This window comes from Hemitrygon akajei, chromosome 12 (genome assembly GCF_048418815.1).
Source record: "Hemitrygon akajei chromosome 12, sHemAka1.3, whole genome shotgun sequence".
NCBI lineage: Eukaryota > Metazoa > Chordata > Chondrichthyes > Myliobatiformes > Dasyatidae > Hemitrygon > Hemitrygon akajei.
Window position 1 is genome coordinate 78,033,501 of NC_133135.1, and position 64,477 is coordinate 78,097,977.

Below are 64,477 nucleotides of genomic sequence, written 5' to 3' on the forward strand. Positions count from 1 at the left end.
TGGTGTCCCTTTAAAAAAAATCCACTGCTTCCAATATTCTCTATTAAACTCAATCACTTGATAAAGATTTTAAATGGACAGAGATCCAGACATTAATAAGGCAGACAGCCATTACATCAGTGTGGTTACAAGTGCTGAGTGCGCTTATTTACTGTATATGTCAGCAGTTAGTTAACCAGAGGACTGGTTATTGTTCTAAAATCAAAACTCTATAAAGCTATGAAGGAGCATTGATACAGATTTTTTTTTGTTTGAAAGAAAACAGAAGCATTCTCTGGTTTGAGCTACATTTCAAGATATTTTTTCTGCAGTTTCTAAAAATGTACAAAACCCATAATATCTTGAAAGTTGGCCCTTCTCCAAATGCAACATATTGTCATTGTTGACTGCGACTATGGGCAGTTGTCATTGTGAATGTGAAATGAAGAAATAACCTTCATAAAGAAAATGGACTCTTACCATTTGCAGAATTTTGAAGCTGAACTATGCAGATACATGTACAAAATGGTTGTAGGGTTTAAGGATAGACATGGAGTTGCTATTTCTCCTGGATGTGGTGTCTAGAATCAGAAGCCAGAATTTTAAAATAACCAGTTATGAGAATGGATATGTTGGTCCGGACGGTTATACTGCGGAATGTTTTAAATCCTTTTCTTCTATACTCTCTCCTTGGCTTTGTAAAATTTTTAAAGATGCGTTAACTGAAGGTAAATTACCACAATCTTTTTATGATGCCTCCATTTCTCGAATTCTTAAAAAAGATAAAGACCCCACTGAATGTACATCCTATTGGCTATATCTTTGCTGAATACGGATTCTAAGATTTTTACCAAAATTTTGGCCACTAGATTAGAAAATATATTACCTCAAATTATCTCTGAAGATCAGACGGGATTTATCAAAAACTGTTATTCATCTTTTAACATTAGAAAATTAATTAATATAATTTATACTCCTTCATCTAAAATACCAGAATGTTCATTTCCTTAGATGCTGAAAAAGCGTTCGACAGAGTTGAATGGCCATATTTATTTAATACGTTGCAGAATTTAAATTTTAGCTTGAAATTTATATCATGGATTAAATTAATATATTATAAACCTTTGGCTTCGGTTCTTACCAATAATCAGAGATTTTTTTTCAGTTGTTCCGTGGTACGAGGCAAGGCTGTCCTTTAAGTCCTCTATTATTTGACAATGCTTTGGAACCTTTAGCCATTGACATTCGTGAATCACCTAATATTTTTTGTATTACCCGTAGGGAAGGGACATAAGTTATCATTATATGCTGATGATTTGTTACTATACATATCTGACCCTGAGAGATCTATTGCTGCTATTTTATCCTTGCTTGTTCAGTTTATTAGCTTTTCTGGCTACAAACTGAATTTTAATAAGAGTGAACTATTTCCATTAAATATGCAAGTTTCAATCTATAAACACTTACCATTTAAAGTTCTCACAGATCATTTTACTTACTTGGGTATTAAAATTCCCAAAAAACATAAGGATTTATTTAAAGTTAATTTTTTACCTTTAATTGACCAAATCAAGCAGCTTGTTACCAGGTGGTCCCCATTATCTTTGTCATTCGTTGGTTGAATTAATGCTATTAAGATGATAGTATTACCCAAATTTTTATATTTATTCCAAGCATTACCAATTTTTATTCCTAAATCTTTTTTTGATCTTATTGACTCCAAAATATCCTCGTATGTGTGGCAGAACAAAAATCCTAGATTAAGTAAAAATATTTGCAGAAGCCTAAGAAGGAAGGAGGTTTGGCTTTGCCAAACCTAAGATTTTACTACTGGGCGGTTAACATTCGATATTTAATATTTTGGACACAAGAATCGATTATAGCACCTTGCCCACAATAGGTAAATTTGGAATATAAATCTGTACAAGATTTCTCATTGTTTTCTATTTTAGAATCTTCGCTTCCTTTTGCTTTTTCTAAATTGAATAAACAAATAACTAATCCTATAGTTAAACATGCATTACAAATATGGTTTCAATTTCATAAATTCTTTGGCTTGAATAAGTTTATCTTATCAAGCCCTCCTATATCTAACTTTTTTTTTCAGGCCTCTTTTATGGATCAAGCCTTTGTATTATGGAAAACAAAAGGTATAACATGTTTTCGTGATCTATTTTTAGATAACAGTTTTATGTCCTCTGAACAGCTATCCAATAAATATAATTTGCCTAAAACTCATTTTTTTAGATACTTCCAAGTTAGAAATTTCTTGAATAATATGTTACAGTCTTTTCCGAAATTATGTCCAATGGACATTACCGAAAAAAATTTAGCTCTGAATCCTTGCCAGAAGGGTTTAGTAGCCATCATTTATAATATGATCATGAAAATACAGCCAGGAGTATCAGAAAAAATTAAGAAGGAATGGGAAAAAGAACTTCATTGTCTTATACCCAATGAGCAGTGGGAGAAAATTTTACAATTAGTCAATTCTTCTTCTATTTGTGCTAAACATGCCCTAATACAACTTAAGGTTGTACATAAGGCTCACATGTCCAAGGATAAGTTTGCTCGATTTTATTCTTATGTTAATCCAACCTGTGACAGATGTCATTCTGAAGTCGCTTCATTGACCCACATGTTTTGGTCTTGCCCCTGTTTGCAAAATTATTGGAAAGATATTTTCAGTATTATTTCAACAGTTCTGAATATCAAATTACAACCGCATCCTATTACTGCAATTTTCGGTTTACGAATGGTGGATAATAGTTGTTTATCCCCCTCAGCCCGGCGGATGATTGCATTTGTTACATTAATGGCTAGAAGATCTATCCTATTGAACTGGAAATAAATTAATCCTCCAACTATATTTTAGTGGTTTTCTCAAACTATTTCTTGTTTGAGTTTAGAAAAAATTATAAGTGTTGTCTTCGACCCTTCAGTTAAATTTGAAGAAACATGGAGACAATTTATTCAACATTTTCATATGAGCTAAACTGACTTTTCCTAAACCTTACTTTTATTATCCTTAATTATTTGGATGGAGGTGCGGAGTTATTGACGCTACTGTGTATATTTGACATAATGCCCATGTTGGTTAGGTTTTTTTTTCTTTTTTTGGGGGGGGTTCTTATTTACTCCATTTTGTGTAATTACTATGAGTTTGGGAGGTTATTATATATGGATTATCATCTATTTGTATTTATACTTTAACCTATTATTTATGTACTCTCAAGCTTTTTGTATTCATGTTTCATTTATGTTTGTTTAAAATTAATAAAAAGATTTAAGAAGAAAAAAAGAAAGAGAATGGAATGTGAAGAAATTTCTTTATCCAAAGGTTGGTGAGTCATGTTAATAGACCAAATGCTATAGAGGCCCAGACACTGAATGTAGCCAGAGATCAACAGGTTCTGAATAATTATGGAATTAGGCATTCAACCATTAGTCCATGAATGTGATGCTGAGGTAAAAGATATGCCTTGATCTTATTTAATGGCAGAGCCATATGGTCTTTTACTTCTTCTATTTGTTATGGTTTCATATACTTGTTTTCTATTGAACTCATTTTCTATTAAATGGGCAACGTGGTTCTGCATGAAACCTATTGGACTATTTGAGAGAGTCAAAGTATTTCTGAAATTCTTAGTCACTTGATGTTCTTGAATGTAAGTTATTCTGCTGAATTCCAATTAGACAGACTCATAGAGTAGCACAACATAGAATCGGGCCTTTTGGCTCAGCTCATCCATGTCAAGCACAGCAACTTCCTTCCTAGTCCTAATTGCCCACTTTCAACCCATAATGCTCCAAACCACTCACATCCATCTACCTATCCAAATGCCTCTTAAATGTTGCAAGTGTACCCACCCAGACAACTTTCTCTGGCAGTTCGTTCCTCTGTGTAAAGAACTTACCTCTCAAATCTCTTTTAAATCTCTCCCCTCTTATCTTGTATCGGTGCCCTCTTGTTTGAACTTCTCAACACCAGGGAAAATACTGCAACCACTCACTTTATCCGTACCACTCATGATTCCATAAACTTCAATGAAGTCCATCAGACCATAACATATAGGAGCAGAAGTAGGCCATTCAGCCCATCAAGTCTGCTCTGCCATTCAATCATGGGCTGATCCAATTCTTCCAGTAATCCCCACTCCTCTGCTTTCACCCCATACCCTTTGATGCCCTGGCTAATCAAGAACCTATCTATCTTTGCCTTAAACACACCCAATGATTTGGCCTCCACAGCCGCTCCAACAAATTCCACAGATTTACCACCCTCTGACTAAAGTAATTTCTCCACATCTTAGTTCTAAATGGACGTCCTTCAATCCTGAAGTCATGCCCTCTTGTCCTAGAATCCCCTATCATTCTGCTGCACTCCAGCGAATAAAGATCCTATATGGTCAAGTTCTCCCTCAAAGTCGAGCCTTCTAATCCAGGCAGCATCCTCCTCTGTAAACCCCTCCAGCACAACAAGGTATTTCCTACAAAAGGGTGATCAACAATGTACACAGTAATCCAAGTATGGCCTCACCAAAAATTGCAACATAATTTCTCTACTCCTAAACTCAGTGAACTGACCAATGGAGGACAGTATACTAAATGATTAGTTCACCACCATGTCTAAATTTGTGACTGCTTTCAGAGAAATGTGCACTTAAACCCCAGGATCCTTTGCTTCAAAATAGTTATCAATGTTCTGACATGCAATGTTTTTGCATCAGCCTTCACTGTGGAAGACACTAGCAGTATGGTGGAAGTTCCAGATGTCAGGGGTCATAAAGTTGTGAAGTTACCGCAACTAGAGAGAAGTTCTTGGGAAATTGAAAGGTCAGCTGGATCAAATGGTGTACACCACAGGGTTCTGAAAGAGGTAGCTGCAGAGACTGTGGAGGCATTAGTAATGATCTTTCAAGAATCACTAGATTCTGGAATGGTTCCGGAAGACTGGAAAATTGCAAAAGTCACTCCACTCTTCAAGAAGGGAGAGAGGCCGAAGAAAGGAAACTATAGGCCAGTTAGTCTGATCTCAGTGGTTGGGAAGATGCTGGTCAATTATTAAGGATGAGGACTCAGGGTATTTGGAGGCACATGATAAAATAGGCTGTAGTCTGCTTGGTTTTCTCAAGGGAAAATCTTGCTTGACAAGTCTGTTGGAATTCTTTGAAGAAATAACAAGCAGGACAAAAGAGAATTGGTTGATGTTGTGTACTTGGATTTTCAGAAAGTCTCTGAAAAAGGTACCACACATGAGGCTGCTTAACAAGCTATGAGCCCATGAATGATACAGGAAAGATTCTGGAATGGATAAAGTAGTGACTGATTGGCAGGAGGCAAAGAGTGGGAATAAAGGGAGCCTTTTCTGGCTGGCTGCCAGAGATTAGTGGTGTTCCACAGGGACCGATTCATTTCATGTTATATATGTCAATGATTTTGATGATGCTATTGATGGCTTTGTTACAAAGTTTGAAGACAATATGAAGATAGGTGGAGGGGCAGGTAGTCTTGAGGAAGTAGAGAGGCTACAGAAGGACCTAGACAGATTAGGAGAATTGCTGAAGAAATGGCAGATGGAATACAGTATTGGGGAGTGTACGGTCATGCACTTTGGTAGGAGAAATTAAAAAGTTGACTATTTTCTAAATGGAGAGGAAATACAAAAAACTGAGGTGCAAAGGGACTTGGGAGTCCTTGTGCAGGATTCCCTAATGGTTAATTTTCAGGTTGAGTCTGTAGTAAGGAAGGCAAGTGCAATGTTAGCATTCATTTCAAGAGGACTAGAATATAAAAGTAAGGATATAATGTTGAGACTTTCTAAAGCACTGGTGAGCAGTTCTGGGGCCCTTATCTTAGAAAGGATGAGTTGAAACTGGAGAGGGTTCAAAGGAGGTTCATGAAAATGATTCCAGGATTGAATGGCTCGTCATATGGAGCTTTTGATGGCTCTGGGGCCATATTCACTGGAATTCGAAAGAACGAGGGGTGAAAGGCCTAAATGGAGTGGATGTGGAGTGGATGTTTCCTATGGTAGGAAAGTCTAAGACCAGAACACACAGCCTCAGAATAGAGGGACGTCCTTTCAGGACAGAGATGAGGAGGAATTTCTTTAGCCAGAGCATGGTAAATCTGTGGAATTCTTTGCCACAGACAGCTTTGGAGGCCAAGTCTTAAGGCAGATTTAAGGCAGAAGTTAATAGCTTTTTGATTGATCAGGGCCTGATGAGATATGGGGAGACAGCAGGAGATTGGGGCTTAGAGAAAAATTGGATCAGCCATGATGAAATAACGGAGAAAACTTGATGGGCCAAATGGCCTAATTCTACTCCCATATCTTACGGTCTTATGGCCTTATCCATTGTATAAGTCCTACGCTAGTTAGATGTTGAAAACGCATCATCAAATACTTATCTAAGTTGAATTCCATTTGCCATTCCTCAGTCTAGCTCCATAATTTATCAGGATATTTTTGCAATTCATTGCAACCTGCTACAATATCATCCAGATACCCTAGTTACTATCCGCAAAGAATCCCCTCCAGTAACTTCCCTACAACTGAAGTCAGCCTCACTGCCCCAGCCTGTCCTTGCTATCCTGCTTAAACAATAGAACAGCATTCACCTGTCTCTAATCTCTGGAACTTCGCCAGATGCTAATGACAAAACCAAAATCCCTATTTAGGCCCTTGTGATTTATTCCTTGGCTTCCTATCAGGGGTGTGCTTGGTCAGGCCCTGAAGATAGTATCACAGCAACAGAAAGACAGGATGTCAAGGAGGGATCATCTGCTTGGTCAGAATGAGTGGAGTCAGAAACAGGAAGCAAGCAATCACTCTATTGAGATTACTCTAGAGCCTCCTCCCATAGCAACGGAGCCACTGAGGAGCAGGTCAGTAGGCAAGTATTGGAAAGGTACAAAAATAACAGGACTGTTGTCATGGGTTTAGATGGGGAAAGTATTTAATTGGAGGAGTGAAATTTTATGATGCTATTAGGCAGGAACTTGGGAGAGTAAATTGGGAACAGATGTTCTCAGGGTAATATATAACAGAAATGTGGCAGTTGTTTAGGGGGCACTTGCGTGCAGCTCTGGATAGGTTTGCCCTTCTGAGGCAGGAAAAGGATGCAGAAGGAACTATGGTTGACAAGACATATGGAACACCAAACAACAGAGTTGCAGAGGGACTTGGGAATCCTCATGCAAGACTCCCAGAAAGTTAATTTACAGTTGAGTCTGTGGTAAACAAGGCAAATGCAGTGTTGGCATTTATTTCAAGGGGACTAGAACATAAGAGCAAGGAGATAATGCTGAGGCTTTATAAGACACTAGTAAGGCCACACATGGAGTATCATCAACAGTTTGGGGCCCGTATCTCAGGAAGGATCTGTTGTCATCGGATAGAATCCATGAGGTTCAAAGGTTTGATTCATGGAATGAAAGGGTTAACATATGAGGAGCATTTGGTAACATTGGGCCTGTACTCACTGGAATTTGGAAGAATGCGTGGGGATCTCATTGAATCTACCAAATGTTAAAAGGTCTAAATAGGCTGGATGTGGAGAGGATGTTTCCTATGGTGGGGATATCCAGAACCAGAGGGCACAGCCTCAAATTTGAGGGGTGACCTTTTAGAACAGAGGTAAGGAGGAATTTTTTAGCCAGAGAGTAGTGAATCTGTGGAATGCTCTGCCATAGACTGTGGTGGAGGCTAAGTTTGTGGGTATACTTAAGGCAGAAGTTGATTGTTTCCTGGTCGGTAAGGGAATCAAAGGATATGGTAAGAAGGCAGGTATAAGGGGTTGAGTGGTATCTGGGATAGACAATAGACAATAGATGCAGGAGTAGGCCATTCGGCCCTTTGAGCCAGCACCGCCATTCACTGTGATCATGGCTGATCATCCACAATCAGTACCCCATGATGGATCAGCCATGATGGAATGCCAGAGCAGACTTGATGGGCTGAATGGCCTAATTTTGCTCCTATGTCATAAGGGTTTATAGTCTAAGATGAAGAGAGAAGTATATTTAAGGTTTAGAAAGCAAGGATCAGATGATATGAAGATGGTGGGATTGTGAATAGTGTAGAAGGTTGTCATAGCTTACAGCAGGACTGATGGGAGGCAAAACCTCGGCTGAACAGTTAGAGTTGAATGCAGAAAAGTGTGAAACAATACACTTTGGAAGGTCAAACTTGAAGGCAAAGTGTAGAGTTAATGGCCGGATTCCGAGCTGTGTGGAGGAATGGAGTGATCTTGGGGTCCACATCCTTATATCCATCAAAGCTGCTGTGCAAGCAGCGGTTGCAAGGTAACATAGAACTCCATTTAGACCACACTTCCAGTGTTGTGTTCGGGTCTTGTTGCCTTATTGTAAAAAGAATGTGGAGAGTTCAGAAACAGCGCTGGAGGGATTTACCAGGATGCTGTCTGGATTCAAGAGCATGCTTTATGAAGGAAGGTTGAGTGAGCTAGAGCTTTTCTCTTGGAGCAAAAGAGAATAAGACAATTTTTCATACAGGTACATTAGTTGAAAAGAGGCATAAATAGAGAGGACAGCTAGTGCCTTTATCTCAACACTGTAAAGGCTAATACGAAAGCATGTAATTTTAAGGTGGTTGGAGGAAATTATAGATGAGATATCGGAGGTAAGTTTTTTCATGGAGAATGGTGGGTGTGTGGAACGCACCACCAGGGGTGGTGATAGAGGCAGATATGTTAGGAACATTAAAGAGACTCTTAGGGGCATGGAAGAAAGAAAAATGGTGGGGTATGTGGGAGGCAAGGGTTAAATTGATCCTGCAGTAGGCTAAAGGGTCAGCACAACTTTGTGATTCGAAGGACCTGTATACCATGCTGTACTGTTCTATATTCTATGTTAACATGCTTCGGTACTTCAGATACCTCCTTTCTCATAATATGCATGGATCCAAGAGTTCAATGGTTATTACCATCATTTCTTTGTCTTCCCCAATAGTCATGCTAGGAAAAATCGAGAAGGGGACATCTCTTACTGCTCCACATGTAACCAGGCCTGATGGTCTTCGGGTGGTTCTAAGCTCTCCATATTCACCCTTTTACTGTTAATATAACTGAAGAACTTCTTGGGATTTTCTTTAACATTGCCCATGAAATCCACCTCATCCCCTCTTTATGCCCATTCCCTGCTCTTAGGACCATTGTGGGCTCTTTAGAGTAAGCCTATTTACCTTAAAGTTCACAGGAAGGAGCAGCCAAAAGACCTGCTTGGCCTCCTTTGTGCTCAATGTCTACTGCTTCATTACTTCTCGAAATCTATCACAATTGATTTCGATTTTACCCCTGAGAAGGCTTATACTCCAGACAAGTATCAAAAAACATGATGCTCCCTTTATCACCATTAAAGCATATATAGTGTGCATGTTGTGGTAATGACACCAAAATGAAATTGAATCAATCTCAAGCAGGTACTAAAATAGTCATTGAACGATAGAGCATAAAAGAAGGTTACTTAGTTCATCACATCTGTGTTTGTCATCATCAGAGCTCAGCAATCATTTTTTTCCTTATTTAATTCTCTTTTGAATCTACTTCTTTTTACCTAATTGTACATTCAAGATCCTCATTAATTACAAGATAAAAGAAACTATGTTTACAAGTTTCCCTCTGTTTGTTTGTTATCAGTAACTTGAAATCTGTATCATCTGACAACCAAAGCAGTTACTGTGAAAATATTCATGAAGTGCAACTTTTTAATGTTATGACAGTGGAACTCATGGTAGTCTAGTGCTTTTACCATGACTGCTTCAACAAGCCCTAATAATCTGTGAAAGATCCACATATCAGCTTTGAAGTGCACAGTTGGCAGGATGGGGAAAAAAAATGGTTCAGAAGCTGGAAATGTCTCTAAATTAACTAAAATCTGTCTGCTTACACCAAAATATAGTCAGCATATGTTAAGAGAAGCTGGAATTTCAGGTTGGGAGGCAGAGAGCAAAATCAAAGATGCTGTTCCCACAGTTTTGAATATTCATTGGTTTTATTGTATTATTTCTGTATTAGAAACACAGAAATGGTTAAATGCTCACATTTCCTGGATTAGATTTGTCTACTATATGAAAAAGAATTAGTTAACCAGAGAGAAAAATTAGACCATAAGACAAAGGAACAGAAATAGGCCATTTGACCCATCTGGTCTGCTCCACCATTTAATCATGGCTGATCCTTTTTCCCCCTTCTCAGCACCACTCCCTGACCTTCTCCCGGTAACCATCGATGCTATGTCCAATCAAGAACCTATCAAGTTCTGCCTTAAATACATCCAACAACAAGGCCTTCATTACTGCCTGTGGTAATAAATTCCTCAAGTTCATCACCTCCTGGCAGAAGAAATTTCTCTGCATCTCTGTTTTAAATGGATGCCCCTCTACCCTGAGGCTGTGCCCTCTTGTCCAAGATCTCCCCACCATGGGAAACATCCTTAACACATCTACTCTATCTAAGCTTTTCAACATTTGAAAGGTTTCTATAAGATCCCCCTTCATCCTTCTAAATTCCAGTGAGTACAGGCCCAAAGCCATCCAACGTTCCTCATATGATTATCCTTTCATTTGCGGAGTCATTCTTATGAACATCCTCTGAACCCTCTCCAATGCCAGCACATCTTTTCTTAGATGAGGAGCCCAAAACTGTTCACAATACTCAAGGTGAGGCCTCACCAGTGCCTTATAAAGCCTCAGCATCACATCCCTGCTCTTGTATTCTAGACCTCTTGAAATGAATGCTAACATTGCATTCGCCTTCCTCACCACTGACTCTACTTACAAGTTAAACTTTAGGGTGCTCTGCACAAGGACTCCCAAGTCCCTTTGCATCTCAAATTTTTGGATTTTCTCCCCACCTTCTACCAAGGTGTATGACCATACATTTTCCAACATTGTATTTCATTTGCCACTTTCTTGCCCATTCTCCTAATCTGTCTAAGCCCTTGTACAGCCAACCTGTTTCCTCAACACTACCTGCCCCTCCACCAATCTTCATATGATCTGCAAACTTGGCAATGAAGCCATCTATTCCATCATCTAAATCATTGATATACAGCATAAAAAGAAGTAGCCCCAACACCAACCCCTGAGGAACACCGCTAGTCACTGACAGCCAACCAGAAAAGGATCCTTTTATTCTCACTTGCTGCCTCCTACCAATCAGCCAATGCTCTAACCATGTTAGTAACTTTCCTGTAATACCATGGGCTCTTAACTTGGTAAGCAGCCTCATGTGTGGCACCTTGTCAAAGGCCAACTATACAACATCCACTGCATCCCCTTTATCTATCCTACTTGTAATCTCCTCAAAGAATTCCAACAGGTTCAATGCTGACTTTGTCCTATCTTGTCCTTTGTCACGAAGTACTCCATAACCTCATCCTTCACAATTGACTCCAACATCTTCCCAACTACTGAGGTCAGGCTAACTGATCTAGAATTTTCTTTCTACTGCTTTCCTCCTTTCTTAAAGAGTGGAGTGACATTTGCAATTTTTCAGTCCTCTGGCACCAAGAGTCCAATGATTTTTGAAAAATCATTACTAATGCCTCCACAATCTCTACCCCTTTCAGAACCCTAAGGTGCAGTTCATTTGGTCTGGGTGACTTATGTACCTTTAGGTCTTTCAGCTTGTTGAGCATCTTCTCCCCTGTAACAAGTAACACCCATTACGTAACACCCAATCCAGTATAGCTGATTCCCTTGTAGGCTCAACGACAAATTGCTCTAAAAAGCCATCTCGTAGGTATTCAACAAACTCACTCTCTTGAGATCCATTACCAACCTGACTTTCCCAATTGACCTGCATGTTGAAATCTCCCATGACTCTCATCACATTGCCCTTTTGACACTCCTTTTCTATTTCCGGTTGTAATCTGTGGTCCACATCCCAGCTGCTGTTGGGAGGCTTGTATATAACTGCCACTGGGGTCCTTTTACCCTTGTAGTTTCTTAACTCATTCTACAAGGTTTCAACATCTTCCAGTTCTATGTCACATCTTTCTACTGATTTGATGCCATTCTTTACCAGCAGAGCTACGCCTTCCTATCCCTCCGATACAATGCGTAACCTTGGACATTCAGCTCTCAACTACAACCATCCTTCTGCCACGATTCAGTGATGGCCCAAACATTAACCTGACAATCTGTAATCGTGCAACAAGATCATCCACCTTATTTCTTATGCTCCGTGGATTGAGATAGAACACTTTGAGTACTGTATTTGCTACCCTTTTTCATTCTGCATTCCTAATGCACTGGTATTAGTTCTAACATTCAGCCTATGCATGCACTTGTAACCACTAGACCTGCCCATTCCAAGCACCATAGTACAAGGATCATCCACGATGAAAGTTGTGACCTAACCTTCATAAATTTCCTTTCTCAAATCATATCATGTAATATATCAGAACCCAAGGAGTCTTGAAAGCAAGATATGGATAAGGTGATTCCTCTTATGAGAGAACCCAGAGAGAGCGGTCACTTCTTAAAAATAAGTGGTCACCATTTAAAGACAGATGATGCTTTTTTATCTAGATGGTCTTAAGTCTTTGTGACTCTGTTCCTCAATAGAAGATGGGAGAAGAGTCTCCGATTATTGTCAAATTAGAGGAAGATAGATTCTTGAAAGCAAGGGTATGAATAGTTACCAAGGGTATCTGGAAATGCATACTTAAGTTGCAATATTATCAAATGGTGTTATGTACCCAAGGGACAGAGTGGCCTTCCCTCACTAATGCATTGTTTGGTTTCAGGTTTAGTAAAGCTTTGCTTTTAAGATATCAAGTTTCTAGAATGCCTCCACATCTCTGTCATCTTGTCCAACCTCATAACCTTCCAAGGTAATATATGGTTCTCTATTTTGGTGTCTTGATCATCCCTGAATTTATTCTCTCCACTAATGCCAGCCATTCCTTCAGCTACCAAAACCTGCTCTAGAATTTCCTATCTCAACATTCCCACTTCCCTTACCTGCTTAAAGATGCTATTTTAACCAAGTTTCCCATCTTCTGCTGTATTTGAATATCTTTGTGCGGTAAGCTGTCAATTTTTGAGGGTAGCTCTCCTGCAAAGCTCTTTGAGATATTTAGCTTCACTATGAACACCATTTAAATGAAAGCTATTGTTATGACAATTTATTGAATCACATGGTAAATGTAGTTATGCTGGTAGTCTCATCTTAGAATAGAACTCGTTACATTATTTATATTTTCACAAACACTTCTGAGGTATTTATTACCCATTTCATTGTTGATTAACGCTGTGGTAGCAAATGCGATAAAAATGATTTCTCTCACTTTTTTGCATTTTCTACATGGTCATTTGTGGCATAAGTTATGCATGGTTTATATTATATTTTATCATATTACTTGGATACCACAATGTAACATTATAGTTATTACTCGGATTTCAGGGTGACTACCTATAAAACAAAGCCTATTCATAAAACCTGTCTAATCTTGAAAAAGAACTTACAAAGTTGAAGGTAGAAGTTGCAAAGATTTTTCATTAATGGTAAAATATACACTGCTGAAGGTGGCACGATTCTAGAATGTTAGAGTTGCAATGTCCTTGCTCACACAGATCTTACCACTCCACACTGCAATAGTTCAAATACCTTAGATGTATTCCACAAGGACCTATTTACAGCAGAACTCTTTTTCTTTGATGTTACAGTATGAATTTCCACTTGTCATCTTTCATGATGCATGTGGCTCCTGAACTTTTCGTCAGTAAAACTGAACATCATTTTCAGATTTACTGATAGCGAAGCTTTCTGGAAATATCTGTTCTCAAAGGTTTTAAGGCATAAATCAAACAAGAAGTCAGAAGTCAAATAATCAATGCTCATATCTCTTTCTTTCTACCCTTTGAGAGTTATAAGGCGTAGCTTCTATATTACCGTAACTGAGCTCACTATATATAACTACACTCAGTGACTACTTTATTAGGTATACCTGTTAGTTAATGCAAATATCTAATCAGCCAATCATGTGGCAGAAGCTCAATGCAGAAAAGCATGCAAACATGGTCAATAAATTCAGCTGTTGTTTAGAACAAGCATCAGAGTGGGAAAGAAATGTGATCTAAGTGACCTTGACTGTTGGAATGATTGTTGGTGCCAGATGAAGTGGATTGAGTATCTCAGAAACTTCTGATCTTCTGGGATTTTCATGCATAACAGACTCTCGAGTTTACAGAGAGTGGTACAAAAAAACAAAAAAAAAAAATCCAATGAGCGGCAGTTCTCTGGGCAATAGTGCCTTCTCAGAGGAGAATGGCAACTGGTTGAAGCTGACAGGAAGGCAACCGTAACTCAAATAACCATGTGTTACAATGACGGTGTGCAGAAGAGCATCTCTGAATGCACAACATGTCAAACATTGAAATGGATGGGCTACAGCAGCAGAAACCACAAAAATATATTCAGTGGTTGATTTTATTAGGTTCAGGAGGTATATACTGAGTGTATATACTGTATAGCATACTATTCTAATAGTCACACATCTTTCAAAGCATGAGCTTAAAACCATATTTTCCCTTGATTAGAAAAAGTGAATGATACCAGTACTTATATGGTAATGAGAAATAAGACCACCTGCAGAACCGAGCAGGATTTTCGTGGCAACAGAACTGAAGCCATCGAAGTTGCTGTTGTCAGTAGCAAGAGAAGTATTGACAGTGTCATGGTCCAGTCCCCAGTCTGCATTCCGGTTTACGGACCGGTCCACAGACTCCGGACTCCAGGTCCTCCGGCTGTTCCTTTTTCGGTTGAACTTAATCATAGGCACCTGATGCTCATCTTGGGGCTGGGAATATAAGTGGCCTTGGGACTGAGTGTGGGGGTGGGGTGTTGTGGTCTTGGTCTTGTCAAGATTCCCTGGGAGCAAACAGCCGGTGGAAGGCTAGAACAGCCACTTGCCATCTTTACGCGGTGTTGGAGAACCATTGCTTCTTGGAGCCTTGCTGTCAGTAGTCGGAGTGGTCATTGTGGTATGGATTCGGCCGTTTCCTGGGCCAGCTGGGTGGCTGTCTGCCACTCTGAGCTAGGTAGGGATCCGGTTGTTTCCGTAGCCAGCCAAGGCTGCTGGCCATAACTGCGACTCGGAGCAACCCCGAAGCAGAGATGGAACTGTCTGTCGTTCTTCAATGTTTGTCTCTTCCTGTCCTCGCCCCGTGGGGTAAGCCAGGCTGTTCTGCTGTTGCCCTGCGGGGGGGGAATCTGTCTTGTCTCGTCTTGTCTTTGCCTCCGTCGGGTAAGTCAGGCCATTCTGCTGTTATCTGACGGATGGACCTGTCCCACCTTGGTGTGGAGTAAAAGTTGAGTCCCGGCTTGTTGAAGGATAAGTCCCGGCTCTATGTCTATGTACTGTCCAGTCTTTTGTTAGTATCTTGTTAAAGATGAGTCCCGGCTTGTCGAAGGAGAAGGCCCGGCTCTATGTTGATGTACAGTTCTTAGACTGCCTCCAAGCTCCAGCCTCCGAGTTATGCAAGACCCCAGCCTCAAGCCTCAAGACCCCAGCCCTCATTCATCTTTGCCTGGTTTGGGGTCCAAGCCTGAGTCACAACCCAGGTTCTGGGTCCTGGTATAGTCTCGGGCTCAGAGTCCACACCCAGGCTCCTTGTCCCCAGTCCCTCGTCCTGGTCCTGCTTCCCTCGCCTAGTCTGCGACCTGTCCCGTCCTTTAGTTTTGTCCCATCCTGTTCCTAGTACTTCAGTGTCTGTGTTCTGCATTTGGGTCCATTGCCAACGCCCTCCTTATGACAGGCATAGTTACAAACAAACACTTATTGGTGGCCACTCTAGGTGCATCCTAGAATTAATTCTGATAAGTCAGCTTTGAGAATTGTTGAGCTATAAACTGAAGCTAATTAGCGAATCTTATCTCTGTAAGCAGGCTTTCAAACTGTGTGTGTGCCTTGTGTGCAATCTACAATCGCAAGAAGAGAAAGCTCCGAACTTGTGAGTGACCTTTGTGGTGGCTGTAAAAGCCCCTTCTTGTCGTACTCTTGTTGCTGTTTGTTTTCTTCCATTCACTAATATTGACGATATTGTTTGCATCGGGAATAGAGGGAGAAGCAATGACTTTCAGAAAAGCATTGGAATTCAGTGTGTGTGCAATTTAAAATAAATATTAGTTTTTCCCCAGACTCAGCAAAGTCGAGCGACATTCTGATTTGCATCTATTCAATGTAGTTAGTAAAATAGCCATGGCTCACTAAATTTAATGCTCTCAGCGGATAAAGCATAAATTAGCTGAGATTTATTTTACCTCCAATGTAACAGAAATGTAAATCTTCTGAAGCACATACATTTATGAGACATCAACACATCATGCACAGAAGATTATTGGAGTGCAGAGAGTACTGGTTGAGAAATTTTTGGGTAATATAACAAGTGGGTCAAAATTCTGGAACTTTCTCTCTGAAACGTCAATTGAAGAAGGCAACTCACCGCCGCCTCCTCAGCGACACCTTGGAATGAGCAACTAAGTGCTGGCACAACTTGATATGTCCACAGCTAACCTGAATGATTTTTTTTTAAACACGCAGCGATCTCTTCAAGTGTTGCTGGAACTTGTTTCTGAGTGGCACTACATGCATTTTGTTTTTCTGAACGTCGCAAAGGGGTCCAACATGTGCAAAGGGCCTAACAACAACTTCAGGCATAAATCTATCACTTTTATATTGGTATTGGTCACCGCTGCCTTAAGTCCATCACCCCTACTAGAACATGGGCCACCAACAGCAGCTTGCCAACCCTCTGTCCTGGACCAGTCTTTCAGTAACCCATCAAAGATCCTTCCTCTCCTAGGGATGTGATCGTTGGAGCTTCTGCTGCTGCTGTAGCTTTGAGTTTTTACAGAATAGGGTTGCTAGCCCCATGCCCAACCGTCCTCCTTTCACAGACAGCCTTGGGACCATCCATGGTGGAGTTATCCATATTGGTATTTATATATTTTATATATATTATTATCATGTGTACAAAGATACAGTGAACAGTTTGTACAATGCATTGAGCTAGAATATGGTAAAACAATAACAATGAAAAATAAAGTGTAAAATCTGCCAAAAAAGTGCAATAAAGGTGAACAATAAAGTGCAACATTATAACAATGTAGGTTGTGAATACAAAAGCTGTTTTCCAGAGATTGGTAAGAGTAGGGTAGAAGTTGTCCATAAGCTTGGTGGTATGTGCTTTCAGGTTTTAGTATCTTCTACCCAATGGGAGAGGGGTGAAGAGAAAATGTTGATGGTGGGTAGGGTCTTTGATTATGCTGGCTGTTTTACTGAGGGAGTGAGGAGTACAGAGTGCATAGCTGGTTCCTGTGACATGCTGAGGCGAGCCCACAGCTATCTGCACTTCCTTGTGGTCATGTGTGGGGCAGTTACCATACCAGGCCGGTAAGCATCCAGAGAAAATGTTTTCTAAGGTGCATCGATAAGAATTTCTAAGTGTCAACTGGGACATGCTAAAGTTATTTAGTCTCTTCAGAAAGTTGAGATATTGATGAGCTTTCTTGGGACATCAAAATGGTTGGACCAGGACAGGCTATTGGTGATGTTCACTCCCAGGAACATCAGAGGATGACATAAGTACAACATTAACATGTATAAATGGGATTTCTGCATAATTCCAGCAGGGCAGCAGGGTCAGTGCAGATAAGTCTCTAGGCCATATAGAAAACCTATAATTAATCCTCAAAGCAAAAGCAATAATTGAAAAAAGTCTTTTGAGGGCCCAGGTGTGACAATTGTCATTCTACCAACTGAACAGAGTGTGATAAAAGTGAAATGATGAGCTGGTTCCGAGATATATGTTGGAATGTGGGAAACAGAAAAATGCAATAAAGTCACAGACTCAGAAAGTTAGCCTGGAAACAGTCAATCGAGTTTACTGACATGGACAAATACTTGTATGCACAGATGCAATGAAAAACCTATTTGTTGCAACATCATAGGCACATAACATCAGATACACACCATTCATGTCAAACGTAAGTTGTAATAATAATAATAAATTCTTTATTGATCTCAAGTGAGAAGTTCTTTCGTTACTGCAGCAACATTTAAAAACACACTTAGCTGTGTGCAGACTTAACTAATAAAGTACAGAATATTAATATACACTATAATAATAATGAAGCAATGGGCAATAATATGCAATAATAATGTACAAAATAATAAAACAGAGACTATTGTACTATGATGTGTGCTCTCCTATCACCCAGAGATAAACTGTTGTGTATGTTTATTGCATTTTATTACATAAATTATATAAAATTATACAAGAAAGAACACAATTAGAATTAAAAACACAACAAAGTGCTCAAAGTGGTCAAAAAGTTGCCCTACTGGGGCAGTGAGCAGGTTTGGTTCAAGAACCAAATGGCTGAAGAGAAGGAGCTGTTGTTGAACCTGGCTGTGTGGAACTTTATCCCACCCAGAGTTTGCATGGACAAGATGACATAGCCCGATGGGGCCAGTCCACCACATACAGACTGACCATCATGCCTATTTATACGAGTCCTACTTGGCTGCATTAGCTCTATATCCCACTATGCCCTTCTCATTAAAGTGTCTAGACAGATGCCTTTTAAATATTGTCACTGCTTCTGTCTCCAACTCTGCCTCTAGCAGATCATCCAATTACTCTTTATGTGTAAAATTTATCCCTCAGATCACTTTAAACTTCTTCCCTCTCACCTTAAACCTATGCCCTTTAGTTTCAGAAACCCTTACCATGGAAAATAGACACTGACTCTTTACTGTTTCTCTGCCTATGTACATATATTTTATGTAGCACTATAATTTCACCTCTCAACCTTCTTTAAGGGAAAACTGTCACAGCCTATCCAATCTCTCCTTATAATTCAAGTCCTCCAAACAGGGCAACGTTCCTTGGAATCTTTTCTGTGCCCTCTCCATCTTAATCATGTCTTTCCTGTGGTGTGGTAGCCAGAAATGCACACAATACTCCAAATGTGGCATCTTTGGACATTGTTAATCTGGAACGCAGCATTCAGTTTGCTGACTTATTGGATGAGAGCAGAGCGAATGGAGGGGGAGCTACTGGCTTTGCTTGTAGTGAACACTAGGCCTGAAGCCTTAGTGCTGCCTGAAGTGAGGGGACAAAACCACTGGCGCTTCACTGGGGGCAATGTGGAGCAGCGTCACTGTTCTTCCAGGGTTTCGCTCAGCAGAAGACAAGTTCCATTGTGGCAGACTGCAGATTTTTTTTTTTAGCTGCACTCTGAGACCTCAGGGCCTCAAGCTTGCTTTTCAGCCGCCGGGGGAAGAGATGTCCGAGCAGACGCGCTGTACCAGGGGCAAGGTGCCACAGTTGTGGCAACTGCCGATTTCAAATGGACTGAGGGGTCTGGACTATGTACATATCTAATTGTCTGGTTGTGTTTTTACTAATATTCTACATGTGTGAGAACTGGGCCTCAAAGCCACAGTGTCGCCTAGCGGGCGTTGGGGCGGGTAAACAGATGATATCGGTAGGCTGGGGTATTTGAACTAAATACATGCATATTTAGCTCTGTTGTATTTTGCTGATACTCCATATGGATTTGTTGACTTGTATGTGTGAGGACTGGGTATCAGGTCACGATGTCGCGGTGGGGGGGGAGGCAGGGGGAATACTGATTATGTGATTGTGATCTTGTGTGTGTGCTTACTAAGTGTGACAGTTGGTAATGTGTACCTTGACCCCGTAGTAATGTTGTCTGTGTTTGGCTGTATTCATGAGTATTCGTATATGGTTAAATGACAATTGAATTGAATTAACCAATGTTTTGAATAAATACAAAGTGACTTCCTAACTATTGCACTCAGTGCCTCGGTCAATGAAAACAAGTTTACCATACACCTTCTTCACTGTCCTGTCTACCTGTGTGGCCACTTTCAAGGAAATCTGTATTGAATGTCCTTGCAATGAACCTTGGTTTTAACAGAGCGTCGTTATTGGTCTGAATGTGAAGGGGAAGACCATGTTTCAACAAGCAGCACCATCAATGTTTAAATCAATCCTTGTCAGCCGAGTGTGCAGGTCAGAGGGGAATGCTATAAAAGCAGTTTCATGCATGTGAACTCATGAATGAATGAGTTTCAAAAAGGACAGTATTAAACATTTGCTGCTACATTAGATGTGACTGTATTGTAAATTCTCGCAAAAGCAATCACAGCTTCTCCAGTGGTCGGTTTGTTAAAATAGTTGTCTAAAAGTAAGTGATTTAACATCACAATTTTACTTATCATGCCTTCAACTTCAGTGAAAACGGAAACATATTAAGGATGCATAATAAATTTCACAAAGATGTGATTTTCCATCTGGGTCTTCCATTTGGGACTATTTCTTTTTATGTTGCATGTCAATGATTTAGATGATGGAATAGATGCCTTTGTTGCCATGTTTGCAGATGATACAAAGATTGGTGGAAGGGCAGATAGTGTTGAGGAAACAGGAAGGCTACAGAAGGACTTAGTCAGATTAGGAGAATGGGCAAGAAAATGGCAAATGAATTACAATGTTGGAAAATGCATGGTCATGCACTTTCGTAGAAGAAATAAGTTTTCTAAATGGGGAGAAAATCCAAAAATCTGAGACACAAAAGGATTGCGTGTCCTCGTGCAGAACACCCTGAAGGTTAACTTGCAGGTTGAGGCGGCATTGAGGAAGGCAAACTCATTCAAGAGGTCTAGAATACAAGAGCAAGGTTGTGATTCTGAGGCTGTATAAGGCACTGGTGAGGCCTCACCTTGACTATTGTCAACAGTTTTGGGCTCCTCATCTAAGAAAAGATGAGCTTATGGTGACTCACTTTCTACACAGGTGAACCGGCTCACAAAATGGCGTGCGCGTCGGCAGAGAGGACAGCCCCAAAATGGCGCTGGGCCTTCTTCTTCACCAGCAAGGGGAGAAAGCCCACGCGCGGGAAGAGACTTTTGTAATGCACCTCTGACATCATTTCCGCCCGGAGAGGGCGGGAACAGAACTGCGTAAAAGCCAGTGCCGCAAAATTTGAATAAACTAGTCTCGAGTGCAACTTACAGACTGCGTGTCGTTATTTCTAGCTCTGTCATTATATTGCTACAAGCTGACATTGGAGAATATCCAGAGCAGGTTCACAGGTGATTCTGGGAATGAAAGGGTTATCATACACGGAATGTTTGATAGTTCTGGGTCTGTACTCACAGGAACGGGGGGGGGGGGGGGGATCTCATTGAAACCTTTCGAATGTTGAAAGGCCTAGACAGAGTAGATGTGGAAAGGAAGCTTCCCATGGTGGGGGAGTCTTGAACAAAATGGCACAGCCTCAGGCTAGAAGGGCATCCATTTAAAACCGAGATGCAGAGAAACTTCTTTAGTCAGTGGGGGATGAACTTGTGGAATTTATTACCACAGGCAGCTGAGAGGGGAAAAGGGTGGAGCTTGATAGGTTTGATTCAAGGCAGAGCTTGATAGGCTCTTGATTGGACAAGGCATCAAAGGTTACAGGGAGAAGGCTGGGAAGTGGGGCTGAGGAGCAGTAAAAGTAATCAGCCACAATTGAATAGCGGAACAGACTCAATGGGCCATATGGCCTAATTCTGCTCCTATGTCTTATGGTCTTCTGTTGTCTCCCTCATGGTTTCACAGAGCAACCTGGGCATGTGAACTAGTGCCAAAATCATGCTGGAGTGCTGTCCTCATAAGTGTTGGCCTTTTGGCTTTGGACCATTCATGCACAAGCAGGCCTTTGTGACACTTATCGTGATCAAAAGAACTCTGCTCATTCTGTAAGCACCTATCTTATCATTGATTCCTGTCAACCAATCATTGCCTTCATTGTCCTCACCCTGAATCATCTATCAATCCTAGCCTCAATCCCTCCTCCTACTGAAAAGTTCAACCAATCCAATTACCAATTAGCTCCCACTCCTCTACCTTCCATTCCTCGCAATCCCACTATTCCTGTATTAGCTTACCCTCTCTACGTACCAATCAGCCTTCTGATCCACCAAAACTTCTCCAATCTCTACTTCAAGCCACCACCTCTTCATGTGACAAACTGCTTCCTAAATAGATCCTCCAACACTTAATCCACAATGGTCGAACTCATGAAAGAAGAGCCTTCTTTCACGCAAGCCTACATATTAGAGTTAACTTTTTGGGAATTATGTCATTGGGAATTTCTGAACAGCTGGCCAACAAACAAAACTTTTGTTTGTCCACTGTGAAGTTAATCACCCAAATCAAACACCTTCCATTTTCTAGGTAATAATATTTTAGCACACGTATGGGACATAAAATGGAATTCGATTACAATTTCTATACATTTCAGACTCTAATATATTAGGAGAGGTATTGAAATAATATACAATCTGCTGGAGGGACTCAATGGGTCAAGCAGTATCTGTGAGAGGAAAGGAATTGTCACAGTTTCAGGTCAAGATCTTGCAGCATAGGTGCTGCTTGATATATGGAATTGTTCCAGAGATTAGATGAGAAAATCTGCAGATGCTGGAAATCCAAGCAGCACACTCAAAATGCAGACTCAGCAGGCCAGGCAGCATCTACAGAAAAGAGTAAACAGGCAATGTTTCGGGCTGAGACCCTTCAGCAGGCCTGAAAAAAAACCATGAGAAGTTAGAGCAAGAAAGTGGGGGAGGGGAGGAAGTACAAGGGGGTAGGTGATAGGTGAAACTGGAAAAGGGAGAGGGTTGAAGTAAAGAGCTGGGAAGTCGATTGGCGAAAGAGATAAAGGGCTGGAGAAGGGGGAATCTGATAGGAGAGGACAGAAGGCCATGGATGAAAGGGAAGGAGAAGGAGCACCAGAGGGAGGTGATGGGCCGGTAAGGAGATAAGGTGAGGGAGAGAAAGGGGAAAAGGAATGGTGAAGGTGGGTGAGGCAATTATGGAAGTTCAAGAAATCAATGTTCATGCCATCAGTTTGGAGGCTAAGGTGTTGCTCCTCTCACCTGAATGTGGCTTTACCGCGACAATAGAGGGGGCCATGGGCTGACATGTTGGAATGGGAATAGGAAGTAGAGATCTCACTTTTTCTGTCAGACCGAGGGTAGATGCTCAGCAAAGCAGACTCCCAATCTACTTTGGGCCTCACTGGTATACAGGAAGCCACACTGGGAGCACCAGACACAACCCCAATGAACTCACAGGTGAAGTGTGGCTTCACCCTGAAGGACTGATTGGGACCCTGAATGTTAGTGAGGGACGAGGTGTAGGGGCAGGTGTAGCACTTGTTCCACTTGCAAGGATAAGCGGCAGGAGGGAGGTCAGTGGGGAGGGATGGATGGACAAGGGATTCGTGTAGGGAGTGATCCCTGCGGAAAGCAGAAAGTGGGGGGCTGAGGGAAAAATCTCTCGGTGGTGGGATCCTGTTGAAAATGGTGGAAGTTATGGAGAATTTTGTGCAGGATGCAAAGGCTACTGGGTAGTAGGTGAGGACAAAAGGAACCCCATCCCTGGTAGGGTGGCAGGAGGAGAGGGTGAAGGCAGGCACGCACAAAATGGAAGAGAAGAGGGTGAGGGCAGTGTTGATGCTGGAGTAAGGAAAGCCCCTTTCTTTGAAGAAGGGGGACATCTCATTAGTTCTGGAATGAAAAGTCTCATTCTGAGAGCAGATGCAGTGAAGATGGAGGAACTGAGAGAAGGGGATGGCATTTTTACAAGTGACAGTTTGTTGCTCCAGATTGTAGATTGCACTGAATTTTAAAATCTTATTATTGTTGTAGAAAGAATGCATTGTGTTTAGCTATTGGCCATTAGTGTGGACTTCTTACTGCCCGCTACACAGCTCGCGTTTAGGACAGCAGTCAAGGTTCTCCACCTCTGGAGGTGTTCAGGGCTTCCTACATTGTGTCAATAGCTTCCTCTAGGTTTTCACTCCTGTCAGTCGTGTAAGTCCTGCACAGAGACTCAGGGACGCCGTCGCACTCAGATGTAGAAGAATTCTTCATTGCTCTTTTCATAACAATTTTGTTTTGCCAGTCAGGTTTGTTAGCCCTAAACTGAACCCTCAAACCTAGAGAACCGGTGGATCACTCTTAGTCCGTCCTCTACCCTTTGACCTCACATAAAGCCCTGACTTCTGCCAATGTAGCTCTCTGGGTCATTGAGGCATGCAACCCTCCAAACCACGACAAGGCTGTAGTCCTTTTGGAGGGTTAGTGTGGACTACTGGCCTTTATTTGATATCCATTGGTAAATTACAGCTTGCTGCCTATGTTATAATCCTATACGTGGTTATTGTTGAAGACCATTTTGCTGTGCAGATGCTAATGTGTGGAGCAACGTGTTAAATACCTGGGTACACTGCAGCAGAATGTGCGAAGCATGAGCTCTGTAGGAAGCAACGTTCCAAACGATGCTAAAATGTCAAGCTGAATAGCAGGGGAAGAAACAAATAAAATCGTTTCTGCCCCATGTGTCTGGAGGTAACGTGCCTTGCTTTTACACAGCATTAGTCATTTGCTGTGCATGGAATAAATTAGTTGTAATCTCGGTGGAAGGGATAATTAGTATCTCAATTTACTGCCAAACCCAAATTAAGCTATTTCTGTAACCTTCTCGACAAGAACATAATAAATAACCAGTTAGAGAACCATTGTTATGCGCTGATTTTAATTCAATCCGCCCATCAAAGCTAATACTGCTATGCATTTTAGAAACTAAGACAGATGAAAAACGTTCTGGTCAACACACTGTAGGGTGGATGAGATAGCACTGGAGGGGGTGTAGAGGGCCTTCACTTGGATATTACCTGGGATGGTATGTTTTGGTCATAAGGGGAGATTGGATAGGATGAGTTGATTTCCTCTTGAGTGGAGGAAGCTGGTGAGGTAATATAGAGATGTACAAAATTATGAAGCAAATCGAGAGGGTAAATCACAAGAATTGTGTTTTCACCATGGTGTTTCTAAAATAATAGGGCTTATATATTTTTATATTATGTCACTTCAAAGCATTAAACTTATTCAAAGAAAGACTCAGGAGTCTGGGAATGCAGGGGTAACTTCGTCTTTACTTTCAGTGAGGCGCGCACATATCACATGGTAACATGATGACATATGCAATTCATGTAGTTTTACATATAACCCATAATTAATTATTTAAACAAACAAGAATGATTAATTAACATATATATATACAAGATTACCAAATATTATTGAAATATTAAATACACAAAACTCCTCCCTGCTTAGCTATAAACTCCAACTCAATGTAGAATGCCTCTCAACTATGTACACAGTATATTATATAATACAACTACTATATATAGACATCCAAACAGTCTCAATCAAGCCTAAAGATTTAATTGCTGTGGAGGATTTCTTACTCCTGTGGGATAATGTCTTTCCAGACGAGGGAGGTCACTCTGCTTGGCAGGTGACATTTGTGGCTGTGAAACAAACTGAGGTTCTGGGGCCTCTTCCATGGTGCTTTTAGGAGTTGACTCTGAGACTGTAGGAACTGATTCTGACATCAGTAGCCACCTTCATTCTCCTTCCCTTTCTTCTAGTTTGTGCATTTTGATCGTAGGAAGGTCCATTTAGTTCACTGGAATATTCTCTTATTAATTTTTCTATTGCTCCCATTATGAACTGATTTCTCCTCATGGTTTCTGCATCCACAACATCATCTGTCAAATCCTTTGTTTTTGTTTCTCTTGACTCCTTTCTATTTCACCTTCCATTCATCCAGCTGGGCTTGGTCATTGCATCTACTTTTTTACAAGTAGCATCTTGTCTCCCACTTGTAGCTCATGCAATAACCTTACTGCACATAGAGTAGATTCTGGTTCTTTATACTCACAAAAGCCATGTGCTTGCAATGTTCCTGAAGCTCTTTGAACTACCTTCCAGCTTAAACCAAACCACATTTCACAAGTAACTGCCTGATAAGCACATCAGAAGCTTTCTCAGATATGTTGCCAACAAAAACTATTGTAGTCGGACCACTGCTTTCATCACTTTCATAATTCCTCAGAGCACCATGGCCCTTCCTTCGTCCAATATACTTTCCAACTAGCAGCACAGAGGTTGGCACCAACACCTGTTTGCCTTCTGTTAGGCAATAGTTCATGGTGCCCAGGATGGAGAAAGTTTTGGCATCATCCAGTAGTATCTTTTTCAATTCGCTTCCAGATGGCTCCATTGCAGGGGATGTGGCATGCAAGTTGTGGATGGAGCTCAAGTCAAGTTGAGGTCGTCTCAGCCAATCACACCCCCACAATGCAGGTCCTTCTGGTTTTACAACATACAAACTCAATGTGGCTTGTTAGTTGTTGTGTTTCACTGTTAGGAATGTCATTCCCACAGCAGTTACCCTTTCTCCAGTCTAAATTCTTATTTGGATATCTGGAAGCTTCACTTTAGTATCCTTGAAATGGCTTTTAGCTCATTTTGTGGAACGACTGAAACAGTTGAACCAGTGTCGAATTCCATTTTAATTAATTTGATGTTCACTTCTGGCAGAAGTCATATTGCTTGTCTATTACTAGTTTGCACACTGTAAATCTCAAGGCTACGCAATCCTGTATCATTCTTATCATTATCAGATTTTTCATCAATACTGTGCAGGTTAGTGCTCTTTTTGAAACTGCAACTTAACTTTTTAGCTTTCTCTCTTCCCTGAGCAGTCCATTTATTTCTGTCTGCCCAACATGCTTGCTGTATGTGTCCTACTTAGTTGCATTTTCTGCAAGTTTTGCCTTTAAATACGCATTTGTTTGGTGTACATAAGCCCCTGCCACAACTGTAACACAATTTGCTTGTCCAGACAGGTTTCTGTTTAGACGATGCAATTTTGATCACGCTCACTTTCATTCCTGACTGCAACTCAACTGCATTTCTTCTGCGGTCTCCATTGAAACAGTTACTTCCAGTAAACTGTACTTTAGTTAGGACCTATTTTTGAATGCTTTCTTTTCAGATTCTACAAACTAAACAATTTCTTAGTGTATCATTGAGCCCATTACAAATTGACAATGCTCAAGGTCGACAATTCAGTCACGTACACTGATATGGACTCCCCTTGTTTTTTATTCCACTTATGAAACCTAAAACACTCTACAATCAACAATGGCTTTGGTTCTAAATGTTCCTGTGTCACTTTGAAAATGTCAGGAAAGCTCATTCCAGCTGGTTTGGTGGAAGCAGTCAAACTTTGAAGCAAACTGTACGCCTTTAAAACCAATGTACTCAGCAAAATTGGCACTCGTTTCTCATTGATTATTTCATTTGCTTCAAAATACTGTTCCAATAACTCAGTGTTCATGAGCCAATTGCCTGGTGTGTGATCAAAGCAGCCATTTCTGCTTTTATTTATGATTATTATCACCCAGTATTCATTCTTTATGAAAACTGAATTCTTCCATTTACAGCCTTTTGTATAAACTCAATCATGTCTTTCCTTCCAAAGACCGACTCTGTATATGCTGGGCTGCTTTTATTTTCACTTATTGCGATTCCTTTTAGTTCGAACGCCTTGCTGCACTTCAACAGGTCGACAGCCATGTCCGGTGTGTTTTAAAAATACGTCATCGCTAATGTTATTTTTTTGTAATTTCAAAACAGTAAACTTATTCAGAGAAAGACACGGGAGTCTGGAATGCAGGTGTAACTTCATCTTTACATCAAGTGAGGCATGCACGTATTACGTGGTAGCGTGATGTCGTATGTCATTCACGTAGTTTTACATAGAGTCAGTAACAACTACTTAAATGAACAAGAATGCTTAATAACCCAATATATACACAAGATTACTCAAATATTATTGGAATATTAAATATGCAACAGATATATGCTGAGGGGTCATAGATTTAAGGGGATCTGTGGGGGAGGGGGAGATACTTTCCATGGAGAGTAACTGTTAATCAGAAAGCGCTGCCTGGGGTGGTGGTGGAGACAGGTGCTGTCACATTTGGAAAACATCTGGATGAGGACTTGAACGACCAAAGCTCTGAAGGCCATGGACTGAATGTGGATAAATGAGACAAGTACAAATATTAATATTGGCTGCATGTACAAGGTGGGACAAATGGCCTAAATCTCAATGATTCTATGAAGTGCAGGAGTTTGTAAATCACTGATTAGATGACAATGAGAGTACTACAACCATTCCTGAGTGAAGTACCAGGATGTCATTGGTATGGAGAATGGAGGGATGATAAATGCAGGAGTAGGCCACCAGGCCTCTTATGCTTGCCCATACACCATCCCCTTCCTCTTTCCAATAGCTGATCTTTCCCATCCATCAATTCCTCTTCTGTATGTTGCTTTGGATTTTCTCATCGTTGTAACTCCCCTTCTATGCCAGTTTCCCACAGACCTCAAATCCCGAAGCTTTCTTCTCCTTTAATATCTCCAGTTATCTAGCTTCCACAATCCCGCAGGGTAGAGAATTCCAGAGATTCACATATCTGGGGGACATTATCTATATGGGGAGAATGGAAAAGTACAAGCACTTGTTACCAAGTTAAAAATCAGAAATTTAGATGGTCATTCAAGATATGAAAATCACAAAGGGTTCTGATGAAATAAACAAGGAGTATCTGTGTACAATGGTGGAAAGCTTGGTAACCACAGGGCAGGACTTGGATGGATAGTTGGGCAATCATGCCAAGTCAGCAAGGTGGTAATGAGATTAAAGACTAATATAATAACAGATCTGATGAAGGGTCTCAGCCCAAAATGTCAACTGTTTACTCTTTTCCATAGATGCTGCCTGACCTGCTGAGTCCCTCCAGTATTTTGTGTGTATTACTTCGATTTCTAGCCTCTGCAGATTTTCTCTTGTTTTGAGATTAAACACTAACTTTTAATACTACACTGCAAAGTCTCTTCCAGGGATGCCCACCCTGAAGAACTTTTGCAGAGAAGTAGGAATGCCTCCTTAGCACCCCATGAACATGTGGGTTCAACCCTCCACTCTCCACATCCAGTCATATTCTCGAACTGACACCATCCTAGAAAGAAAGAAAGATGTCTTTATTGTCATTGCATAGTACAATTTGTCATGCACCAATACAGCGAAAGTGAGTTTTCAATTCTCGTACTCAATGCTATACAACAACAAATAAAATAAATAAACAATAAATAAAATCAAGTAACCAGCCAGTACAAAATGTCCAGCAGTACAAAAGCGCAACTCAGATGCATGACAGCCATAAAACCAGTATTGAAAGTAGCAATATAACAAATTTATGGATGTTGCTTGATCGATTGGTTCAGAGCAATTACAGCTCTGGAGAAAAAGCTATTTTTCAGTCTGGAAGTGCGGGCATAGAAAATCTTATAACGTCTGCCAGATGGAAGAAGTTCAAACAGATGATTGCATGGGTGTGTATTGTCCTTACAGATGCTTGTAGCTTTCCTTAGGCAGTGTGAGCTGTAGGTGTCCTCCAGGGCTGGGAGCTGTGTCCCGACGATCTTCTGTGCACTAGAGGTGACCCGCTGAAGTGCTTTCCTATCAGCTGCTGTACAACTGATAGTCTAGTATCCTAGACTATTCTACTTGCTGGATGGAGTGACCTCCAGGCTATCTGACATTCTATCAGTCAGTGGGGAGCAGCATCATTCTCCTGTGGGGTACAAACAGCAGGTACTGACCTAAGCACCAGGAACAGGCAGATATTTCAACCACTATTCTGCACTGAGAGTTAAAGGACTACTATTTTCAGGAAAAAGCATGACAGTACCATGCACTTAAAGCCCCCAATGGGAAAAAAACCTTAGATATTTACAGGGTAAAAAAATATGTATTAAACAATAGAAAACAAGCTTTATTCAGACATCTGAAAACAAAACTTACAGTAGTCCAACTAGCAGAGCTTCTACCTTATAACTCCAGTGACTGGCTGTCTGCGTGGAGTTTTCATGCTTCCTGTGCAACCATACGGGCTTCCTCCATTTACTCCGATTTCCTCCCACATCTCAAAGACGTGCAGGCTGGCTAGTCAACTGGCCATTGTAAATCAGCCCGGCTGCATAGGTGCAAAGTGGAATCTGAAGAGAACTGATAAGCACATGGGAAGATCAGTTACATAGGCAATTAGTGGGGCAAGGGGTTGGAATTGTGGGGAAAGAGTCTGTGAACTGACAGACTCAATGGGTTAAGTACCTTTCTCCAATAATGTAAGGAAATATTAATATGAATGATAGACTTTGGACCATACGCTTCCAGTGCCTTGTAGGAATACTCGAAACCTACATTTCTATGGAGAAACGTCTGAGCTGAAAAGAGAGATCATGCGTGGACTGTGATTTGCTTTCTGAATTTGAATCTTCTGGATATATTTGTGTTCAGGTGTTCTCCTGCCTGTTGCAAATGAAATTCAACTTCCATGATCCTTTTATAAGATGATGTTGTTAATTTGAAATGCTGCTCAGATCATATTAACAAGAGGTCTTTCTCTATTGTGAAACAGCAAACCGTTGCCTGGAAATAAATTGTCAGTATCTGCAAATCTTCTCCTTGAATATAAATGAAGCTTTACATCAAGTTTAAAGAACACTTAAAAAAATGTCGTGATATGAGAGCAAACACGAGGAAATCTGCAGATGCTGGAAATTCAAACAACACACACAAACTGCTGGTAGAACACAGCAGGCCAGGCAGCATCTATAGGGAGAAGCACTGTCGACGTTTTGGGCCGAGACCCTTCGTCAGGACTAACTGAAAGGAGAGATACTAAGAGATTTTAAAGTAGTGGGGGGAGGGGGAAATGCAAAATGATAGGAGAAGACCGGAGGGGGTGGGGTGAAGCTGAGAGCCAGAAAGGTGATTGGCAAAAGGGATACAGAGCTGGAGAAGGGAAAGGATCATGGGATGGGAGGCCTCGGGAGAAAGAAAGGGGGAGGGGGGGAGCACCAGAGGAAGATGGAGAACAGGCAGGGTGATGAGCAGAGAGAGAAAAAAAACCAAACAACTAAATATGTCAGGGATGGGGTAAGAAGGGGAGGAGGGGCATTAACGGAAGTTAGAGAAGTCAATGTTCATGCCATCAGGTTGGAGGCTACCCAGGCGGTATATAAGGTGTTGTTCCTCCAACCTGAGTGTGGATTCATCTTGACAGTAGAGGAGGCCATGGATAGACATATCAGAATGGGAATGGGACGTGGAATTAAAATGTGTGACCACTGGGAGATCCTGGTTTCTCTGGTGGACCGAGCATAGGTGTTTAGCAAAATGGTCTCCCAGTCTGCGTCGGGTCTCACCAATATAAAAAAGGCCACACCGGGAGCACCGGACGCAGTCTACCACACCAGCCAACTCACAGGTGAGGTGTCGCCTCACCTGTAAGGACTGTCTGGGGCCCTGAATGGTGGTGAGAGAGGAGGTGTAAGGGCAGGTGTAGCACTTGTTCCGTTTACAAGGATAAGTGCCAGGAGGGAGATCAGTGGGAAGAGATTGGGGGGGGGGGGGGGATGAATGGACAAGGAAGTCGCACAGGGAGCGATCCCTGTGGAAAGCAGAAGGGTGGGGAGGGAAAAATGTGCTTGGTAGTGGGATCCAGTTGGAGATGGCGGAAGTTACGGAGAATTATACGTTGGACCTGGAGGCTGGTGGAGTGGTAGGTGAGGACAAGGGGAACCCTATCCCGAGTGGGCTGGTGGGCAGATGGGGTGAGGGCAGATGTGTGGGAAATGGGAGAGATGCGTTTGAGAGCAGAGTTGATGGTGGAAGAAGGGAAGCCCCTTTGTTTAAAAAAGGAAAACATCTCCTTCGTCCTGGAATGAAAAGCCTCATCCTGAGAGCAGATGCGGCAGAGACGGAGGAATTGTGAGAAGGGGATAGCATTTTTGCAAGAGAGAGGGTGGGAAGAGGAATAGTCCAAGTAGCTGTGAGAGTCTGTAGGCTTATAGTAGATATCAGTAGATAGGCCGTCTCCAGAGATGGAGACAGAAAGACAGAAATGGACCAGGTAAATTTGAGGGCAGGGTGAAAGTTGGAGGCAAAGTTAATGAAGTCGACGAGCTCAGCATGCGTGCAAGAGGCAGCACCAATGCAGTCGTCGATGTAGCGAAGGAAAAGAGGGGGACGGATACCCGTATAGACTTGGAACATGGACTGTTCCACAAAGCCAACAAAAAGGCAGGCATAGCTGGGACCCATATGGGTGCCCATGGCTACACCCTTGGTTTGGAGGAAATAGGATGAGCAAAAGGAGAAATTATTGAGAGTAAGAACTAATTCTGCTAGACAGAGGAGAGTGGTGGTAGAGGGGAATTGGTTAGGTCTGGAATCCAAAAAGAAGCGGAGAACTTTGAGACCTTCCTGGTGGGGGATGGAGGTATACAGGGACTGGACGTCCATGGTGAAAATAAGGCGGTGGGGGCCAGGGAACTTAAAATCATTGAAAAAATTCAAAGCGAATATAGGTGGGAAGAGATTGAACAAGGGGGGATAAGACAGTATCAAGGTATGCAGAAATGAGTTCGGTGGGGCAGGAGCAAGCTGAGACAACAGGTCTACCTGGACGGGCAGGTTTGTGGATCTTGGGTAGGAGGTAGAAACGGGAAGTGCGGGGTGTGGGAACTATGAGGTTGGTGGCAGTGGATGGGAGATCCCCAGAGCTGATACTGTTGGTGATGGTATAGGAGACAATGGCCTGGTGCTCCTTAGTGAGGTCGTGATCAAGGGGTAAATAAGAGGAGGTATCAGAGAGATGTCACTGTGCCTCGGCCAGGTAGAGGTCAGTACGCCAGACAAAAACAGCTCCCCCCTTATCAGCGGGTTTTATATTAGGGTTGGGATTGGTGCAGAGGGAGTGGAGAGCAGAGGCTTTTCTTTCCAGGACAAAGGAGATGTCTTCCTTTTTTAAACAAAGGGGCTTCCCTTCGTCCACCATCAACTCTGCTCTCAAACACATCTCTCCCATTTCCCGCACATCTGCCCTCACCCCATCCGCCCACCACCCCACTCGGGATAGCAAATGAAACAAAATCAATGAATTGCCGTTAGACTTCATGTTTTCTTTAATGAGTAGCCATCATAATTTCCTAAGCAAAATAAAATTAATTGAGGTTATGTAAGATTTTAATGCCAAGAAATTGAAATCCTGGAAGTTGGGTTAGTTACAGTTCCTCACTGCCGCTGATCCAACCGGCCCCTACATTGGCACAAACTGAAGCCTCAGTCAGCTTTACCTAAGTTTGCTGTAAGTTCTTACGGTCTAGTTCAACTTAATCATCTATGGTGAATAACTGCAGCAGGCTAATGCACTGTTATGTTTTTCTATTTCCCCTGATTGTAATATCATGCTATTTTCCTATACAAATAAATCTTGTCATAGTGAAGGTCTGACCTTGGGCAAGGCTGAATTCTGACACTACCATCATCATAGTAACTCCACCAATCATCATTTTATAACTTTGTGCTTCCTTCTTTGTTCATCAATCCCTGCCCACAAAGAAAAACTATTGAAAATATTTGCTGACTTTCAGTTATTTGTTAATTTTAATATCTTGTTTTCGTTTTGCAGATTTACTAGGATTTCTTTTATCTATGACTCTGTAGTGAAAATCAACAGCACATTTGCACACAGATTAGAAAGGACCCTTGCTGGACCTTATTTCACCCATGTCTAATTAGCTAGCACATTACCAAGTGACTTCCCGCATTCTGTCAGCCAGCACATTTTATTTATTTATGTGTTTGTTGAGACACAGTGCAGAGTAGGCTGTTCTGAAAGTTCGAGTCGCAGCACCCAGCAACCCCAATTCAACCCTAGCCTCATCACAGAACAATTTACAATGACCAATTAACCTACCAATTGGTACATCTTTGGACTGTAGGAGGAAACCAGAGCACCCGGAGGAAACCCACATGATCACTGGGGAGAACGTGCAAACTCCTTACAGACACTGCCAATTTTACCGGAGTTAATGTCTGCAGGAAAATATAGAGTTCCTTACACAGAAAGGCACACAGCTAGAGGCTGTATTGTGGAAATAAGCCACAATATTGATGATTTTGACCCCATTAAATTGGTAAACAGATCCAATTTGTATGTACAGGTAAATAAGGTAACTTTGCAACAATTGGAAATAGAAAATCGTGCAATGGTGTGCAGCAGTTATTTACTGTGATATGATCAAGTTTAAGTCAGATTAAACTTCAATGGTATAAGATACACACCACCAGCTTTGTCCACCTTTTGCAAGGGTGTTAAATAAAAACATCTTCCAATGCTGCTGTTTAATCTATATTAATATTACAGGACCTAAAGACTGTTGCATATTGAACTTGTATGACCGATGCCTCCAGGATAATGAAAATTCACATGCGTTTTAGCATTACACCACCACCTGACTCTGATGACATCAGTGGATTGGCGGGTTAGTCTAAAGCTTATTGACCAACCACGTAGTGAAGTAGATAATCCAGAATTTGGCCATGTGTGCACCTTCAGCAATCCAGAACCCATGCTCAGGAAATCTCTTCTAAACATTCTCACCTTCTTGTTTAAGACTTCCATTAAGATCCTTCGCCATTAACTCCCCTTAAAATCTCCTTTCATGACTAAGCATTCTTATCTGTTTTTATATATCCAACTTGCAAAATCCAGACTCGTTCTTCTCCCTATTTGACTACTCCATCTGCCTTTGGTGCTTTTTCATCTGCAGTGTTCATTACAAATAATATTGGGCAAGTCATTCCAATAAAATAAATGTGTTAAAGCATCCCCACAGAATCAGAAATAAATGAAGGGAAACAAAACAATGATTCCAATATAAAGCCATTTTCAATGTCAATTTATGCTGAAGGAAATTGTTGAAGGCCTGGACAATCATCCGCTCCTTTTGTTTGGATGTAGAGCTAGATTTACTGCCAATCTCTAGACAGTCAGGTGATAGGCCCTCTCCTTTCCTGGATGTTTCTTTATTATCATTTCTGAATGTAGGCAAAACATATAGAGGCAACAATCTTTTCTACTGAATAAACTATATTTGTCATAGATCAGTATACCATATCTTCAAAACTAAGGCGGCTTCTGCTTAAGGAACCTATGGCACAAGTGAAATAAGCCTTCTAGTGAGTCTGATGGACCAGACATTCTGCCTCTGTTTACTTGATCAATATAAGGAGTTAAACTTCAATTTTAATGTCTTGGCTGACACTTGTTTAATAACCAATACCTATATTTTTCTATTATTTCTAACCAATTAAAAATAATGCAATTGCTTTTTTAGCTCTAAAGTATATTTAATGTAGGGGAAGATTCATTCTGTTATGTCGATTGTAATGAGAACTCCTCACCAACAGATGTTTAGATTTCATTGAGGACACATAATGCACCGATTTACTTTAATATAAGCGCACATTGTCATGAATAATATCTTGCTTAAACCTTCTTTATTGTGTACAAGGAGTAAACCCTTGTGCAGCATAACTGCTTAACAGCACTAGCTCTTTGTTAGTAAAGTCTATGTAGTCAGAAGGCTTAATGAGTTCAGAGAATAAAGCCCATCTCCAATGATTACATTAAATCTTCTTTAACTGGAGAGCAATTGTTTTTCTGCTAAGAAGCATTGCAACAGTTTATTTTCACTGAATTACGGGAGACCAGGCTGATCATGTGGCTGTTTTTATTTTAGGTAAGGAACTCGACTCACGGGTAGCCTTTAGAATATCAGGCGTTATCCAGGTCAATGGAGCTGTGAGAAAGCCGAATGACTTAGCTAATTCATCCAGTAATGGTGCTACAACCCACGCTTAAAGATAGGCACCGAAAATTCCCACCTGGGATACATTCTGATTCTTTGTTAATTTCAGTTTATCTTCCAAATGTTGTTCAATGCACACTCAGTAGCTACTTCATCAGGTACCTCCTGTACCTAATAAAGTGGCCACTAGCGTGTGTTCATCATCTTTTGCTGCTGTAGCCCATCCACTTCAAGATTCAGTGTGCTATGCATTCAAAGATGTCGTTCTGCAGACCGCAGTTAGCAGACATGGTTAGTTGAGTTACTGTCGTCTTCCTGTCAGCTTCTACTGGTCTGGCCGTTCTCCTCTGAACTCACGCATTAACAACGTGTTTTCGCCCACAGAACTGCCACTCACTGGATGATTTTCCCATTCTCTGTAAACTCTAGAGACTGTTATGCATTAAAATCCCAGATCAGTAGTTTCTGACATACTCAAACCACACCGTTTGGCACCAAAAATCATTGCACAGGAGAGTCACTTACATCACATGGCTTCCCCATTCTGATGTTTGGTCTGAGCAACAACTGAACCTCTTGAGCATGTCTGCATGATTTTATGTATTGAATTGCTGAAACATGATTGGCTGGTTAGATATGTGCATTAACGAGCAGGTGTACAGATATATCTAATAAAGTGGCCACAGAGTGTATGTTCAACAGTTGAGGGAGCAAGTAGATGGTAACCAGGGAGAGGTTGTCCTGTCCATTTTTGATCAGGGGTCCCTCCTCATCACCTGTACATCACAGTGTTGCCTCCTCTGGCAGATCTGTCTGAAGATTGCGATGGAGGAGTCCAGCGTGTTGCCTATAATGATCCATTTAGCATGATTCATCGGACTATTGTTTAAGTAGTCTGTCATGCAGTTCTTCCACTTAAACCACCAGTCCGCTCGATGTTTACAAGGAAGCCTTTGCAAGGTCAACTGGGGAATGAATGTGACTTTGCCATGTCCAGTCTTAGTGCCCAGGTCAATGCCATGCAGTTTACCCGCTCTCTTTTTTAATGCAACAGCTATGGTATACCTGAGTAGCCTGCTAGATGATGTAAGAATCAACGCCTTGGTGAATCTGGAGTCACAAAAAAGTGCAAGTGAATAAGGATGAGATATTTCCTCTCCTGAACGGTGTAGCCAATCTGATGGGCTTTTACATCATTCACATAATGTGGTCAGTGTTGGTAATGACTCACTTGCTTCTTTATCTAACAAGAAAGTCATATTATTATCTGAATTTAAAATTTACAACTGCCATGGTAAGACTTGAACTCAGATCTCCTGATCTGTTAACCAAAGGTCAGGATGGAAAATCCAGTTAGTTGGCCACTGTTCCATAACAGATAGCTTAACCTAAATGATCTAATAATTTCTTGTGTTGTTTTTTGTATAACTGGCTGTGTTCAAATTGGCTGCCAGCAATGTTATACAGAATACACTTCCAATATATTTAATTGATTGTCCAGTGAGTGGGAATGTGCTGAGGTCCCAAAAGGCACTACGAAAGTGCAAGTCTTTACTACTCATACTTCTTATCCTGTACTTGCATTATAAAAATGACTCGGTAGATCAGAAAGGTGCTGTCCGATCCCAGTAGGTGCTAACTTGCTGATGTATTGCACCTGTGATGTTGGCCCAAAAGGAAAACTTGATCATCAGAGATTCTCTGTTTTAAAGAAGATGTAAGTCATGTTTGCTCTCATTGGTCAGGGAACTGAGTATAAGAGTAAGGAAGTCGTGTTGTCTCCACATAAAACAACGGCCAAACTTGGGAGTATTGTGTGCAATTCTGGCCACCCCATTACAGAAAAGAGGTGGAGGCTCTGGAAAGGGCACAGAAGAGGTTTTCCAGAATGCTGCCTGCATTAGAGTATGGGCTATAAGGAGAGGTTAGACAGTCTTGGATTACTTTCTCTGGAAAAGACCTGATAGAAATTTATAAAGTTACAAGAGACAACGATAAGGTGAACAGAAACTTTTCCCCTGGTTAGGAACGTCAAATACAAAGTTGAGAGGAGGAATGATAAAAGTAGATGTGCAAGCCATTTTTTTTTCCACAAAGCATCACAGGTACCTGGAACAGACTGCAGGGCTGGTGGTGGAAGCAGATAGACATTAAGAGGCTATTTAGATAGGTGCATGAGTATGCGAGGAATTGGGGGATGTGGATCAAGAACAAGCAGAAAAATTTTACTTTAATTCAGCATTGTGTTTGGCATGGACTTTGTGGGCCAATAGGGCCTGTGCTATACTCTCCTCTGTTCTAACCTCTTCTCCTTACAAGGCTTCCTTACTGACAAAGTTGCACGATAGTGTAGCGGTTAGCGCGATGCTATTACAGCTTGGGGCATCGGAGTTCAGATTTCAATCCCGGCGCCCTCTGTAAGTCCTCCCTGGGGAATGTGTGGCCTTTTTACCAGGTATTTCAGTTTCCTTCCAGTTAAAAGATGTCCTGTGATTAGGTTAGGGTTAAATCAATGTTGTCAGGGGTTGCTGGGCGATCAGGCTCGAAGGGCCAGAAGGGCCTATTCTGCACTGTATTTCTAAACATATAAATAAATAAATTACATAGAATGCATCATCACCACAACTCACAATTAACCCCAAGCTGGCAGTGAGTGGGATTTTCCTGATCTAATCCATCATGTATAATTGGAGACGCACTCACACCACTTGCTGCCCTGGAGATCTAAATCCCTGTGGAAGGTTTGCGTGCCAGGACGGTCTGCAATAGGCTGCAGTTGTCCTGATCAAGGTTACTTCAAGCAGCTGTGTAACAGAAAACTCTGTCATCAACAGGGAAACACTCTAGGGCAAACATCAACTACTGCTGAATGATCATCAGCCCGGTGAAAGACACATATTCGTCTGCCTGAAACTTGTATCCCATCCATTGTAAAGAGCCATCCACAAGCGAATACCATTAATGAGCTCATTTTAAAGTTGTATGTGCTGTGGGGAAACGCAAAACTCTGTGGGGAAGTATAGTCTAGGGAACGCTGCCTCTAGACTCGAAGGGGCTGGGTTCTGCATAAAAGCCTCTGAAATATTTCACGGGTGCTTAGCTTAAGGAGAACCATTAGTGGGATTGATGCATTGTAAGAAAATGTTTCCAGTTTGAATAGACAGCATAGAAAAGTAGTGCAAAGGAACAGGCCCTTTGGCTCATGATGTTGTGCCAAACCTTTGAGGCTAGTAACTAAAACTATTCCCTTCTGCCCACACAATGGCCATATCTCTTCATTCCCTACACACCAATCCAGTCTCTTTAACATCTCTAATGTACTGTCCTCAACTACCACCTATCAGCACATTCCAGACACCCCTCACTCTCCGTGTAAAAAACTATACCCAGCACGTTGTCTCTGGTCTTACCCTACTCTCCTTAAATCAATGCCCTCTAATATCAGGAAAAAAAATACCAGCTGCTCACTCTATGCCTCACACAATCTTATAAATTGAAGATACACAATGTAGAGGAAGACATGTAATACTGTAATTGCATTTACTGCAAATGCTGCACTGTATATTGAATTAATTCTTTTTTGAATCTGAAGAAGACATAATGTCCCTAACATGCATAGATGAACTGAGTGTTCCAATCTCATTTAAAAAAGAAACTAAACAGGAACGGTGTGGTCATTTGAGAGCCCCAGTGGACACAAACTGTGATATTGGAAAATTAACTACACTGGAATGCAAATGAACGCTCCTCACTGGGGATCGGTGGGGACTGCAATATAAATCACTCAGAAGAAGCCTGCACTGCAACCTGGAGGTGAGCCAGTGGATGGAACAAGAATCCTAGAAGATCTTGCTTGTGATTGTTAACTCCTTAGTGATAGTATCCAATCCATTGAGATTTAGAACTAGGCTTATCAAGCACTGAGATGCTACCCCAAAGCATTAGAAGGGCATTGCCAAATATTAATTCATCATATTAAGAAATGCATAAGTATTTTAGACACCTTACCTGTAAATGGTAGCAAAGAAAGAAGCAAAAGAAAATTTCCCAGCCTTGAAACATTGAATCATAAATGGTAAAAATCACAAACATATAAAGAGACTATATTGTGGCAGCAAATGGGTAGAATCTGGGCACTGAAGGAGAAAGTAACATAATTACAAACCTGTGATTAAATTGACTTTTAATTTGGAAGTTGTCTGAAAGATTGAACATTGTCAGGTTCCATTATAAAGTAAGATGTGAAGAAGCTAATAAAACAGTTGAGCAAATTAATCTGCTTCTATGATGTAAATTCTACATAATTCAACACAGTGTACACTCACTGCCTTTAAAACCATTTCAATGTATTCTCTTGAACGTGCTGGCTGTTGGATCTCTTCCTGCAAGAACAGTAATGGGTTCTTTGGGGTCCATTTTAGAGCAAGTTTCACATGGCCTGCACAGAAACTGTACTCCTGGGTTTCTGCTGGAGTTACTTCTGGTATCTATGGTGATACTCGCGGATCAGAATATTCCCCTGCTCTTTTGCAGCTCTCGGCTTTTATTCAGAGAGTATAATTGTATTCTCTTTAAAGCAAGGCACACTTGCTGATAATGAACTACAAAGGAACAAAAAAGATGGGTTTGAATCCGTGTTCTCAGCCACCTGAGCTCAAGAACTGGAATCAACTGATTGAAAAGGTTTCTCCTAATCTCAGGCCACATCACCAACCCTTTAACCAATTAAAATGGGAAGTCTAGAATCTTTGTTTTAAGGAAGAAATCTCCCATTCTGCATTACTAAGCCTTCTAAAAATATTAACTTCAACGAAGGCACCTCTCGTCCCTCCAAACACCTCCTGTCTGATTTGAAAGGGCTTCTTGCAATTCATCTATTGCTCTGAGAGAACTCAAGAATGAAACACGTTCTGGAAATGGAATTTCACCCACAAATAGGGCAGTAAATGACTGTTGCATTTTGACCTCATGACCTATGGCCAGACTCCTTAAAAACTGTGATATTGTGGTTGCCACAGAGAAGGAAAAATTAGAGGAGCATACGGGGAAATAAATCTTAATTGCATCTGGCCACACCCTCCTCCCTTGGCCGCACATGGTTTCCCTCGTCATGTCTGAAACCACTCTTAGGCACAGCACCGCAAAGCTTGTAGAGTTCAGAAGCACTGATCTCTTAGGTTAAAACCTACTGCAGTCATGGAGAAGAAAGCACTGCCTGCTGCTGATGCACATCAGTGACAGACACAGTGGAGAAGCTGTACATCAGTGTTCTAATTGGAACAGCTTAATTGATTTATGATTGATGATTTCATGGCTGACTTGCTGCTTCCTAGACTGAGTGAAAAACGCAAGTCATGGGTCGCACACTGTGCATCCATTTAAGTCCTTTTTCAGGAAGTCAGTATTGCCATGTTAATGATGCCATCACTTATGTGAGTGATAATCAGGAAATGACATCCACTCTGAAGCATTTTTTCACCCTGCAGTGATTGGTCCGATTTCCCAGTGGAAGTCAACCTCAACATGAAATAGAATCTGTTACTTTACAGCAGGCACAGAGTAATTCTCATGCACAGAGATAACAAACTGAGTGGGCTCCAATTTTAAAGAATGTGCCTTGATAAAACTTCCTAGATTAATTTTTTTTTTGCCCTTAAATGCATACACAGAAATGGTGCAGTGCGGGTAAGCTGCCCCTGTGCCTCCCTGTTCCACTGGAGCCCTATTTTATAAAACACAGAATTTCTTGTAAAGGAGCAACTAGAATTGAATGCAATTCCCCAGATGTGGTCTAACCAGACCTTTATAAAGTTGCAACATAACTTCATGACTCTTGAACGTAATGTCTCAACAAACAAAGGCAAGCATGCCATATGCCTCTTTACCACCCTATCAACCTATGCGGCCAGTTTCAGGGAGCTGTGGACATGGACCCCCCACCCCCAGAGTTCTCTCTCTAAAGCAACACTGTTAAGAGTCTTGCCATTTTCTGTGAAATACTGTACCTCCCAAAGTGCATCACCCAATACAAATCTTCCATTGCCCTTCTTGACCGTGTGTGCATTTTAAATATGTAACCCATTGCTTCCCCTTTTTTCTGCATGTTGAATACATTTTTAATGCTGTCCACCTGTGTAATTGATTATGGGTTAATTGATGTGGGAGCTCCAGTTCCTCAAAGGAGATCTGACCACTGAAGTACTGTATGTCATTGTCTTCTGTATTTTTATGGGAGAAATGGATCCTCAGCTTCCTCTTTGATAGACATCAACCTCAGTTTCATGAAGGGGCAGGGAGAATGGATTTTCCCTTTAAGGAAGGGAAGGGAGGTGACATTTTGCTGAATTGGGATGGAATTGTAGGAAGTTGCCAAGAGAAATCAGTGGTAAAAATGACAGTTGAAGGAACTAGGATGGGTGCAGAAAGAAAATCCCAGGCTTTGTTTGCTTGGTTGACATTAATGCTTTGGCTTAAGTTCCACCTGGCAACTAAGCAATTTCCATTTCTGTGATTCTCTCACTTTTCACATCTGATACACACGCACACACACTGTCTGAATCGTTGTGGAAGCCCAATCATTGTTTTCATTCAAAACAGCTATTGAGAAATTTCTGGACTTTGTAATGGTGACAGAGAAATTTCTGGACTTTGTAATGGCGACAGTGCTGGAAGATGGCACTGATCTTGATGAACAATGGAACCAGTTCAAAGGCTGTTTGGCCTACTCCTGTTCCCACTTTTTTAATGATCCTATGGGAGTGGACTTACTTTTCACTGAGCATACAGACTTTGGATGTGCTGCCTTGGAAACTATAACCTGATGCATCTTTTACATGGGGGGGTGTTGGTTTTGGGGGTTAGGGATATTGTGTCCATGGCTGATAGTGAGGAGATGGCCACCACTTTCCAACTGAGAAGGATGGATTCTGACTGTTGAATGTATGCAAAGAAGTCTCTACAAGCCCCTTGAAATTTCTTACAAGTTCAGTGACAGGCGGAACACAGTGCTAGGCGCCCCATGCGCCTCAGCTTTTGCACATATATCTCAACATAATCTTTCGTGGATGACTTCTCCTTAGACTCATCACATTAGTTTTCTCAGCCTCTAAGGTACTGATGGTGTGTGTGTGTGTGTGTGTGTGTGTGTGTGTGTGTGTGTGTGTGTGTGTGTGTGTGTGTGTGTGTGTGTGTGTGTGTGTGTCTATAGATATATATTGATTAAACATTCTTATTCATTTAAATAATTCATTACAATGTTCACTACTTTCTGAGAAACAATCTGCAAGGACTGTTTATTTGCTTTCTGTCCAATCATCAATTCTCAATCCATATCCTTAACAGGGTGACACAGGGAGCTCCTGTCATGATTCTGCAATATACTGATGGCCCAGTTCTCAGCAGCAGTGTGAACTGGCCGCTACTAGATTGCCAGTCCACCTGACACCCCATTCCAGGAGAAAACTGATGCTCCAGTAGCTCCTGTTTGTGTAGCACTGTGAAACCGCGGTTGGCAGAGAAATACAAACTGGAGAAATGACCACACTCACCAGAGGTTCCGCTGACTCCACTTCATAGCCTCTGCCAGTGTCCACACGTAGGTGCCAGTCTCTCCAAGACAAAGCTAAGAGTGTCTCTTTAAATCATTGGGTGCTAGTCGCGAAGAACGGGGCAAGAGTCGCTCCCTCTTGGTAGCCCAAGTCATGTCCAAATGTGGTATGGGTTCAGCAGAGGGGGATACAGAGGACTGAGTACGTTCCACAAAGTGATAAACACACAGAAATTCTACCGAGAATTCCATGTATCACACAAACCAGGTTTATCAGGTTAAGATGTACAAGTAGTCAATCATAGAGCACATAAACACTTCACATTACAAGATAGAAGTGTTTTAGTTATATGTTCTAGTTTTAATTTATTTTTTTCACCAGAATAGCCATAAGCATAACATCTTCAGTATATTGAAAGATACGAGGCCCAAATCAGCGTGTACTCATAGCCAAAGTTATACGAAAATATCACCAAATAATGCAAAAACACAGACTAATTAGGCAGATCTTAAAAGATTCAAAAAGTTTCAGAAATATTAGACAGAGAGCATTTTCTTTCTGACATTTCTACAATTAAGATTTCTGAAAATGTTGCAGCATCACATCTCTCAGGCAATAGCTTTGAAACCACCTTTTATCTGTGTCTGAAGCATGAGGCTGTAAAATTGATGTTAATCTGTTCACTGAGCTGTTGAAACCGTTTATAATTGTTAAGATCACTATATCCAAGATGCATGATTCTAAAACTGCATATAGCTTATGGGCACATAGCTTCCTACAATTGCAAAGATGCCTATTTTGCAATTTAAGATAATCTGGAGATCTATGTGACATATAATTGGATGAGAAGTGAGCTGCAAGTTAATTGATTTATTCAGAGGACAGCTGGCTGCTAAAGTGAACTCCAGTCTGCCTCAAAACTCAGGGGATGGGGCGGGGGGGATGCGGTTTGGGGAGGATCCAGTGCAGATGGTTCAGAGGGAAAAATCTTCTTGCTGAAGGTAATTAAGGGAACTAAAAGAAAGGCAAGTTTGATTATCTTAATCCAGTTCCCAAGCGCATCCATCAATCTAGAATGGGATTCATTTGAGAAACTTCATTCAGAACCAGACACAGGTTTATTATTACTGACATATGCCATGAAATTTGTTGCTTTGCAGCAGCAGTACAGTGCAATACATACAAACTCTGAGTTGCAAAAAGAAAATATATGCTGTAAAAAATAATAATGCAAAAAGGGAGAAAAGTAGTCCGATGGTGTTCGTGTGTTCATGGACAGAAATCTGATGGCTGAGGGGGAGAAGCTGTTCCTAAGGTATTGAGTGTTGGTCCTCAGGCTCTAATGCCTCCTCCTTGACGACAGGAATGTGAAGAAGGCATATCTCAAATGGAAAGGGTCGAAGAGCTATTTACAATAACTGTTTAATAAATGGATAATACTATTCTTCAAAATCTGTAGAGTCTTTATGAGAGTGCTGGTTATTAAGGTGATGGCTAAATACCTGAATTGTGGTATCCAATGCAAAACAACTTTTTCTTTTGAATTGAATTAATCTTTTTATTGATTTTTTAACATTTGAGCATGAATTGTGTATACTGCTTTAATTTTTTTTTTCTAATTCTCTGCCAAATTTTTCTTCCACCTCTGTTTTCTAGACAATCTCATTTTGATTGGGTACAGACCCATTTCAGTACCTCGCCCTCTCAATCCTTCTCATTATTATTTGGGATAAGAGAGAAATTTCTTCCATTTTGACCCCTTAATAATTTGAGAGACATGGAGGCCAAATGCAGTACCTGCACCACTGATAGTGTTAATATTTGAAGATTAGAATGAGTTAGAGATTTCGTAAGTTTTGATAGTTGCTAAGAGCAATTCTGAGTTCTAGGGAGTTTTAAACATACTACACAGTCCCAGTGGCTCTTAAACAGGAGTATCAGACAGAACTTAACAGTAATTCAAAGGAGATATTGGGATAAATGGTCAAAAGCTTTATCAAAAGGCAGCACTGTGCCAGAACAACTGCTACCACACGGTTCCTGTAAAGTGGGTTTCATCCTGACTTTGTGCTATCTGTGTGAAGTTTGTATATTGTTTGTGTAACAATGTGGATTTGCCCCAGATAGTGTGGTTTCTTTCTACATCCCAAGGATGTTTAATCCGCTACCGTAAAATTCTCCATTATTGTAGGTACATGTCAAAAGACCCAAAAGTGAAAAAAATTCTGTAACGTGAGAGAGGATAGGTTACGGCGAGGTAAGTGGTTTAGTGGGACTGAAAGGCATTCTCTGAAAACTGGCATGGAGTCAAGTAGTCATAGTTTGGTAATAGGCCCTTTGACCCAATGAGGCCATGCTGACTATCAACCATAAGTTTACATTCATTCAAAGCTAATCCCATTTTATGTTCCACTAACTCCCATCAATTACGCAACCCCCCCCCCACCACGCCAGGTTCTACCACTCACCTGCACATTAGGGGCAAGTTACAGTAGCCAATTAACCTACTAATCCCCTTATCTTTGGGATGTTGGAGGAAACCAGAGTACTGGAGGAACTCCAGGCAGAAGGTGCAGATACCACATAGACAGGAGCGAATGTCGGGATTGAACCGGGGTCACTGGAGCTAAGAGGCAGCTGCGCCACTGGACCTCACCCCAAGCACTCAAGATCGAGGGAGAGGGAGGTAGGCACAATGACCCCGAGTTTGCAGGAGGCCTCTAGAAAATGCAAGTTCTTTGAGAGATAAGCCATTGAACATGAATACGAATAAATGAATGTTAAAATCTGTCTGTCAAAAGAAAGAAAAAGTTTGCTCAATATGAATACATGTGATGATCATTACACCTGCTCTATGATTATTATACTATAACATAGCAGAGGAAGTATGTTAGTCATGAGCAGAAATCCCACTGTGGTCTGGCATTAATATAAATATAATTCTCAATCCTGTTCACTTTTACTGTGATACATTTAGAATTTCCACTCTATGTAGTTTTTAATTTTGTCACATCACATCAATTGTAATGCTTCCATAGGTCATAGAAAGTCATAGTTAGCCTGGACACTCTATGAAAGGAGATAATATAGCCTGGACACTACCTTAAACTGCCACTATCAGAAATGTAAAACTTTGTCAATGGAAGTTCATCCTGCTAAAAAATTATCTTTGCCCTTCCCCTTTGTCCAATATGTCGGTGTTTCCAGCCTTTTAATTTCAGTTTTTATTACAGTAAATGTAATTTATTCTAGATACTTTGTTCTGGAACTGCACAGAAACAGAATGTATATGCTATTCTCTAATAATGTCAAAAATTGCCTAGGAGAGCATAAAATAAAATTCTCTCCCACCTAAATAATTAAACATCTGACCCACTCATGAGTTTTACTGGGACATTTGTGATGACTGAAGTCCAGAATCCCTTTGATTTGAAGTGCATTGAAACTTCTCCCAGATGTATATTTGTAACATACAGGGATTGCATATAATTTTAGATCATACAAATGTAAATCTCTCCAAATGAAAAAACACTTATAAAGAAAAATATCTCTTTGAACTTAGAAAAAAAATTATTTTTTATTCCATTGTTTTCCAGCAATGAAAGTGACATGTCATATTCCAGTATAAATGAACAAAATCAAAGTGCAAATTTCTCAGTTTCAGAAATACATGCAATCCACCAACAGTTTGTCACCCTTCAACGTTCAAGTAACAAATTAGTAAGCCAAACATCTGCACTCCAAGGAGAGCCAGGTATGCTACAGATCTCATTGTATATAAGGCACACTGCAGAGCCAAGTTCAGCAACACAACAAATCAGTTCATTTCCCCCCCCCCCCCCAGGTATTACAGCATCCTCCCATTTGAGTTCAACATCATGGTCTCAAGTTGCAGTTAATCAAAGAAGCTCATTTTAAAAATGTGACATAAAAGTGCAATATAAATAAAGCACAGTTTGCATAACATTCAGATGTTTAGTACAATTTTATGATATGGAAAATTATAAATGATGTTTTTAAATATAATGATCTTGTTTCCTGAATTTAAGTTGAACCAATTACAGAGCACAAAGGAAGGTCTTTTGGGCTCAAGAGCTACTAATTAGTGCTGCTCTCTTGTTCATCTCCATTGCCTGGCATTGTTATATATTTTATTTTAATTACATACTCAATTCACTTGGGATCTAACCAAAGCTGGAAATCAGATGGAGATGGCAGGAGCTGGCTTTGACACTCTGTCACTCTGCTGATCCAGGTCCTCACTTCATTCTTTTATGAATAGTTATTTCTACATAGAACAAATCCATTAATGTGCGTGTTTATGGCTACTTATTGTCCAGTCAGAATACAGGCAACAACTTATCTTATTAATGTGTGGTTGAACAACCAGTATCATTACATGTACTACAAGTGATTTATCATCAGACCATTGCTATTTCTTCAAAAGTGCCAAAGTTACAGTGAGGGACCATCTTAAGTAACCATCTTTATACAAACATCTGACAAAGAATTTGGATGTTAGAAGATCATAAAAATAGTACATTTTCTGAAAATGCTTAAGTCTTCCCAAGTTAAGTTGGAAATCTTCAGAACAATTGCATAACCTGGCAGAAATCCTATAAGCAAACAGCTGCATTCAGTGCTGTGCCAGCATATGCAAAATCAGCCTTGTTATTTGCACCGAGGTAAAAGGAGTGGATATTGTGATGTATTCTTCGGTTAAAATCCCCAAGACCTATGGTACAGTTTGTTAAGATCCCGGTCACATTGGCACCTAATGCTTGAAAAACATTCACAGCAAAATAAATGCAGAATGTCAAATAGGAGCTTTTTTCAGTCTTACTTCTTCAAAGTTTCAATGCTGACCCAAAAAAAATCCAAAGAAAAATGCTGCAATGTTAAAATAAAATTCAACTGACAGCAATTCTTGTGATAAAGGCTTGAAATTCCTCAAAACACACAGATTTGAATGGACATAGATATTCTAAACCATTAATTTACTTAATAGGAAGTGCATGCAGAAAGATTATCAATCAATTCATTGAACTGTACTTAAGTACAACAGGAGGAAGGTTCTTCCAACTGAAGTCGGCATGTGGAGCAACACAAGCTAGCCCCAACCCAATTCCTTTGTGATTATAAAACATTGTAACTTTCTCTTGTCGATTTCAGCACCACGGTCAGTTCATCTGGACTGAGAACTTTGCCTTATCAAAATGAACACGCGCATACAAACACACAGGCGCGCGTGCACACACACTCACACACAAACTAAATGTAACCACAATCGGATGTACAATGGAATGACCTCTGTAAACAGCCAAGCAAGATCCCGTGATACACAACTGAACCAAGATTTCATTCCTTTCCTCTAAAAAGTGCATAACTTACATATCAAAATAATTAAAATCCAACCTTGTTCATTTGTTGCTGCTGGATGAAATAGGAGATGTATAAAAAATTAGGTCCTTCTAAGATTTCTTGAAGAGCTGCAGCCTGCATTATTATTTCGGAGGTATGACAACTAGAGGTAGACCACGTTTAGGTCTCCACATTAAAACCTGGGCATCGTTTGCATTGGGCTTTACCAAGGCATTTGGAGGTATGGGCTCCATCCTAGCTAATATCCGAGGCTGTTCCTGCTGTGTCCTTCCGACAAGCTTAGCACGGTATCCTAATGGGTTTGTGGGGTCAACCTCTATGTCAACACGCATTCTCCATTTGATTGTCTGAAGTATAATCTTTTCTTTGCTGACCGTGTTCATGGCTACCAGCCAAGTGGTAAAACTTTGGTCTCTTTTAATCCTGGTTAGTTGTGACACATTGCTTTCACTCACAGGTACCGCCCATGTCACACTTGGGTAAAAATTATCATTCATACTGACTGAGAACCGGGACACCCTGTTTATAGGGCCAACCAGTGTCACTGTTTCTGTCGTATTGCCGTACCATGGATAGCTCACTCCATCAGAATCACTGATAGCTTTAACCCTTCCTTCTCGAAGGTCAGGAAGTTCCCAGCTGGACCTGGATAAAGATAAGTTTAAGTGAGCATTATTTGTAAGCAAGAGGCATTCACTCAACAAGAATTTTCTCAGACCAATGTAATAGACCAAATGTAAAGTCAACATTTTAAATAATATAAACAGTCTAAATATAATTGGTTATTATGGTAGAAAGTTTGGATATTGCAGGACTGAATTCAGTGGACAATTGCTTTTACTGGAATAATGAGATGGAATTCAAAGAAGAGTTATATTTAGACTGAGGGTAAGATGTGGATCATCAAGATCCACTGCCAGAGGTATGTTGATTCTTCACTATTAATTAATTTCCAATAGATGTTTGGAAACTAGGAGAATCCAGGAATATGGGTATAAGGTCAGAAAGCAGAGCTGAAGAAGATCAATGATATCTTGTCAAATGGCTGGGAAGCCTTGAAGAAACGTGGCCTTCAACTGTGGGAAATAAACAGTTGATGTTTCGGGTGAGACCTTTCATCAAGAGCCTTGGTCTGAAATTTTATTCCAATCCATGAATGCCGCCTGACCTGTTGAGTTTCTCAAGTATTTTGTGTGTGTTGCTCAAGATTTCCAACATCAGCAGAATCACTTGTGTTTACATTTTAACTATAATAATCCTGTCAAGTGATTATACTGATTCATACAGATTAATTCAGTTAAAACTGAGAAAAGGCAATTGATTAATTAACAGAAAATGTTGGAAGTATCTGTGGACAGAAAAAAAGAAGAATTAACACATGAGGTCAGTGATTGTCTTCAAAGCGCTTTCAATCTGAAATAGTAACTGTTTTTTCTCTGCTGATACTAGCAGACCTACTGAGTTTTCCCAACATTTGTCTATCAGATAATAGCTTTCCAGGTATTATTGCCCACACGTTGTTGCAGTTAGGGAATCCAATTCTGTTTCTTGATCAGAATTCTCAATTTTACTTTTAAAAATGCTGAGTAGCAAGGCAAATTTTTTAATAACAATACCACTGACAGATGAAAAAAGTATAATTTATTATCTTGTCCATCAATAAATATTATTTGCAGCAGTCCTTGTTCTACTCCATGAAGAAGATAATTTGAATGCAAATATAAATTAATTCCACCAGTCACCTGTCGCATCTAAACTGCCTAAGGAATTTTCATCATATTTTCTCAGCTCTGTACTCTTTTTCAGCTCAGAAACCTTCCTGAATATCTGTGAGCTCCAATTATTGCTTCTAGGATATCCTTTACTTCCCTTTAACCCATGCTGAATGCTCTACTTTCCTCTATCTGGATGGTTAACTTTATGCAGTTTGTTACCCAGACATCTCCACCATTCCCCACTTTTTTTCTTTAAGAGAATCTGTACACTCTGCCCCTTGACCCACTGGGCATTTTCCACATTGCCTCCTCCCTTGGCTTTATGTTCATTTGGATATTTTTATAGTTCTGTGAAGTGTCTTGAAACTCGTTAAGGATGTTAACTGAAAATTGTTGTGGTAGCAATGCAGCTCACTGTAGGCTATAGTTTGAAAAGGGCCTTACTTTGGTGTATCAACCGTATAAAAATTGCATCTTTAATTATAGTGGAATAAATAAGTTTGTCAGGTCTCATCATATTAGTATTTCATCAGCAAGAATATTCCAAATAATATGTTTCAGAGAAACAAACAGAAACATGCAAATATAATCAGACTCTGCTTTGTTTAAACAGAAATTATATGAGAGAAATGCCAATAGTTAAAAAATTCCCAATGTGTCAATGATGGATTCAATGTCAACTTTCTGTAATGCATCTACCTTGAAGAACAAAGGCAACAGATGCATGAAAAAAATCACTACTTGCAAATGCCTCTACAAATCACACAAGTATTGACTTGATCATCAATGGATCCAAATTTTGGAACCAGCAACAATAGTATTGTTGAATACCAGCAACAATGTGGGAGTATTTCTTTTATACAGACTGCAGTGATTCAAGATGGTGATTAAGTCTTTTCAAGCAAAGCCCACCTGAAGCAAATGGATGATGACTGAAGCTCTTAACCATCATCTGGACCAGGGGTTCCCAACCTGGGGTCCACTGACCCTTTGCTTAATTGCACTGATCCAAGGCATAAAAAAGGTTGGAAATCCCTGATCTAGATCAAAAAACATTGCACACTATCTGATAGACTCATCCCTTTCCTGTACTGACCAAGAAACAGTTTGCAGTTTACAAGTAAAATTGCAAAATTACTGTCATAAAAATACAAACTTAAACCATAGTAAGATTTGCATAAAGTATGTTTAGGAATCAAAATAAATATTATATTTTTAGAATATTTAAGATTTTGAAGCAAAGTGACCTTGCGAAAATATTTGAAATGACATCACTATTCAAATAAATATATTTGATAGGATCGTTTTGTACAGCAAACTAGCCCACAGGAGCTTCAGTTTTAACATTTCTAGTTATCTTAACTAGCCAGTTTCAGCTATAGTAAATGTAAGGCTATAAAAGCACTCTGTAGTTACCAATTGTTGCATTACATTAACAGCTGGGATGTGAAACAGAGCAAATGTGGAAAATGGAGCAGTATTTTCTGGTATGGTTTAGCTGCCTTGACTGAGAACAGGCAATTCTGAAGCTATATTACTGGCAGTATTTACTCTGTGCTTAAATCTGTGCTAATAAGCAATGCCAAACTGAAGATTGTACTATTCAACAGTGGTAGCATGTTCCCTAAGTCACACTCCCAATGATAACAATTTATAAAGATTCTTTAAGGTAGGAACACTTCCTATATCATTTCAAATGAGAACATTAAACAAAAATTGGCACCAAGTCATATTGGAAGACATTACAGCAACTAAATGCTGGATGACCAATGGTTTCTAGGTGCACTTTAAAAGTGAAGATTGAGAAAGGGAGTTTTAGAATGAATTTCCAGAACTTAAGAACTTGTAGTTCAAACCACAAACATCATTGATGAAGAACCTACATGTGTAGAAGTTCAAAATATATAGATTTATAAGAGTCATACAACTGTCTAAAATTATCAAACGTATGGGGGTGGTTTCAGTAGCATATGATAAATGTATCACTTAATCAGAAATCCTAGCAAAATGTATGTATCTGACCATTGTAAACTTTGTAAAAGTGAAAAGAATGGTACAAATGATTAGAAAACATGTTTTTCAAAGAAAGATATGCGAGCATATAAGACTATACAGTCACTCTGTAAGGAAGGCAAATTGTAGGAGTATTGTATAATTTTTGACTTCTGAATAGAGATGTTCCTCAGACTGCAGCATATTTGAGGATTTGATTTCTAAGAACAGTAGTCTCTTATTGTGAACAGCACTGTTTTATAGTCATGAATTTTAATAGATTTTGGAAATCACATGGACCATGAGCAGAAATGCTAACTCCTGCACCCAAATTTCTGCAGTTAGCTCCAACTGGGTCTCAGTCATGATACTGGGCAGATGGGCATGTGGAGAGAAGAAGTTGCAGGAATACAATTGAGAAACATGACTGAGAAGGAAAGCTCCGAAATATGGCATATATTCATGGAGCTGAATTAACGTAAGACATATGAGGAGGTGATAGGAGAGAAGTAAATTCCAATCAGTTCTGTCTTACATGGGTAACTCTAAAAATGGTAGACGCCACCAGATTATTGCAACATACAGCAGCTAGTCACCTCTCTCGAAAAAGGAAGGTAACTTATTCTCTAGGAAAATCCCCCATTCACATTAGAACAATAACATATCATTTCCTCATTGCTGCAGTTAATGCATGGTACAGAAAGAAATATTAAAGCCTGGAGAAAAAGTACTGGAATATAAATTGTGACTTACAAATTAAGTATATACAGTTACAACATTAGACTGCTATCGGGTTTTACTGCTCTTTAAGTATAAAGAAATGACAGCATTTCCCCAATTTGACGTAATAGCTGTGGAAGACTCTTTGGCAGTAGAAAATAAGTATACACCCACTGAATACAGTAATTGCAAGCTTCTCCTTCTCTCCCCACTTCAATGTATTATTGATTTTAAGAGAAAATGACCAGGTAGATATTGACATATTAAGTCAACTATCAGCAATAAAGTGGAAGGAAAAAATGGTTGCATACTGTTTGAGCTTTGAAGTACGTCACGATAATAGCATAATATCCTGACTATACTTTTTTAAGCTGCAGACGAAGAAGGGGATTTAATACAGATTTTGCTACAATAAACATAACTGAACACATAAGGTTCAGTATGATAAATACCTATTTGGAATAGTTAAATTATAACAGAAGCTCTCCTATGCTGTCTTTTCATGACTTGAATCAATGCAAGAAATAGAACGATTCACAAATTTAGGTACTTTGGATGCAATTAAATTTCTCCACATACTGTTTCTTCAATATGACAATTTATTTGATTAAAGGTGCTTTTTATTGATGCAGTGAAAACATTTTCATGGGACCTTTCAACTTGACCTCCATTTCCTCTCTAATAAAAACCATAAGTTAAACAAAAACACGAGCAAGCCTTAACTCCAATAAATGTTTGAATAAATCGCTGTGCAATAAAAACTGGCGTCTTGATATAGAGAGATTGCTCCTTGGAGCATCTGATTTGCGGAGATTTTGATTGGGTAGTCAGATGAAGGAATTCCATCTGTCTGGTGTGAAAGCCAATGGTAATGATGTATCTGCGAACAAATCTCTGTTGTACAAGAGGTGAAATATGCTGACACTGATACTAAAATGTTTTGCCACTGCATATGTCACTTTAGTATTTGGTCCTTCCTGGAAGATTCATGGGTGGTAGGAGAAGTGGCAAAGGCGAGAGGAAAGGGGTATAATGACACCAACTGGACTGCTAACCTCCATGGCATGGTAGCATGTTAAAGTGAGATTTGTTGTACAGGATCTGACTTGGGTCCTTATTCATTCATTTAACATTATCCCACTGATGAGCCAACCTTAGACACCAGCAATAAACTGTCTCACCCAGCATCCTTATGCCCACTGCTCTCCAGCTGGATATTTTCACTTTTCAAAATTGACAGCAATGCAATTGACAGCACTGGCCAAATAAGACCCTAAGACCATAGGACACGGGTTCAGAATTAGGCTCTTCAGCCCATCAAATCACGGCTGATATATTTTCCTTTTCAACCCTATTTTTCTGCCTTCTCTGCATTGTTATGACGGTGATCGAGGACACTGGAGAGACATTGAAGCTGCTGATATGAGGGTCTTCATTGACCAAATGTTTAATTTAAGCAAATGCTTTCTGACATTGAATGAATGATGCGAACTCTTACCAAGGCTCTGTCAATTCTTCTTTGTAATTGCATTAGGTGGCTGTAGAATATTTTATTGGCACTAATAGCCAGGAGAAGGTTTCAATTGTGAATGGCAGAGAAGCAGGTGAAAGGGATTCATGTATTCGTTGAATCAGATTTGATATCATGACATATGTTGTGAAATTTGTCATTTTGCAGTAGCAGTGCACTGCAATATATAATAATAAAAACTATAATTTAGAATAAACATATATGAGGAAAACATAGTTTGGTAGTGTTCATTAGTTCATTGTCAATTCAGAAATCTAATTGCAGAGTCAAAGAAGCTGATCCTGAAATATTGGGTGTGTGTATTCAGGCTCCTGTATCTCCTCCTTGATGGTAGCAATGTGAAGAGGGAATGTCCTGGGTGATGGGAGCCCATAAAGATGGATGCTGTCTTTTGAAGGTGTCCTCAATGCTGGGGAGGCTAAGGCCCATGATGGAACTGGCATGATGGAGCTTTTTCTGATCCTGTGCATTGGCTTCTCCAAACTGATATAACCAGTTAGAATGCTCTCCATTGTACATCTGCTGAAATTTGCAAGAGCATTGGTGACATGCCAATTCTCCTGAAGCCCCTAATGAAATTTAGTTTCTGTCTAGCCTTCTTTGTAATTGCATCAATACATTGGGCCCAGCATAGATCTTCAGAGATGTTGACACCCAGGAACTTGAAGCTGTTCACCTATTCCACTTCAGTTTTTGGAGCATATTCATTAGACCTGAGGATACAATCATGTTGAATGCTGAGCTGTAGTCAATAAACAGCAGCCTAAGAGCCAGATAGATTGCATCTGCTGTAGACCTACTGTGGAAATAAGCAAATTGCAGCAGTCCTTGCTTAAGCAGGAGTTGATTCCAGCCATGACCAAGCTCTTAAAGAACTTCATCACCACAGATGAGTGCCACATGGGTGATAATCATTGACGTAACTCACCCTGCTCTTCTTAAGCACTGGTACGATTGTTGCTCTTTTGAAGTATGTGGGAATCTCCAACTGCCGCAGTGTCCTTAAACACTGCCACCAGATGGTTGGCACAGGTTTTCAGACCCCTATCAGGTATACCATCAGGGCCTGGTGCCTTGAAAGGGTTCTCCCATTTGAAAGTTGTTCTGACCTTGGCCTCCAAGACAGAGCTCACGAGGTCACCAGATGCAGCAGAGATTCTCACAGGTGTAGTTTTAGTCTCCATTTCAACTCAGGCATATTGAGATCAGGGAGTGAAGCATCACAGCCATAAACTATGTTAGGTTTCACTTTGTAGGAAGTAATGGCCTGCAAACCCTGCCAGAGATGACATGCATCAAATTCCATCTCTAACCCCAATTGAATTGTTTTCTCACCCTTAAAATACTCTTCCACCCAGGCTTCTGGTATAGTCTGGTTCACTGGTCTTGAATGCCACAATCTAGTCTTCAGAAGACTTCTTATTTCCTCGTACATCTTATGGCTTTTGGTTTGGGTATGTCCGGGACGTTCTCAAAGGCACACACTCATTCATACAGGTGACAGGGACACCATACTCTCAAAAAAGTACAACAGTGCATGGTTAACATTGCAGCTGCACCTGCCTCACTGTAGGAAGCACAATATCTCAGGGTGAAGACATTGATGTTTAGCATTGATTAACTTATTTCCATTGAAGAAGTCTAATGCACCAAATGGTTTGTTGGTTGTTTCCTGCGTATTGACTCTTGATCCTGAAATATCGATCTACCAATCCTGAACTATCAGTTATTTTTTATCTCTTATGTTTCCAACGTAGAAGACCAATTGAATATTATAATACCCCTATACATTCAGAGAGGAGAACAAAGAAACAGACTTGAACTAAACTGGAAAATACTGTGGGATGGATTTGTTAACTGAGTTTTCCCCTTCCATACAAAATTGCCACTAGCTATTCTCAATCCATGTAAATAAAAAGTTAAATCCCATGGGATGTCCACCCTTCCTTAAGAGGTAACTACAGAAACACACGTGGTAACAGATTGGTTATTACTAGACTTCAAACTGGAATGACATACTCTATACAATTTGCAAAAAAAGACACAAACATCCAGTTGAACGCCAGAATTACAAGAAGTTAATTAAATCTTTCAATCATTGGAAGGGGTTCATAAAGTTGTAGTTTTAGGGTGTTGCAGGGAAGTGAGGTGGTGAGGGAAGGGATGCTATCTACCAGACAAATGCTGGGAAACAAAAATGAGGAGGTGATAATGAGTTCATTTATTAAGGATATTATCCAATCTGTACATCAAATATCTTACATTTTACTATTTAAGGTTAATTGCCACCCATTCTTCTGTATCTTTGTAAGCTTCTCCAGCTTTATAAACTCTCCAGGAATATTCATCCTCAGTTTCCCATTTCCTTAGCTTTCATTGTCTTGTCTCTCCTTCAGCTTTCTCGGACAAAATTCAATATCCATTCCCCAGACTTTCCTGCCTCTCCCTTGTTCAAAATATCTATTCATGTGGCCAGGTAACCAGCTTGATAAAGGCTCCAATGAATCCCAGGTGACGGGCTTGCTTCCTTAAAAATCTCTCTATATATACATCATGATGGCACAATGATTAAGGTCTTACTGGACTAAGACAGATTATTGGTAGAGAAATATGTTGAAATCCCCACATCAAAGCTGTGGAATTTATTTTAAATAAAATTGGAATTAAAGATAAACACCCTGGAAACAAATCAACTTCACCTTGATGTATGTATGTTGATCTACATCCCTACCTGCTGAATGTGTGATCCCATGCCCACCAATGTGGCTGACTCATAAATGCCCCATCAGACTATTAGAGATGTACATTAAATGCCAGATACCATGAACAAAAAACAAGCTGTTGACAGCTGTAATTTATTAACATTTGGGCCACTGAAGTAAATTGATCCAGTTGGTTGATCTCAGCAACCATGCAATTAAGCATCTTTCATTTTCAGCTTTGTTTGATTCACTTTGTTGCTGAGAACAGATAGGTGCTTGGTAAGCATGAAGATGTGAAGGACAACACTTTAAGGAATCTTCCTCACAAGGACAATATGATGACATAAAACAATAGCAATCTATCTATATCATATAACTGTCTCTGCTATGTGAAGCACTTGGAATTATTCCATGTTATGAGCCTGTCTGAACTCTTGCTTATCATCCAGTTCCAAGTGGGATTTTCAGCACAAGATTCACTCATTAAAATCCCCTTTTCCCTATACACTCTCCAGGTCTGCCCATACTTGATTATTTTCAGTAGGGAACTCTGCCAATATAGCTTGGTGACGCTATCTTTAAAGATATTTGCATGTAAAAGACATGAAACCCCGCGTTCTAATAAAAAGAGCGCAAACTCTCTAAAGGGGCTTCTTTCCTTCAAATTTGTAATTTAGGGTAACGCTGGGCAAAATTAAAGTATAGTTAATAGATCTGAGTTTGAAATAGCAATTTTATAGGGTCCTGGAAGAGCATGATGTAGTTGGTGAAAAGTTTTTTTTTAAAAAAGGCAGAATACCTCAGACGTATGTAGTTATTACCCGGTTAGGTATAAAGACAGAATTTTCAAGCTCCAGTTTTACTGTCTGTTTCTAAGCAGACACAACCCGCGTTTCCAGTGTCTAACAAGCGAAATTCAGTGGAAACCTAGCACAAGTTATTTGCAGAGTGAAGAGCTGGCGTTTCATCACGATAAAAGAAACTGCAGAAGTACGTCATACAATTTCGTAGAGTTTAAGTATAAAAATGCATTTGATTTTATACCCATCTTAGGTGATTAATGATCAGTCGATCATTCCCGGCTTAAGTTTAATTTGAATCTCTGGAACTGATTTGAAATTATGAGAGGTTATTAATAAATCTATTTAAATATGCACATTGTCTTGTTTATTTAAGCATAAGCCTGATAGTTTGCGTGGTAGACGCTAATCCAATTGCATTAACCGCCTCTCAAGACTGACTCCATTCCCTAGAAAGAAACGTGGGCAGGTGAGCAATGTTTAGTCTGAATGTGTCAGTCTGCACGGAAATTAACCGCTTAGTTGCACCAAGCGACACACAATAACACTTCTGTCACTAAATGTAAACATAGATGCATTAGATACGCATTTCGCGGCAAGAAAATAAATAACAGGGACGATTTATCTGCCCTGGACGAAATTAATGCGAACCCGGCATAGTAAACCACATTTTCACTATTCCCGCATCATGCTGTCGAAGAATTACACACGGTCCTCAGTCTTCCACAGTAAATTAAGCTTGTTAAATCTATAACGCCTATCCACCACAGCCGTATTGAACAATTACCACAACAGCCGCGCAAGTTTACTTAAATAAAATGAAGTAATACGTAAATTCTGTACACTAAAATCCATTTACCGGCGGCGGTGTTTTCTGTTTTGAAACGGTCATTTTGCGACCCCACTGTGCCTCTTATGATGGTAACACGGCACATTGCAGAACTGAACGGCGGTGCATTTCATATACTATACCATGTTAAATTCCCTTACATTCCGAGGTCGCTGTAAGTGTTGAAAAATTCCATTTGGTTGCAAGCTTGAATCCATCCAACCACCCATGTTTCATTCCTAGGGATGGGAGGCATCACCACCCGAGCGGACGCCTTGAAGTATGGTGTCTTGTACCGTAAAACAATAGGGGAATTTTCTTCTATTATAGTTGGGCATTGATCAATCGTTGCAGAAACGTCATACACCACAATATTCTCTCGCCGTATTCTTGATTTACAAGTTATACTCTGAATGCAGCCCATCGTTCCAGGGTTAAACTATATGAAGAGATTTATATATAGTTTATAAAAAGCAAAAGGTTGGGGAAATAGAGGCTGGGTAATATTCAGCACTGGCACGAGTCGATCTTGCCGGACGCGGTAATTTAGACACTGTCGTTTGTCTTCGGATTTGATTTTCTGTTTGAATTCGTCATTCGTTCCAGGCTAGTCCCGTTTTAAAATTTTTTCCTCCTCCTTATTGTCATGTCACAAACGGCAGGAAGCAGGAGGAAGACGAGGCAGCATATTGGCAAAAAGATAAGAGGAACGAGAGGATATGCTGGCTTTCCGTTGAAATATAGTAGCACTGGGAGCAGAGGAAGCGGACTGTAGCCACTGGTTCCAGCATAGTCTGCATTTGTTTTTGAGCCACATGGAATAACGCGGTCTTTCTCCTGTCCTCATAGGTAGCGGCTAAGAAACTCTGGGGTCCAGACCTTCGTTGAAACAGAAATGAATCGATCGCCAGACATCAGAAATATAAACCCACTCTTTTCTTTTTCTTGCAATTATGCACGGCAGATTTACCCGGCTGCTGGAAGCTCCTTTCATTGTCTGCTCTTACCGCACGCTGTCCATTGCTGTGTTGCCGAAGATGAACGCGATCAGTTGCGAAAATAAATGCCTTTTTTTTGTTTTGCTTCTCCTGGGACTCAATAGGCTGGTGATCCCAGTAAAGCAGGGATCAAGAGAATGGTTTCCCACTGGATCAGGATTCCCTGGGATTACGCTATAGAGCGGCGCCCCCTTATGCACGGCCAGTTCCTCGTTTGCGTTAGGAAAGAATCGCATCGTTCCTGTATAATCAAATCGGTAATTATATGTTGCTCCGATATTCATATGCTAAATTAAACTTTTCCAGCCATTGGATTAATTGCAACGGATTGCTGTTTTCTGCCGGCTTGACCCGATAAGTAAAAACGGTTGCATTTGGTCCAAAATAACCATAGGACGCGAATGTATTTAAATGCATGCTCTCACGCACCTCCATGGCAGAGATAAAACAACTGTATTTATCTGGGAGGAAATGCACGTTGGAATAGAAATAAATGGGCAAACTCCGATCTGATGATAGGTCTGCCTATTCCGTTAACCGTTCTGATGACACCTCTATATTTCCAGCATATACTCCACATTATATACTGCTGGAAATATACTCTCCTGATGAAATAATCTGCACAACACCCGAAATAATTTGCCATTAGATCACCATTTTTTTGGGTAAATTCCACAAAAAATCAACAAATATCCAATTCAAATTCATGAAATGCTGTAATATTTAGCAGGTCTGGCAGGAAATGTGAAGGAACAAACATATTTAGCCTTTCAGTATGATAATGTTAAGTCTTCCTTTCTCCAAAGATGCTCCTCTACCTTTTCAGTATTTTCAAGTTTTACTTCAGATTTTTATAACCGCAATTTTTTTTCTGTTTTGCTTTTCTGAACGTTTGTAAACAAAATGAATAATAGGTGCATAAACTTTTTGAGTGGTAATAAAATCAGGACCATTTATCACTGCCTCTTGTGGCTTTGTGTTTTAGATATTCCTAGCGCATATTACACTTGTAAAAACGTTTGATGACTTTTATCCACCAAAAAAAAAGATTGAATCTTCTTTCAGATGTCAATTGTGGCTCAGTGCTAACCTTCAGGCCTCTGAATTAGAAAGGTGTGTGCTTCGAGTACTATTTAAAAGAAAATCTAAGCTGATATCGCAGTACCTGGAGAGATGAGATCACTAATGGAGGCCCTAGAAGATCCTATTGACAATACTGAAAGAACAGCAGGATGCCCCTTGGCTAATGTGTATCTCTGAACTAAAATCAATGGTGTGTATAAATTCAATGTGCTACATTTGCTGTATTACAATATGAATGAAATAATGCGTTATTTAGTCCCATATATCATTTTGGTTATGTTGGCAGCATCAGGAGCGCAGTGTCTTACAATCAAGCTACCCGTCCGCTACTTTATGTTTCGTCTGCTCCTCAGTGTTTCCACTCTAGCCCCATTAGTCATCTCAAACCCTGTAAAACTGGATTAGAAGCAAACCATTCTCTTTCCCCAGGGGTTGCCTAAGAAGGAAGGAAGGTTCAGTAAAATAAAAGCTATAATCCTAACTTAATGTCCTTAAATACCTCAGGTTGGCAAAAATCTCTCTTTTCAGATTTATTGCTGTTAATTAAGTTAGCAATTGCTGCTTTTCAGGGAAGAGAACTCCATACTTTACCCAGTCTGTACATGAAGTATTTCCTAATTTGTCGTTTAAGTGGCCTGACTCTGATATTATCATCATGAGGACTAAAGGACTAATAGTGGAACACAATTCAAATATATTATAAATTCCTTTAGAAATCCTAACAGCATTAAAAAATTTTCAATACAGTAGCCATAGTACAAAGAATGCTGGTTTATTTAACCTAAACATTGGGCCCCAAATAAAGTTCTGATGAATATGGTTTGCACTTGTTCCAAGGATAATGTGCAACTTCTTGGCTGCAGTGATGGGAAATGTGTACAGTACTTCAGATATAGTATAAACTAATGGCTGTACAGCTTTTTATACTTCAGACTTCTTGTTATAATGGCGTTCATTCTGTTAACCTTTTTAATTATCTTTTGTACCTGGCTGTCACATTTTAGTAATTTTTCTACACCAGTATTACATCTTTTGAACCATTACTATTCCTAACTTTTTAACATTTAAGTAATACTGTATTTGGATCAATCATTCCTTATTCAAATTTTGTGATCTTGTACAGTACCTGCATTGAAGTCTTTATCTGCTACACTCAAACTGTTTCTCTTTAAAAGTTTATCTTCCTGTCTAACCACCGACTCTGCCCATAATCTCTGGCAAACTTGGATGAGTTGTTCTCTTGGTCAGACAGTAAGTAGGGAAATGAATAAACAGTTGACATTTCAGGCTGAGAAAATCTCAGCCTGAAACATCGATGGTTTATTCATTTCCATAGATGCTGCCTGACCTGTTGAGTTCCTCCAATCTTTGGGCTTGTTGCTCTGGATTTCCAGCATCTGCAGAAACTCATGTGTTTATATATTGCTCTCTATAGTGCAGTCCAAGTATTTAATAAATGTAATGAATACTTGTCCGTGCTCTATATATGAAAAGAATGTACTTATGGGAGGACACATTAAGCATCTTCCTTCCAATTTAAGTATATAACCATTATCCAACTTCTTTGTGTTTCTTCATGTGGATCAATAATTTGCTTTGAATTCTATGTGTTATCTTTAGTTAATGATCTTATATATGGAATCTTTTCAAATGACTTATTTATGCTCATACAAACTACATCCATTTATATTTCCATGGACATCTCTCTCTTTTAATGCTTCCTCAAAGTAAAAGCAATTAGGTAATATCAATCCTTAACAAATTTATATTGTCTTTGTCTGTAATTCCTACATCAGCTGTTCCTTTGCACGATATTGTAGATTTCAATAATTGTCCTCCATACACTAGATATCAGCCAGTTTATTATTTTCTGCTTCTCTCTCACAGAATTCAAAAGATGATTGTAACAGTATAATAATCTATTTGAACTTTTACACTTTGAGAGGACAATTCCTAAAGCTAGGGACTCTAAAAATAGTGGGGCAGGTATTTGTAATTTTGTTATAGTAATCACCTACAAGTCTGATGCTTTGTGCATAACGAGCAGTGCTGTATTGTCATTATTAATACATGGGTGCATGTTGCAGCAGCTCATGTGTTATATGTGTGTTGTTGCAGTCCATTCAGAACCAATCCATACAGATCAGCTTTTGGTGCATTGAAAATTGATTAATGCATATTTGCTGCTGCAGGTCAATCGTTGGTAATAAATGCATATCAGCAGTTCTTTCATGGTTGTTACATACACTCAGTGGCCACTTTGCTAGGTGTCTCCTGTACATACTAACGTGACTGTATTTTCATGGTCTTCTGCTGCTGTAGCCCATTCACTCAAGGTTCGACGTGTTGTGTGTTCAGAGATGCTGTTATGCACACCACTGTTGTAATGCATGGTTATTTGAGGTACTGTCACCTTCCTATCAACCTGAACCAGTCCTACCATTCTCCTCTGACCTCTCTCGTTATTAAGGTGTTTTCACCCAAAGAACTACTGCTCAATAGATGCTTTTATGTTTTTCTCACCATCCTCTGTAAACGCTAAAGACTGGTGTAAATCCCAGGAGCTCAGCAGTTTCTGCGAAATTCAAACCACCCCATTTGGTACCAACAATTATTCCATGGTCAAAGTCACTTGAATCACTATTTTCCCCATACTGATGTTTGGTCTGAACAACAACTGAACCTCTGTCCAGGTCTACATACCTTTATGCATTGGGTTGCTGCCATATGATTAGATATTTGCATTAATGAACAGATGTACAGGTGTAACTAATAAAGTGGCCACTGAGTGTACAGCTGTAGTTGCAATTTATTCAATGGCAGTAAATGCAGCCCTCTTACCAAACTAATTCAGTGCTATCACAGATGGTTGTAACTGACATTTATTCAACACCACCACTGCAAGATCTTGTCAATCATTTGGCCATTTGGAGAAACCAGTGTCGCAATATCCTCCCCAAGCCAACATCAACAATAAAGAGGCTTAAGACATTCACTTAACAGGCAAGTAGAGGGGAGGGAGCTGGTTTTCTGAAGGACAAAAAAAGTCTAAGGACCTCACCAAAGTCCCCATGTAAAAAGATCTAACTTCACCACCTTCTTGTCCTAACCCACACAAGATGCAAAGAATATCTGGGAAGACACTGAGCATCTCCAAGTCTTTATCAACACACGGGGATCATTCCAAACAGCAGAAGGAACACACAACGTCCCAAATAAATCACCATTGAGCTCCATCAAGCACCACTTGCCCCATGTGTTACGGAGCCTGCAAATCCCATTTCAAATACAAATGAACCCACAGAGCAAAGTGGAAGCAAGTCATCCTTGAGTACTTATGAGAAGTTATTCAAAACCATCAAGTACTGTACATCTCTGCAGCTATTGATTTAATGTTGATATGCGCATCTCCATGGTTGCAGGTTAAACAAAGCTAATAAGTGCAATTGTAGCTGCAGTTAATTCATTGCAAACATGGCAGCTTCATAGCTGCAATTCA

At 40.3% G+C, this 64,477-nt stretch overlaps 1 protein-coding gene across 3 annotated transcripts; it reads right to left on the minus strand.

Annotated features, from left to right (window-relative positions):
• Positions 1–29,954: 29,954 nt before the first annotated feature.
• Positions 29,955–60,318, minus strand: fam78bb (family with sequence similarity 78 member Bb). 3 transcript variants are annotated; one of them, XR_012101084.1, is made up of 3 exons: positions 59,059–60,318; positions 48,642–49,253; positions 29,955–30,025 (listed from the first exon to the last, which is right to left on the minus strand). XR_012101084.1 is itself a non-coding variant. In XM_073063555.1 (2 exons), the coding sequence occupies exons 1-2, from the start codon at positions 59,319–59,321 to the stop codon at positions 48,731–48,733; spliced, it is 786 nt and encodes a 261-aa protein (XP_072919656.1). In that variant the 5' UTR covers positions 59,322–60,318; the 3' UTR covers positions 46,822–48,730. The 3 variants fall into 3 exon arrangements, 2 of the variants coding, with proteins under 2 accessions (XP_072919656.1, XP_072919657.1); XM_073063555.1 differs by lacking the exon at positions 29,955–30,025 and having other exon boundaries at positions 46,822–49,253; XM_073063556.1 differs by lacking the exons at positions 29,955–30,025; positions 59,059–60,318 and adding an exon at positions 58,928–59,053 and having other exon boundaries at positions 46,822–49,253.
• Between the last annotated feature and the right edge of the window lie 4,159 nt (positions 60,319–64,477).

Excerpts from the sequence above, each read along its gene's own strand:
- fam78bb (XM_073063555.1), bottom strand. The coding sequence starts at position 59,321 with ATGGGCTGCATTCAGAGTATAACTTGTAAATCAAGAATACGGCGAGAG. Across the intron at positions 49,254-59,058 it reads ACTTACAGCGACCTCGGAAT|GTCCAGCTGGGAACTTCCTG; the intron begins GTAAGGGAATTT and ends ATCTTTATCCAG.